Source organism: Pleurodeles waltl, chromosome 6, assembly GCF_031143425.1.
Source record: "Pleurodeles waltl isolate 20211129_DDA chromosome 6, aPleWal1.hap1.20221129, whole genome shotgun sequence".
In the NCBI taxonomy this organism is placed as follows: Eukaryota; Metazoa; Chordata; class Amphibia; order Caudata; family Salamandridae; genus Pleurodeles; species Pleurodeles waltl.
Genome location: NC_090445.1, coordinates 895,549,934 through 895,622,022, shown reverse-complemented (window position 1 = coordinate 895,622,022; position 72,089 = coordinate 895,549,934).

Genomic DNA, 72,089 nt, shown 5'->3' with positions numbered 1-72,089 from the left:
AAGGTGTGCCAGATCATCGTGGCCTGCTGTATGCTTCACAACTTGGCTTTGCGACGACAGGTGCCTTTTCTGCAGGAGGATGGTCCAGATGGCGGTGTTGTTGCAGCTGTGAAGCCTGTGGATAGTGAAGATGAGGAAGCAGAAGAAGAAGACATGGACAACAGGGATTCAGTGATCCAGCAATATTTCCAGTGAAACACAGGTAAGAATTCAAACCTGCCTACTACATGTACTTAAACACCACAACCTCTCTACTGTCTGTCGTTTTCACCCAGTGTATGGTCACTGAGTTGTCACTTTCCCTTACGATTTCACAGATGTGGGTCCCACTGTGTGACATCTGCTTTGGTTCCTCATGGACTACATAGGTATGTTGAAATTACAAATGAACAAGCTTTTTGCCACAGTAATTGCTAATACACTATCCCAAAATCACAGACTGACTCCAGATTGTTTTGTGCTGTAAGGGTGTTTATTTAAGTGCTCAATATTGGAGGGGGTAGCAAAATGGTGAGGGGTGATGGCAGAGGAATGTCCATGGCAGAGTCCAGTCTATTAGTCTCACAGGTGCATTGCCCTAATGGGCATAGGAAGTTGAGCTGGGGCAGTTTAAGGATGGACAGGGTGACAAAGTGGGACAGTAGGATGACATTCAGGGTGGTCTAATTTCTTGGCCGGAGTCTTGGCATCATTCTTTGTCTTTGTTCTGGATCTCCGGGATTGTTTGCGAGGTGGTTATCCCTCTGCAGGGGGTGGGGTGCTGGTGTGGCGGTCCTGTGCAAGTGCTTCCTGTCCACCAACGCCAGCGGAGGTGATGGGCAGTTCGTCGTCCATGCTAGTGTCAGGGGCCCCTTGTAGTGTTACAGTGTCCCTCCTGGTGTTGAGTACTTCCTTCAGCACCCCTACGATGGTGCCCAGGGTGGAATTGATGGCTCTGAGTTCCTCCCTGAAGTCCGAATACTGTTCCTCCTGCAGGCGCTGGGTCTCCTGATACTTGGCCAGTACCGTTGCCAATGTCTCCTGGGAGTGGTGGTAGGCTCCCATGATGTTGGAGAGGGCCTCGTGGAGAGTGGGTTCCCTAGGCCTGTCCGCCCCCTGTCGCACAGCAGCCCTCCCAGTTCCCCTGTGTTCCTGGGCCTCCGTCCCCTGAACCTTGTACCCGTTACCACTGCCCCCAGGTCCCTGTTGTTGTTGGGGTGGTGGGTTAGCCTGGGTTCCCTGTAGTGGTGAACACACTGCTGATTGACGTGTCCTGGGGACAGAGGTATGGGCCCACTGGGTGGGTGCTGTGCTGGTGTTTCCAGAGGGGGGAAGGTCTGTGGTGGCCTATGACTGGGTGAGGGGAACCGACTGTCCAGACTGTCCAGAGGTCCCCGATTGGTCGGGCGGTTCATCTACATCCAGTTGGACAGAGCTGCTGTCATCACTGTGGGCCTCTTCTGTTGGTCGTGTGGACATGTGTGGACCCTCCTGTCCGGTGACGTTGGGTAGGGGTCCTTCAGTGGTATAAAAGGATGTTTATCACATCTGTGTGTGCCATGGTGTGCAATAGGTGGGTGACCGTGTACCCCAGTGCTTGCATTCCTGTGTGGGACCTTGTGTGATGATGGTTTAGGGGGGTGTATGGGTATGTGCAGTGGGCATGCTTTAGTGATGTGTGTCCATGCTTTGTTGTTGCATGCAGAGCTTGGTGTCAGGATGTGTGGTTTGTGATGTTGGGAGATTTGTGAGGAGTTAGAGTGATGGGGGTGAGGGTGAGGCTGGGAGTATGTGCTGGCATGCAGGTAGGGTGGGGGATGTAACAGTTAAGATTTGACTTACCAGAGTCCATTCCTCCACCTATTCCTGTGAGGCCCTCAGGATGCAGAATCGCCAAGACCTGCTCCTCCCATGTTGTTAGTTGTGGGGGAGGAAGTGGGGGGTCCGCTGCCAGTCCGCTGAACCGCCAGGCGGTGTCTTGTGACCACGGAACGCACCTTCCCCCGTAGGTTGTTCCACCTCTTCCTGATGTCATCCCGATTTCTTGGGTGCTGTCCCACTGCGTTGACCCTGTCCACTATTCTTTGACATAGCTCCATCTTCCTTGCTATGGAGGTGTGCTGCACCTGTGCTCCGAATAGCTGTGGCTCTACCCCGACGATTTCCTCCACCATGACCCTGAGCTCCTCCTCTGAGAACCTGGGGTGTCTTTGCCGTGCCATGGGGTGGTGTAGGTGATGTGTGGGGTGGTGTGTGTGTGGTGATAAGTATGCTGATATGTAGTGGTGTGTAGTGTGAGGTGCGTAGACTTTATGTGGGTGATGGTGTTGTGTGCCTATGGATGCTAGTATTGTTGATGGTGGTGTCTCTCTCTGGCCTTCTCTCAGTAATTGTGGTTGTAGAGGTTTGTGGGTGTGTGTTTAATATTGTATTGGGTGTGTGGGAGTGGTGTGTGTATGTGTATCACGTGTGTGTATTTTGAATTGTCCAATGTGGTTGTGTTTTGTAAATGTCCGTGTATTTTGAGCGCGGCGGTGTGTACCGCCAAAGGAATACCGCGGTTGAAAGACCGCCATGTGGATTCGTGTGTTGTGATAGTGTGGGCGTATTTCTGTTGGCGTGACGGTGGAGGATCTTTTTTTGCCAGTTTATCACTGACCTTTGGTGCGGCGGACTTGTGTGGATGTCTGAATTTTGGCGCATTCCGTGCTGTGGGTCATAATAGCTGTGGCGGAATTCCCCTGACGTGGCGGTGTGTTGGCGCTCTTCTGCACAGCGGTAAGCGGCTTTTACCGCCAATGTTGTAATGACTGCCTAAGTGTTAACTTACACGTATAATTTAATATGAGTGTAAGTTAACCTTTTTATATAGCCCCAGTACAGAGGTGGTCCAAATTCAGGCTCTCATTACGACAGTGTTGGCGGTCCGAAGACCGTCATATTACAAGTTATGTTGGAATTCCTCCTATTTACTGCCAGAAATCCAACACCGTTTCCACTGGCAGCACTGCCACGTCATCAGGACACCGCCTGCCGTATTATGATATGTAATATGGCACAGTAGTTTCCTGAATGGCGGTGTGGTGCTGGTGGTGGAATGCGCTGAGACTCATTCCCCCCGATGACCGTCTCGCTGAGACAGGTAGGTGGACCGTCCAAAAGGATGGGGTGGATCGGGGTGTTGTGTGCATGTGTGTGGTGTGTGCTTGTATGTGTAGCGCTATGGGTGTGCATGAGTGCGTGTGTGTATGTATATGTGCGTGGAGGGTGTGTCCCCAAATGGAAGCAGAGGGGAGGCAGTGTGTCGGGTGCGTGTGCGTGTGTGTTTGTATGCAGAGAGGTGGGGGTATCTGTCTGAGTGCGTGTATGTGTCTGAATGGGGGTGTCTGAGTGCATGTATGTGTACGAATGGAGGTGTTTGAGTGCGTGTTTGTGTGTGAATAGGGGTGTCTCGATGTTTGCGTGAGGTTGGGGGGTGTATCTGCATGTGTATGGATGGGGGTTATGTGCATGTATGCAGGGCATGGGTGACAGTTTTCCTGGTTTAGACGGGAATCCACTTGAAGATTTTGCGGAGCATGCAGAGAGTGTTGTAGCAGGAAGAGGAGATGGCGTTGACCTGCTGAGTCATGCTGAGTGTGGAGTCCAAGATGAAGCCTAGGTTGCGTGTGTGGGTGTTGGGTGAGGGCACGGTTCCTAGGGAGGTGGGCCACCAGGAGTCATTCCAAGTTGAGGGGTTGGTGCCAAAGATGAGGATTTCTGACTTGTCTGTGTTTAACTTGAGGTGGCTTGATTCCATCCAGCTGGCGATGGTGTGAAGTCCGTTGTGGGGATTGTTCTTTGCAGTTGTAGGGTCTTTCGTGAGGGAGAGGATGAGCTGAGTGTTGTCTGCATAGGAAACTATGTTGATGTGGTGGGCTTGTGCAATGTTGGCTAGGGGGGCCATCTAAACATTGAAGAGCGTGGGGCTGAGCGAAGATCCTTGGGGAATGCCACAGATGATTCTGGAGGCTTCTGACAGGAACGGTGGGAGGCGGACTCTCTGGGTTCTGCCTGAGAGAAATGACGAGATCCAGTTGAGTGCTTTGTCACAGATTCCAGCGTTGTAGAGGTGTGTGCGGAGAGTGTGATGACATACTGTGTCGAAGGCTGCGGAGAGGTCCAGTAGGATGAGTGCTGCTGTTTCTCCTTCATCGAGCATGGTCCTAATGTCATCTGTGGCAGCAATGAGTGCAGTCTCTGTGCTGTGGTTTCTGTGGAATCCGGATTGGGAGGTGTCGAGTACCTTGCTGTCTTCCAGGAACCGGGATAGTTGGCTGTTTACAATTTTTTCGATGACCTTGGCTGGGAAGGGGAGGAGGGAGATCGGGCTGTAGTTCTTGGGGTCCTTTGGGTCTGCCTTTGGTTTCTTCAGCAGGGCGTTGATTTCTGCGTGCTTCCATCTTTCTGGGAAAGTGGCTGACTCGAAGGAGCTGTTGATGGTTTTGCAGAGGTGTGGGGGTGCTGATGATGTTTGCCTTATTGAAGATATGGTGTAGGCAGGGGTCCGATGGTGATCCGGAGTGAATGGAGGCCATAGTGGTGGTGATGTCCTCTATGTTGACGGGGGTCCAGGTGTGGAGGAGGTGGGTGTCGCTTGGAGCGTTGGGTTCTTGGGTGATTGTAGTCAGCTGGTGGGTCTGGGGTTTGAAGCAATTGTGGATTTCTTCTATCTTTCGACAAAGTGGGTTGCCAGTGAATTGCAGAACTCCTGTGATGGCGGGGGTTCGTTGGAGCAGGTCCTGGGGGTGGAGAGCTCATTGACGATGCCGAAGAGCTCTTTACTGTTGGGAGAGTTGGCGTTGATGCGGTTTTTGAAGTGGGTCCTTTTAGTGGTGCGGATCAGTTGGTGATGTTTGTGTAGGGCATCTGTGGAAGGCTCGGCGGTACAAAGGACTCTGACTCGTCTTATAAGTAAGTCCCCGAAGGGAAATTTTTATTTGAGTTGTGATATATTAAACTAGGGTATTAATATAGTGCTCTTCTATACGTGTCCTTTTTATTGGAATTGCTTCTGTAAAGGTCTTGCTGTTTTAATGGTCCATTATGTTCTGTTTTTCCCAGAAGGTGGTGGTCTTCTGGTTACGTCTCTCTTCTCTCTTTCTTGCAGGGTCTCGGAAAACAAGAAGACATGACCAGGTAAGTGGCGTGGTATGGGGTTGTCCCCTTGGGTTAGTAAGCGAACGGGAGGGTGAAGGAAAAACACTGGGGTTGGTGTGTTAGGTTGTGCAGGTATATGAGGGGGGGGGGCGAGGGTATCTCTGTGAGGCTGGTGGCAGGGAGGTTTTACGTTAAGTGTTTCACCCAGCTTCCTGGTGCTCAGCCCAAACTGCCCTCTTTCCCTGTTCCCTCCCTAGTGTTTCTCTTCTCTTCTGCCCCTCCCTTTATAGCCTCACGTATTTTATTTCCCTTATCCCGCTGTCCCTTCAACAGGGACCGTACCTTGAAGAGCCACGACCCTCCTGGGTCATGGCGGGGCTTGTCTCCTTCTCCGTTTTCCTTTTTGGCTCAGTTTTCCAGGCAGGTTGCCTTCTCCTCGTCTCACTCGGTCTCGGCGTTTCTCCCTCGGCGCGTCCGCTCCTCACTTCTTCCTCTTCCGGGTCTCCCCTCTTCCTCCGCGAAGTCCGTAAGTTTGTTGTTATCGGCGACCCGGAAATCCGGGCCCGATGTATCGTCCCGCCTCCACGCGTCTCCCTGGAGACGCGGAACGGGATCGGACGAGGCACGCAACCTGCGCCATTCTGAAGAATCCGTAGACGAGGTGGACGACACCCGCCTACAGCTTTCTTGAAAGTGATGTGGTTGGAGTTGGAAGAGTCAAGGTGCAAGGTTTTTTCCATTCAGCGACATAGCCGTTTGGATTCCTGTAGTTCTGGGGTGAACCAGCTGGCCTTGATTCTGTGGGAGGTGTTTTTTTTTTTTGAGCGGTGTGAGGTTGTTGGTGCAATCTTCTATCCAGCGATGCAGGTTGATGGTGGCTGTGTTGGGGTCCGGAGTCCCAGGGGGTGGGGCCCGGGCGAGAGTGGAGATCAGTTGATATTTTGATCTAGTTGCGTTGGGGGGTTGTGTGCGGTGGTGGTGAGTGACTGGTTTCTGGTAGGAGAAGTGGATGCAGCGGTGGTCTGTCCAGCTGAGTTCGGTGGTGTGGCTGAAAGAGACGTGGTTGCTGGCTGAGAAGATGGGGTCGAGTGTGTGGCCTGCAGAGTGGGTAAGTGTAGTGACGAGTTGCTTGAGGCCGAAGTTGGCGAGGTTGTCGATGAAGTTGGTGGTGTTGATATCGTTGTTTTTTTCTAGGTGGAAGTTTAGGTCATTGAGGAGGATGTAGTCTGTTGAGGCGAGGGCTTGGGAGCTGATGGCATCAGTGATGTCGTTGCAGAACTGCGGTCTGGGTCCAGGGGGTGTGTAGACCAGTGTCCCTCCTAGTATGTTGTTGGTGTTGATGTGGATTTTGAAGTGGAGGTGCTCGGCGGAGTTGATGGTGTTGTGGGAGTTGGTGGAGACTCTTACGTTGTTTTTGTGGACTATGGCGATTCCTCCTCCTGGTCTGTTGATTCGGTCTCTTCTGGTGATCTTGTAGTTTTCTGGTATGGCTATGGCTACGTCTGGTTCGGAGGCCGAATTCATACAGGTTTTGGTGAGGAATGCGATGTTGGGCGAGTATGTGGTCAGGAGGTCCCAGAGTTCAATTGCATGTTTGTGGACGGAGCGGGTGTTAAGTAGGATGCATCTTAGGCGGTTGTCTGTTTTGATTTGGAGTTTGGAGGTTTGGTTGCAGGTGAAATTGCAGGCTTTGCAGGAGAAGGGTCGTTTGGTGCGCGTCGGTGTGGACTGGAAGTAGTTGTAGGAGCGTCCTGGATTAAGGGCGTGGAGTTCGTTGGCAGTGTAAAGGTGTCCGGTGGCGCTGGAGGTGTGTTGGCCAGGGGGTCTTGCGCTGGGCGCAGTCTTGGCGCAGACGGGCTTGCCTTTGGTGCGCCAGTGGCATGCCAGTGGCGCGCCCACTGCATGCGTCCACTGTGCATCCGCGCTGTGGCTGGCATAAGAGGCGAGGTGGGAGGCATAGGCAGTTGGGAGGAGGGAGGGAAACCTCCAATGAGAGGGCGGGGGGTGGGGACAGCAGGAGTCAGGAGCGGGAAGAGCTCCGAGGAGGAGGGAGGGGGCGGGGCCTTCCGGGAGAAGAGAAGCCAAGAAGCCCAAACAAGCCCAAACAAGCCAATACAAGCCCAGACAAGCCCAAACAAGCCCAAAACAATGGCAGCACTTACTGGAGCAGTGATGAGGAGGAAGCGACCTGCCTCCAAGGATGCAGGGTCAGAGGTCTCATCTAACCTCGCGCTGTGGCTGGCATAAGAGGGGAGGTGGGAGGGAATGGCAGCTGGGAGGTGGGAGGGAAACCTCCAATGGGAGTGCGGGGGCAGGGGCAGCAGGAGTCAGGAGCGGTAAGAGCTCCGAGGAGGAGAGAGGGGGCGGGGCCTTCCGGGAGAGGAGAAGCCAAGATGCCCAAACAAGCCCAAACAAGCCCAGACAAGCCCAGACAAGTCCAAACAAGCTCAAAACAATGGCAGCACTTACCGGAGCAGTGGTGAGGAGGAAGCGACCTGCCTGCAAGGATTCAGGGTCAGAGGTCGCTAACCCTGTTAGTGGCTTTCATCTCTTTTAACAAGCTAACACCTGACACAGCCACTTAGAATGCTGAAATAATAGAAAAGTCAAAACTTGACATTCACTGTTAGTCTTTTTGACTATTTATGATTGGCATGAACTCACAGCTTCTGCAAGATGTATTGTTACCAGTTCTTGAAAATATACATAAAGTTGACTTCAGCCCAATCCAGAAGAGAAATGCTCTCTCAACTAAGGTTATTACATATTTGGTGAATCATTCAACTTTCCAGGGACTGCTTCCATTAAAATGCACAAGGGTCTGTTATACATTTAAAATATACAATCAATAGTTACACTGTTTGTGGTATATAATTTCCTACTTTTTTTACAACATTGGCAAAGCTGATCGGAGAGGCTTTAATGAAATATAAAGTTTAATGTGTGCATGATAATGCCTACTTTCTTATCTGCATGTTTATAGCTGCAAATTTATCCATAGTCCTAGTTCACTAGAAAACACTGATAACAGTGGTGGCAATATTTAAAAACGAGTGTGAAGCGAAAGTTCCAGTGGCATAGTGAAGAAAATATATGAAAGTAAAACACTGGCACATTTATTTACTGGAGGTGTCTGCAGTACATATGTCTCACTCCTCTTATGTAGTGAAGTATACACAAAAGTGATGGGTGGAATGGTTGAATTAATCTCAGCATCTGGTAATTACTGAAGACCTGTTATGTAGCACATCTGTAGGGTTGCTATTGAACTATACAAATGAGCAGCATCAATAGGACTTGTATCAATTGAGCTATTATAACCCTATTGCTCCTGTAACCCAATTATTTACAGCCAACTTGAAGGGCAATACTTTGCTTGAATAAAATGTCCAGCTGCTGATCATAATTTCAAAGGATTCATCCACCCTGGCTGACTTAGTTATTTTAGATTTTGATAAGGAAATATCAAAGTTCTTCCTGTCAATAAAGGAGGAATATTAGTAAATTTTCCCACAATATTTCTATATCTGTAGCTCATAGAAAAGAAAATGTAAATGCAGGGGCAACTCCTCTGCAGTGGCGGTAGTGTGTCACCCCCCTTGCTGAGCCACCAGATGAAAAATAACATGGTTGCTTGCTATAATTTTCTTTTTCAACATTTTTAATTTGCTGGCTCAGCCAGTAGCATGTGCAGGGAGGGGCGGGGCTGGGCCACGGGCCATGGGAGGAGGGGAGTGTGCACTAAGTGCGCTTCTGTATTTGGCCGGCCGTCTGAGACTGGCCAGACAAAAATGCGCACTGAGGTTTCCCCAAACTGGCTGTATACTTAGCCGAGATGGAGGTACAGCACAGACCCCATGCTTGTGTCTGAGCGGCAGTCCGAGCTGCTTAGACTAATCCTGACGGTTCTTTCATGCCATGTTTAGTGAATACTGGGACACCAGATGAAGAGGAGCTATGAGTGAGGCAAGTGTTTTTTTTTCTGTTTCTCCCACCCCAATCATCGCTCCGACCCCTCTCCCGTTGACATATGCCGGGCGCCGCTGCGAGGATGTCTATACTAATATTACGTCAATATGACACACGACTACTATCTTGTAAGAAAGAAGCAAACTTAAATTGTGGTGCATGCAAATATACATATGAATTATTTGAATAATTCACATATTTTCATTGGTATGAGTCAATGATTTCAAACAACATATTTTCTAGAAAATCAGTTGCTTAGTATATTTGTCTTATTCCCAAGTCCTAGAATTAATGATGGTTTCTCATGCACTCAAATGGAGCTGCACATTTTTGCACTGCACCTGTGGATCTTTTTAAATAGTCAGTAAATAAAATTGGCACACTCATTTGTGCTGCTTCGTACAGTGCAAGTGCCCATGCAAAACATTAGTCAACACGTGCTATGATTTACAGGGGGTGTTTACTATGGGTTTCATGATTTACAGGGGGTGTTTACTATGGGTTACATGCCTATCCTTTTATGTCCAGAGTTCTCCTCCCCAACTGAAGAGTTTCCACACTCTGAAAATTACTGTCAAAATACAGTTATGTGAATCATGAAAAAGTGTATGTAGGACCTGGCCATTTTTGCAGGCTTATGTCCAAATATCTTCTTCCTCCTATTTTTCTGATCTGTCTTTGTTGGCTTTAAGACTCCTGGCACGTTACCACTGCTAACCAGTTCTAAAGTGCATACGCTCCCTGTGTAAATTATATTGGTGGTTGGTTTCACCATGATTGCCATATTTGATTTACTAGTAAGTCTCTAGTAAAGTGCACTATGTGTTCCTAGGGCCTGTAAATCAAATGTTACTAGTGGGCCTGCAACACTGATTGTGCCACCCCCATGAGTAGCCCTGAAAACATGTCTCAGACCTGCCACTGCAGTGTGTGTGTACAGTTTTAAACCACCATTTCGACCTGGCAAGTGCACCCATTTACCAGGCCCAAACCTTCCATTTTAGAACATGTAAGTCACCGCTAAAGTAGGCACAAGACAGTCCCATGGGCAGAGTGCAGTGTATTTAAAAGGTAGGACATGTCCTGATGGGGAAATACTGCTAAATGTGTTTTTCTCTATTGCAAGACCTGTCTCTGCCATAAATTAACATGGGGATTGCCTGAAAACATCTTTTAAATATAATTTCCCATCGGGAGCAGATAGAGATGTAGAGTTTGGGGTCTCTGAACTCACAATTTAAAAATACATATTTTGGTGAAGTTGGTTTTTAAATTGTAACTTGGGAAATTCCACTTTTAGAAAGTGGGCATTTTTTTGCTTAACCATTCTGTGCCTCTGCCTGTCTGTGGAATGCACGTCTGGGTCAGGATAACAGTGACGCTATTTGTGAATTCTCTCTAGAGAGTCACACAAAGGAAGTTGAGGTGTGCCCTGCATATCCTGATGGCCCATCACCAGGCTGATGGGTCTTCCTGAGCTAGAGTGGTGGCAGGAGCTTACACTTGCACCTGAATAGAATTATGCCTGCCTTCACACAAAGTAGTCTCCAACCCCTTGAAGTGTGTCTGGGGCAAAGACAGGGAAAGGCAGGGTCTTGTGCTCTACAAAGACTTCTCTTTGAAGTTTGCCTTCTTTAAGGAAAGAAATGGGTATGGTTACTAAACCTCTGACACCACATAGTTAGAATCTTTCTGGACAAAGGACATTCTGCCAGGAAGAAGAGCTGAATGCTGTAGGGGGCACTGCCACGCTGCATGTTGCTTTGCTGTGCAGACCTGTTTCTTGCTGCTTCTGTCCTAGATGTGAAAGGACTCAACTTTGCTTTCTAAGTCCTGCTTCCAAAGGTTCCCCAAGGGCTTGGATTGAGCTTGCCTCCAGTTAAGAATGTCTCAGGGACATCAAAGCCTTCACCTGCCAGTGCCTGGGCTTTCTTGCTGAGAGTCCTGACTTGTCAAGTGGTGCCAAGTCCAGTTCCTGCACCCTTGTAAGTGAGCTCTGGTGCAACCAAGAAGAAACTAAGCACATCGACTCCAGAGCGACTTCAGAACCTGCGTTGCTCACTGATTCCCTGTTGCTGTCTGCAAATTTTGCAACCTATAACACAGGCCAAATGCTGATGCAGGGCTTCCGAAGTCCTGCCACAGCCTGAGTCCAGAGTGGTGTGTCACAGGCGTCCAGGACACCTGACTCTGACTTTGCCGGAGCACCTGTGGCGTCATGGTGAGATTGTGACACCTCAAAGTCAATGCCTCTAGTCTTGACCTGCTGGATTCATCAACTCAAACTTGTGCAAGGAACCAATGCCTTTCCACCAATGATGCATCACCTCCCTTTCAGCCGCAAGTAACCAACACCTCTCCTCCCCTGTCTAGTAGTAAGCACCTGAGACCTCACGGCAGTGGCAGTAAGGAACCAACCATGTACTAGCTCGTGGTGTTGGACTGTTGAGTACGATGCCATCAAGACATTGTGATAGCCCCAGTTAGAGCTATTGTGTTTCTAAGTGGTATACTAAGATCAAGGGCCGTATTGTGAGGCTGGCAGTCCGAAGACTTAGATCGCTATTCTTTGTCTTCAAGGGCTGCAATACCATTTTTTAACATCATGTATTTGTTTAAGGATTTCAGCCACTGGGTAGGAAAAATGGGATGGCTTCCATACACTTTTCAATTCTAAATTCAACAACACCCCCTTTGTAAGTTAATGCCAGTTATTCACCTTTTCCTTAAATACTAGTGCAAAATTCTGCCCAAATAAGTGACTTCAATAATTGCTGTTTAGCCAAGTGTGTGTTCAGTAGAGATAGTCACAGGTGTAGTTGTTCCCCTGCTCAGGCAGAGTGGTGTCTCAGTCTTAAGCTTCTCACTAAATGGGAGTTCTTGTGGTAGGCCTCATCTAGCTCTCAACAAATGTGAGTCCATGTCCTCCCTCTTCTTGGGGAAGATGTTGGTCCTTTTCTCCGATCCATGATGCAGAAGGGAAGGACACACATAAAAGTCAATAGACAGCTGAAAGCGGGACCACAGGCAGTCTTCGGACAATTTTTCCTCTTTTAGGCACACAGTGAGTCAGCAGAAATTCAGAGCCAATGGGTCTTGGCTGGATTATTCTTCCACTCATGAGGTGAGTTGGTGGGTCAGCTAGGCATAACTCTCAGGGGTCAGGCAGTGATGCTGGTCCCTTTGGGATTCAGGTGGCAAAGCTGGGCCACTTCCAGGTGCTTTACTGTGTCTTCTGTAAAAACAGTCTCATTGGGTGCTCTTCTGGTCAGTGTTTTTGGCAGCTGCAGTAAGGATCACAATAACACAGTTTGCCAAATTTGCTGGGACAATCTGCTCAGGGACTATTGAGTAAGTATGCTACTTCAGCAAGGGTGACAGTCTCTGTACCAGGATCACACTGGCCACACTCTTGGGGGTCTCTAGCAATGCTGGTAGTTGGTTCCTTCTGTATGGTTGGTTTGCTACTTCCCTCTTTTTTCAGGCAAGTTATTTCCAGGCATTCTAGGACTGGAGGAAGCTCTCCTTCAGATCAAACTCCAGGTGATGTTCCCGAGTCTATGGAAAGCTAGCTGTCACAAATCTGGATAAACAGAAGTCTTCTGAGTACTCTGTGCTGCACCCCTTCATTGGTTAGTGAGAAATGTCTCTTTTCATGTGTCGTTCTCAGGCTGATTTTCATTCTTTGTGTAGAGTGACGCTCCCCAGAGCAGGGTGGAGCACCCACAATACAACATCCTGCACATAGCTATCAACAACCACATCAACAATTATCAGGAGACAAGGCATAAGGCTGGACTCCTCTACAGGAGCCTTCACATGCTAAACAGGGACTAGAGACCCACCACCCACCACCATCTACAAAATCGTGGTACTCAGGAAGACTAATGAGCAGCTCTTTCCAGCAAAAGGGCCCTATTGAATTAGCAAGGAGAAACCTACTTCCCTAATTCAGTTTTTAGGCTCCCTCCTCTAGTCTCGGGAATGCAAGCAAAACATTTCTACTCTCTAGGAAAGTAGCCTCACCTCCTTCTTGTGCACATGAACAAGTCAGGGGCTTTTAAAATGGGACCCAGAGGCCTTCACTCTAGTGCAGCCAGACACACTGTTAGACCTGACAGCCAGAGGGTGGTCTTTATCCAACTTTTTTTCTATCTCTTCCACTCTTTTGACTTGGTTTTTGCTGGCTTTAGGTACATCTTAAGACTGTTAACCAGTACAAAAGTGCTTGTGCACTCTCTTAAACATGGCAATATTGACGTATTGCCAACTGGCATGTTTAATTTAATTATAAGTCACTAGTAGAGTGTACTACATGTGCCCAGATCCTGTAAATTAAATGCTACTTGAGGACATGCAGCACTGATTCTGTCACCTTCAACTATGTCTCAGGCCTGCCATTGTAGAGTCTGTGTGTGCAGTTTTACACTGCTATGTCAACCTTACAAAGTAACCCTTTTGCCAGGCCCAGAACCTCCCTGTTTATACATATATGTCACCCCAAAGGTAGGCCCTGGGCAACCCAGAGGACAGGGTACAATGTGTTTAAAAGCCAGGATATGTACTTTTATGTTTTACATGTCCTTGTAGTCAAAAATTCCCAAAGTGGTTTTGCACTACAGCAAGGCATATCTCTCCCATCAGATAACATTGAGATTACTTTGTTATACCTTACAAGTGCAATCGACAATCTGGAAGAGATACATACATCTGGAATCACAATTTAAAGTCACAACTTCTGGTGAAGTCAGATTTTAAATTGAAAATCTGAAAATGCCACCTTTAGAAAGTTGACATTTTATTTGTTTAGCCATTCTGTGCCTGCTGCCTGTCTTTGATCACTTGTCTGGGGTGGATGACAGCTGGGATTTGTTTATTCCCACTACATATCCTACACAATGGGACATGGGTGTGACTTGATGGACCATCGACATCCTGTTGGGTCTTTCTGGGCAGGATTGAAGGGAGGAGCTGGACACAGTCTCACACTTACACCTGAATAGGCTGTATCCTGTCCCCACACTAAGAGCTGTATAAACACTTGTAGAGAGTCAGGAGCCAGTGCAGGAAGGACAGCACCTCAATGCACTAGAAAAGCCTCTCTGATGTCTCCCCCACTTCAAAGGCCAAACTGGGTGTAAGTACTGGACCTCTGTCACCACCAAGCCAGTATACTTCTAGATCTGTGGATACAATGCCAGAAAAAAGGACTGCTGTGCTGCTAGAAGGACTGCTACTCTGCTGGACTGAACTCCAGCATCTCTCTATCCAAGAACCCAGAGTGGCTCCAAGGGCAAGCTGACTGGTCTACTTATTAAAGTATCAGGGTCATAAAATTCTTCCAATCCACCTACACCTAGACTCTGCCATCTGTGAGTCTACCCTGCCAGGTGGTGTCACCCCAGTTCTGTACCCTTGGAAGTGGGCTCAAGTGTTTGCTGCAGCTAAAACGATAGATCACTAATGCTGCATGGATCAGAACTGGCTCATCGCCTCTGTTGTGTGGATCGGAACTGCTGCATTAGTCCCTGCTTGGATCAGAGTCAAACATTACCACACCAGAGCAGATCGACCTCAGTGCATCACCTGTAGAACCAAAGCATCTCCGACCCAACAAATCGCTGCAGCAGCATGGAGAAAATCAACACATCTTCGGTGCTGCGTAGGAAGGATCAAAGCATCCTCGCCACGGTGTGGATCGACACCAACAAATCACGTCAGCCTGCTCCCAACATCTTCAACATCTATTCAACCAAGATTAAGGTACTTTAGTTCAATTGGCCCAACAGCATCCCTATAGCTGGTCCACACTTCATCACAATTGGCCTGAACCTTTGACTTTGTCCTTATCCAGCACAACAAGATTTTCCTAGTTGGCAATTCTTGATCGTAAGCACTTTTCTATGTAAATTTATTTTTAGAAAGTTAAAACTCAAAAGCTACTTATTGGATTTCTGTCATTTTGGTCTTATTTTATTTATTTAATTAAGTTCTATTTTTACTAACCAGATGTGGTATCTTTTTGTGTGGTGTTCTCACTGTTTTACTGTTTGGAATGTTGACAAATAATTTACACATTGCATCTCAAGAAAATCCTGAATGCTCTGTGCCAAGCTACGACAGGGTGAGCACAGGTCAATTTAGGGTGTTTTTGTAACTTACCATGACTAGGATTGTGGTCCTTGCTTGATCAGGGTGTATACCTCTGTCAACCAAAAACCCAATTTCGAACACACACTACATGTGTGTATCATGTGGATTACTCATTTACATACTGGCACATTAGCACTGGTATGTCCGTACAAGGATCTGGCTTGGCTTGTAGCAGTGGAACTTTACATGAGTTGGACAGTAAACTAAAAGTCTTGTTGCACAAATACAAAGGTCTGGTCATAGTACAGAATCGCTAAAACACAGGATGCTGCCCCCACTGTTCTAAATGCTAGAATGTATTACAGACCTCATGTTGAGATGCAAGCCTGTGCCCTTAAACACAATAGATTTGGGAGAACCTGTGGCCAAAATTTCCAAGACAGGAGTCCACACGCTCAGAGTTGGGCACTCTGGGAAGGGGATCCCTCTGTTTACCATACAGGGGTTATTACCCTCCAAACAAAGTCCACTTACTTTTTTCAACGCACAATCCTCCAAATGGATCTCTACATAAGTTTTGTAGATGAGTCCTTACTGATAATTTTCCCTCTCTTGCAGCCCTCACCAAATGTAGATACCTTTGAACATAAGCCCATCATTTTTTTTATGGGGGCTCATCTCTCATTATTAGCTAGTGTGAGTTGATCCAGTGAAGGAAGGATATTATTGAAAGAGTCATTCACCCGCAGGGTCAATCTCCTAAAAAGATTTATAAAAAGGGCATTCGTTGTATCACTTCTTTAAAATACTCTCTGGTCTCAAAGTGGGTTCCTAATTACCACCCCATCAGTCCGGGCAAATTGATGACCAAACCTTCTGACTAATTGGATGTGTTTCCCTCAGAATGCCCAGCCAACCATATCTTCACATAAATTAAACATTTTGAGGTTCTATATTTGAAATTGGAGATGATGGTCTCTAAAATGTGGGGCAGTGATTTTAAATTGTTGATTGGTTGAGTACAAGCTGCTATTTAGAGTATGTAAGCCAGTTTTATCAGTCCCAGCACTAGCTAAATGGGCTGAGCTGCTCTTGGGTAATACTATCTGCAGTGCATCTAGATATCTGGCTTCCTGCACATTTTACTAATCATTTAAAGGATTGATCAAGCTGTCCATATCAGAGATGTGATGTTTATTCTAGCCCACAAAATCATGATTATCCAATTTGGGCAAGCAGATTTAATCTTCTGTTGGAAATAAGGAGATGAACCCTACCAACACAGATTTGTTCACTTCATAACTTTCACAGATATTTTGAGTTGTGAGTTCATGTCTTACATGACTACTTACATTTTGTATTTCCTATTACATGAATGATCAGCATGGCCTTTTGCCAGATCGAACTCTTTTGTTATGTTACATTCAAAGTCTATCAGTAGCCCCTGTGTTCAAAGGTTTTTAGGTGTGGATTTATTAAAAACAGTTTCTAAGGTCCATTCTCTGTTAACAGAATAGTTTATTGACATCCCCACACCCAGGGATTAGAAAACATTACCATTTGCCTACATTGGGTCCACTGTACTCTAGAAGGACTTTAAGTATTCAACAATTATCAACTTGGGTTTTATGGTATTGCTTAACCCTTAGTCACTCAATTTGGGCTCACTGGCTACCTTACCAACCACTTACAGTTCTCTGACATGCATGTTAAACATTTTCAGAATGAACAGATACTAATTTTCAAATTTACAGATCACCTGTCCCCATCTCTTCTGTCTGATGGCACATGCTATGTATATGATGCCTTTACAAAACTGTTGCACTGCTCCATTAGGCTTCTATATTTAAGTGTGGAGCTAAGAATCTTCTGTAAGTCGGCAGAGTGTTCTCTTTCACTACCCTTGACCTTGGTCAAGAAACTGGGTCCCAATCCAGCCCTGTTCAGTGCACAGAATACGTACCCCCATTCTTCCCTATTAAAAGCCTTCTCTGCATCTAAGGACAGGAGGACCTTATTGTCCTTATTGTCATGCTTATGCCAGAGGATGTTAGCCAGGAGTCGCATGTGGCTACAAGAAGAATGGCCTGGCATGAAGCCCACTTGGGAGTCATGAGTAAGGAGCGAATAACACTTTTGAGATGAGTTGCAAAGACCTTCGCAGGCACCTTCATATCTGCATTGAGAAGCATTGTGGGACAATAGCTGGCACAACTAGTAGGGCCCTTATTAGGTTTTAAGATAAGGCTAATAAACATTTTGTTGACATATGGGTGCTGGGTGGCAGAGTCCTCTAAATCCTTGAATAGTTTGTAGAGCAGGTCTTTATTAAGTTTAAAAAACTCTACCTGGCAGCCATCATCCCCTGGGGCTTAGTTATTGGGCATGCTAACAATGGCCTCCAATTTCTCATCCTCCATAACCTGACCCCCAATGAGCCGACGACCAGCCTCCGATAAGGTGGACAAAGGGATAGTCCTAAAAAATTCCTGTTGCATGGCTGTCCTGCTTTCCTTCTCTTATCTCATGACCAAGCACTTCTAAGTTTAAAGAAGACATATATTGTTATTATTGCTTCACCACAAGGTTCCTGAGAGACTAAATTAGTAGATTGGAAGCACACGTTCAAAAGTAGTCGCAGCAATGAAAGCAAAATATATCAAAGTACTTCTCACTTGCAATGCACACAGCAAATACATGTGATTATATTATAGCATAACTTCAAAGCAAAGCATAAAAGTCAAAATTGCATCACCGTAGGGCAAGGCTGTAGGGCCTATAACTCAGCTTCATCTTTCTGGGGCTTCAAGTTGATGACTCCGATTCAACTTCGAGAAAGAGATTTCCTACCCAAACGGGGACATGCAACTGATGTCTCCGTTCCTGTCTGAAGTCAAGATAGCTTCAATCTAACTAACTCTGCTGTTGTCCAGAGCCATCCTTCCAAAAACGTGCCCCCTCCTCTCAGACTCGGGAAAGGAAGGCAATCGTTTGGAGACTGGCCAGATCTCCTAGACCCCTCCTCTTCCCAAGGCTGAGCAGAAAGGAAAACACCAATTGTACTCTCTCTCATCAGCTAGGGTCTGGTGTGAAAAACACAGCTTGGTCTATCATGTGGAAAAACACAGCTCATCTGCAATGTCTCAACTGCAATGTCTAACTCCACGTTAAAGCCAATAGGCAGCTAACCTAAATATCAAATGTAATGTCTAATGCCATGTCAAAGCCAATAGGCAGCTAAACTGAATACAGAATATAATGTCTGATGCCATGTCAAAGCCAATAGGCAGCTAAAATGAATACAGAATGTAATGTGCTACTGGTGAACATTGAGCAATTAATATGCGCAGTGGTGAAAGACAAAGTCATTGATCAAACACAATTAATAGCATCACAATGGCGTGATCATCTGGGGCCTACGAGTGATAAACAGCACTAAGGAAATGGGCAAATGCCTCAGTGATCTTCACGGGGTGTGTTAGGAAGGCCCTTGTCTTCCCATGGATAGCCAGAATGGTGTTGTTAGCCTCTCGCTGATGCAGCTGCACGGCCAGAAGATTATCTGCCTTTTCCCCTGCCCATAGGTCCACCACTTCAGGCGAATCAGGGCACCTTCATCATATGAGGTAAAATGGGAGTTCAACACATACTTGGTGCATTCCAAGTGACCTAGGAATGCTGAGGTAGGATGTCTTGTGTAAGCCTCAGAAAGAGTCCGGATGTTGCCCTTCAACCTGGTCTGCAAGTCTCGGGCCATTCACATGCAAAGTGCTGAGTCCCACATGAAATTAGCCCTTAAAGTGGCCTTTCCCTCTGACCATAGGACTTGTGCAGAGGATGCAGAAAAATTATTTTCACTCAAATAGCTGTGAAAGTGCTCCCTTAATATTCACTTGGTCTCTAGTGTTTGATAATGGGGAAAGATTAACCTCTTGCATTTAGAGGGAGGGAAGCTATGTCCAAGGTCGAGTTCCAGGGCACCCATAGCATGGTCAGAGACCCCCGCAATGCTAAAGCACAGTCGCACATGGAGGGCAGGGAAGAATGTGATAGAAGGAAGAAATCTGTCCAAAAACAAGACTCGTGCACCCAGGATAAAAATCTCTGTCTCAATGGTGCATCAGGCGCCAAAGATCATGCAACCCATTGTCTCCCATTATGTCGTGGAGTACTGCCAGATCCTTAGCATTGCCTCTGACCAGAGGGCAAAAGAGGTCAAGGTGAGGTCAAGCTCCACATTCCTGTCTCCCCCAATTACCCCTCTAAGATTACCAAACTCCATCAGGAGTCTTGACAGGGAGAAGGAGAAGGACGGCGTATCTTGTTTTGGGCATACACTAAGCCTATGGTCAAGGTCTGTCCTAGTGTCCTGAACTTCACAAAAACATAGCGACCCAGGGGGTCTGTCCAGGTTTTCAAAACTGTGAAAGGAAAGGATTTGTGCAAAATGATGGCAAAACCAATTTATTTTTTACAAGGACACAGGCTTGTTGGGGTTAACAGCCCCAGCAACATTCATTAGAAGGATACTGCTGATGCCCCTTCCCACCTTGTCCCTCCTAAGTATGTCCAATTCCAAAGATCAAAGATGTGTCTTCTGGCAATGCATGGGACTGTGTGACAATATATGTGAGTGTTTTCTTTCACTTATTGAAGTGGGTCAGGCCATTTACATTGAAGGATATAATGCGAAGGCACTTTAATCTCTGTAGCATGGCTTTGGGGCATACATGTGGCGGCAGACATGTGCAAGCAAACAGGGAAGGGCAGCCAGCACACAGAGAAACAAGGGTGGGAGAATGCCCAGACAATACAGCACCTAAATTGGAACTACTCGCAGCAGGCAGGGGGATAGCAGTCCCGAGCCTGAGGAAAGGGATGAAGCTAGCGGTGCACTAACCACCACCAAGGCAATAATCCAAGGAGTTCTATGAAAGGTTTGTATAGCTCCGTAAAGCAGGAACAAATGTGACAGACAAACTACAAGAGACTTTAAACAGGCAAGCTTACCCTCAGGCCCTCACCTACCTGGCACAGCCAACCAAGAACATGAACAAAAAATAGCCAAGGGCCCTCATGGGCAAATGACTCCCTTGCAAACACTGCAGCACACACAATCATCTGGTACAGCAAATGCATCTCAGCACACCTCAGTGAGGGAGAAAGTAATATGTCAAACAGTTGTGCAGCTATATGAGTACATCTAAGGCAGGGGCCCCCAACAGTACGAAGGACAGATCCCACCCACCACAATGAGGTGCCCGAAGGAAGACTGTCTTAGAGAGCATCCCGTCTCGAAAATCATCAGTTGGATCTTACCAGGGTTGCAGACAGGAAGGGTTCGGCATTCCTCACAAGGGTCTGGAAGGTCACAGTTTTATAGAAGAGTGCAATCTGTCACAGGCCCTGTCAGCTGCTTCCACACCTGCCATAGGTGCCCTGCCCTCTCAGCATTTAAGTACAAAGTTCACTAGCAGACGTTCATGGGTAGTGGAGGTCGATTTTCGCCATGGAGCAACGGACAAAAGAGGGTGGCCCCAGGGTGAGAAGTCCGGTCCCGATGGCGTGGCACCATGTCCATTCCTGACAATGCAGACAGACTTAGTTCCAGTTCATTTGGGTCATCAAACTCCTGGTTTTTCCAATTGACAGTGAGAACCATTGTGAAAAGTTCCAACACTCTGTGGCAGATGTTAGGTTTTTGTAGCAGTGGCCAGAGCACCAGGAATTTCTTCGGTACACAAAGGTGTTATGTGTGAAATCTGCAGCTACATAGATCTTGGCATCATTATGGAGGAAGAGACTATTCTGCTGCTTGGCCAGTGCGATAACCCACCAAGCTTGTTGGTGTCAGCCTGGGGGCATTACGCCGGGTGTCACCCCTGAGCCGGATCCAATGCACCCTTTAGAATTCCAGTGTAGGCCAAGGTGAGCCCAGTGAGTTCTTAGAGGAATGGAGGCAGGACTCCTGGCATGTCCAAACAGCTCCAGGCATCTCCAGCCCCTCCAGCACACCAAGAAAGCAGACAGATTTGCAACAGCTGTGATCCTCCATGTCTGTCAACTTTCTATGGAGATACCACAATTCACTATGGACTTCAGTGTTGGTCTCCAACACTGTGATGTGTTCATCCAAGGCCTCTACCCTATGGGCCAAAGTGTCAAGTGCCCAGGTTTGTCTGGAGGGAGTTAAGATCGGTAGCCATTGACGCAATAGCGGCATGCATTGAGTCCATGGTGGCCTTAATAGCAGCGAGTTCCTTCATGATAGTCTGCAAAAAAATGTCTGGCATGGCCAGTGGAGGGCATTTCAATTTACCCCTTGGGCATAAGGACCTGCCAGCCTGAAAGGTAGACAAGAGCATGCATGGCCTTAGAATGGCAGGCCTTCACCAGTGCAAAGGGACAGGCAGGACTAGGTGTGGGCCGCAGTCCTCCGGTGATCACATCTGCCCACACAAACCCAGAGTATGGCAGTCCCCCAGATGACAATGCAGGGCCAGAAAGCCAGATAAAACAGTCCCTCCAGACATTATTGTTGGCCTCGAGGGGCATAGCGATCACACCTCAGCAAGTGGCCTGCATGGAAAAGAGATGTGAAAGTCAAGTGCCAGGGAGGGGGACAGCAGGGACCGTTTCCTTGGCGGAAAGGTTCACATCTAAATTGTGTGATTGTTGCTCTCTGTATTATTCACTGACCCTGAGAACAAATAGCAAGGATGAAATCAGTGCCCCTAGCTTGTAGTTGAAAATAGCATGAAATTGGGGCGGGAATGATTTCTTCACACTTAGAGGAGGGGTGCCAGCTTTTGCACCATCATAATTTCCTTCTGTAACTGTAGGTGCTCTTGCTCTTTGAGGTTTTTCACAATTTCCTGCTTCTTTAAATACTCTTCTTGCAGAAATAGATGTTTAATTACTATGGTGTCCCATTGGACCTGGTGCATCATTATGGTTACATTTTCCACAGCACATTTCAATGTTATAAATTGAAATGTGGTAATGGTCCCTTAGAAATACAAAAATTCCCAAACCAGGAATATGCTTTTTGTGGCAGCGTCAGAGAGCTTAACTCTCTCCTCAGTGGACCTTTAATCTGTGATCCTGAAGACTGTTTTCGTAGTGTATGTTGTAGTAACTGCATTTCTAGTCAAACTGTGTCTCTTTTTATTTATTTTTTGTGGTTAAAACAGAGCTAACTAGGGCAGCATTCTGCTAAGATTTGTTTGTCTTCAGTAGATTTATTAAGAATCATGTAGAGTGCCAAGGAGGAACATCATCATCAATGTTGTCAGCAGTCCATTCGTAAAACATAATTTCTTTCAATGTATTGGGGCCTAGTCCTCTTTGGAGGTCATTCCGACCCTGGCGGTCCATGACCGCCAGGGCCGGGGACCGCGGAAGCACCGCCAACAGGCTGGCGGTGCTTCCTGGGCCATTCTGACCGCGGCGGTAAAGCTGCGGTCAGAAAAGGGCAACCGGCGGTTTCCCGCCGGTTTACCCCTGGACCAGGGAATCCTCCATGGCAGCGCTGCTTGCAGCGCCGCCATGGGGATTCCGACCCCCTTCCCGCCATCCTGTTTCTGGCGGTTTTTACCGCCAGGAACAGGATGGCGGGAACGGGTGTCGTGGGGCCCCTGGGGGCCCCATAAAGTTTTCAATGTCTGCTTTGCAGACACTGAAAATCGCGACGGTTGCCACTGCACCCGTCGCACCCCTACAACTCCGCCGGATCCATTCGGAGCGGGCTTCATTGTTGAGGGGGGTTTCCCGCTGAGCCGGCGGGCGGCCTTCTGGCGGGCGCCCGCCGGCCCAGCGGGAAAGCCAGAATGGCCGCCGCGGTCTTTTGACCGCGGTGCCGTCATTCGGCGGTTCCCTCCAGGCGGGCGGCTCCCACCGCCCGCCGGGGTCAGAATGACCCCCTTAGTCACTATGACCTCAAAGTGGGTTTGGGACTAGTTCTGACAATGTTGAACATGAATTTGAATCCTTTCCCTGACGACAAATCCCACCTCCATCAGAAGCAGATTACTCTATTGCAACTACTAAGGAATAATTTTCTAATTCCACCAGTACTGTTTCGTGTGACTCTCCTGAGTCGCCCATGATTTTCTCCACCCCAGCACTGATAAAAAAGTGAATTTTCCATGAGCAAATTATAAGGGCGCATCTCATATAGCTTTTTTACTCCCACTTAGGGTGCACCGGACATGCCAGGCCAGGTATATTGCTATTTACATTGCAAGAAGAATGTAAAGTTTGTGGTCCAAAACTATTCCAATTGAGGATCTTCCTGGCCATAGCTCTGGCTACTTTCTAGCAGCTTCAGGTTTTTTTGCTGCCATGATCAGCTGGGCAAATTCTTTTGTTCACATAACGGAATTGTATTTTTCCTCGGCTACATAAAGGCAAGAGGAGAAACAAATACATTAAGTCATACTAAAACAAAATACATAAGCTCTAGCTGCATGCTATTTATGGTACAGCTATCCATTAATACATTTTCTAAAAGAAGCTGCCTAGACCAGCCGTTCTTAACCTGTGCTCCAGGCACTCCTTGGGGCCCGTAATGCCTAATCACAGGGGGTCTGCAACTGCTTCAAAAATTAAATAATATTAATTGATTGCTAAAATGTACATAAATAAAGAAGTAAAATTAAAAAAATTAAAAAGTTCTATAAATTTGAAGGAATTTAACATCAGAAGCTAAAAATCAAGTTGGCAAGCCACAGATTGATTTGTGGGAGTGGTGCAGGTGCATCAAACAGGATATAACATGGGTGATGGATGGCCTCAATTGAATTTTGAAATGTTCCAACCTTGCCATTAATATAACATTTTTGATTTTGTTTTATATTTGTTTGAATTAAATAAAATATTTAATCATTTGTGTATTTGATGAATGTGAAAGCCTTTATTTTTGTGTATTGATTTACGGTTCACATTATCGAAATCGCTTGGCAGGGTCCCACCTTCCAATAATGATACAGTGAGGGCCCTGAATCCCAACAAAAATTCAGCAGCGGTACCTGGATTTCAGTAATGATTAAGTGGGGTCCAAAGAAGTCAAACGATTTTGAGGCACTGTCCTAGACTGTCTCCTATGAATCAATACGACACCTGATCTTTCTAAGCTATACATACATAATATATACACACATATGGATACATTTCCTGCAAAGAAGGTAAAGACACGCACAGTGTTTCCAGTCCTGTTGCCACCTCGCCTCTTTTAAGCCATAGACTTACAGTATAAAATACCACAGCATTCACAAACGCGATCACCAACAGCAATAGTTGCTCAAAGTAGTTAGGATAATTCTGAAAGTATAGCACACTCTTGCTCCGCCCGAGAGACCAATATAAATAGAGAAAAATATCCTCTGTAATTAATTAATTAACCTTGGGGTACCCCACCATAGATTTTCATCTCACAGTTTAATATGGAAATGGAATGATAAGAAACAAAGGGGTGGAGAGATTTCCATTGTTTACTTTCACAGTAAAAATAAGTTTTTGCTTGGACTCTGGAAACACTTTCTGTCAGTACATTACTAAGCAAATGTTCAAAGATTTGAAGAACATCCTGTACAGCTAGTAAGCCAGGCCCTGTGCTTCCCCCAGCGGAAATGCTCTTTCAGCTATACACGCCACTGCTTATACACTGTTGATATCTATCAATTGCTTAAATATGCTTTGTTTTCTAAGTCAGATGCCCCTTTTTGAGGTTGAGCTCTTTTCACAAGCTTTTTCGAAGGAGCTCGATGTCTTGTCTGCCACAGAATCCAATGAGCTACTATTTGAGCCGATCACTTCTTTAATCCTAAGAGCTGCCCATTACATGTTGATGGACAAGTTAGCACCCTCCCTCTTCTTTCCCTTAAGTCGAATACTCCCAGTGTTTATACTGGCAAACCTGGAGGCGCCCCCACACTTTAACTGCCTCAGACCTATTCTGTCAACACCGAGAAAAGGCCAAAGAATTCAATAAACGTTTTTTGGTCGTCACTTACCCTTCCACCGTTCCTAGACAGATGCCATTAATATCTAAAACACAAAATGAGGTAAATCTGGGATCACCCTCCATCTTCTCACTGCCACTCTACAAACCTAATGTCTTCCACCATTCATCCAAGATTGGGAGGAGCGAAACGTACACACTTGAACTCCCTTGATGTCAACTTTTCCATACAAAAAAATCTGTCGTTGTTAAGCATTTTAGTCTTTCCATCAAACGTTTGGGAAGATAAATCTTATTGCTGCCTTCGAAGGTTTGCACCTCCTGTGTAATGCCAGTATGGAATGGAACCTTGAAAGCTCTGGTGTAACACCTGAACATTCATATAATAGTTGCTTTAAATTGTAGTATGTGTACAACAGCAGGAGAAGAAGGTAATACTATCAGACCTCAGAATATTTGGTTTATGTAGACTCTGAAAATCATGAGTTTATCTATTCACCAATTAGAGCACCGCTGGTGAAAATCCTGCTCGAACTACCACCTAAGGCGGCCAACAAACATGAATCTTTTCAGTCCTCAATAGAATCCATTACATTTGCTGCTTCATGCCTCAGGTTCCACGATCTCATTGCTTTTGCTACGATTTGACAAGATTCTTTAACCCCAAAAAATGTAACACCTCTTTGCAGATACAAAAATATCACAACCCTTCTGAAGTGCAACTTTATGTGTCTTTTCCTTGTCTCTGGAGATTTTCAGATATTACTTTACATTCAGCCTGGGTGGAGTTTGCGGAGCTCCGCTATGAGGAACTCTGCGAAATGCCAAAAAACTCTGCCGCACTACTTGGGTTTCCGCGAGCAGTGGAGTTTGGGTAAGTGCCACTGTTCGCACTGATTTTCAGCTCCAGGAGTTTCTCCTACGCTGAAAATCAGCACGAACGACATAGCATAGAGTGCCCGAGGGTGTTAACTTCTTTCTGCTGCTTGTGTAGATTTTCTACTTGGGCAGCAGTTTCCTGAACGCGAGCGGAAGCTTTCTCAATGCGGACGGCTGTGACCTGCCGCTAACACCCCCATTCAGAAATCTCGCTTACGCTGATGTTGGTGAGCTGTGCAAGAGTAAAAACTCTGCTCTGTGGCACTTTGCAGAGCTTTTTGGAACTCCGCGCTCCGGGCGGAGTGGGAATGAGCAAAACTCTGCTAACTCTGCCAGTGGAGCGGAATTCTTCACCTACCCCTACTTTACATCTCACACCTTGGAAGGGGTATGACTTTTTCTGGCAGGGCAGAAACCAGCTCCCCAGATGATCCCTGCCCAGGTGTAATTTTGAGATCTCTGGCCATTGCAGGAGGGGTTGCAAACTTGATGAATGCCTCCTTAATGTCAGGCATGTCACATCTAATTCAAAACCATGAGTGGTATTTCTATTGCTAAAAGTAGCAACTTTAAATGTAAGTCATATCACATCACATCTCTCCCTGTGGTACTAAACAGCTTTCTTAGTTCTTGAGGGGTTGTGATATTTTTGACTTTTGGCAACTTGAATTTTGCATTCACATTTGGATAGTACTTTACATCCACCGTACTTAGGGGCATATTTACAAGCAACATATGCTGCCAAAGTGTCACTTTTTATGACACTCCTGTGACGAGTAGTGAATACCAATATCTATGAGGCCACGCAAAGCCAGTTTGCCTGGCTTTTCATGGCCTCATAGATATGGTGTAAGGCAACGCAGTGCAAGTCACTGCATTGCCTTAGTCTGTGTTAGAGGGGCTTTCCACGGGCAGTTGGGTTGGTGTTCTCACTCACCACCCATGGGTTTTGATGCATTCCCACATTTACAGGGCCCTGTAAACCTGAGAATGCCTCATTCTTTCCTCTTTCCATGTGTGCTGCATTCTGCAGCACACATAGAAAGAGGTAAACTACTCCATGGATTGCTTGTGTGCAGGAAGGTGCCCCTTCCTGCACAACAACAATCCTGCTAACAATGCAGACATGCTTGCACCATGGTGCAAGGGTGTCTACGCTTGTGCTAGCCACCACATTGTGTCCCGGGTATGGCTGAAAGGACAGGTATCTCATAAATGTGGTGCGTTCCTGCCCTTTCAAATTGGCGCAGGGCAGTGCAGCAAGAAAACGTGCAGCGCTGCCCTATGCCCATTTTTATGTAAATATGCCCCCTAGGTTCTTCCGTCTGCTAAAGTTAGATATGTCTGCCTGCCTAGTGGATATCTCTTAAAAGCGGCAGGAACTGCCATCAGAAAATTAAAAGTGTGATGGACGGCTCTATCCAGATGACGACCCTCCTGTCAAACCTTTAGCATGTTTTTGTATTTTCAAAAGCAAAATTCCAAAGCAGTATCTTAATTTTGGATAAACAAAAACTAATGACCCTTACAGCATTGGAGAAGCCTTTTACTGTGTAGGAGCCATTTTTCAGTTTCTACCTCCAGATTATGCCAGACGGCGATGAACAGTGAAAATTGGCCATTTGACCACCCACTCTAAATTGGGTGGGCTTTTGAATGGCCAAACTTCCAAAGGCCCTTACTCTGGAGGTTCTGTTGTGACAAAGTATCCTCTCTGCCAAACTCTAAATCAGGCTCAAAATGTTTCACATTATGTAGCTAGCAGTGCCAATTTTTTAGATGGGTTCATGGCAGTTTCTTTCTTCTAGACAATGTGGAAAATGGTGCATTTACAGCACAAACTTTACATAAATAGACTAACATTCAGAGGTTCTGAAAAGACAGTAACGACCTAATTCACGTCTTTTATGAAGTCCCAGGCAATCCTTGTGTTTGAGTTTACAGAAAAGCACGTGTATAAATTAGCTAATGCAAATTGTGATACGGAGACTTAAAATATCTGACAATAAAATTTCACAATGTTTACCATTTATTAAAATGTTTGCCTACTCTTTCTTCGCTTCACTTTTTCATTCTGTCCCTTGCAAATAGGTTTTGTGACTTTGCTTGGAAGGAACAAGTCAGAAAAATGAAAAGTAAAATAAATCTCACAATAACACATAACATTTGCAGCAGTGCTAGACAAATCCTACAGGCTCAAACAGCAAGGCTACTGATGAATTATATGAAGCCTCTGGGATCAGAGAATGCAAAGATTACATCAGTCTTACATACTGAGTCCCCAGTCAGCAATCATGATATCATAGACATTTTTTCCAATATAGAGGATGACATGTCTTCAAATGGGCTTGAAACAATAGCCATATCAGAAAGTAGTGCCCTGGAACCAAAATCAATAATATATCCCCCACACTCTGAATGGATTACCCCTTAAATACCAGTTTTAAACATAATTCTGATAAATAGTTCTTAATGCAGCATTTTGCATGAAGAATCAGCTTTTCAATTTGGAGAAATGCAAAATCCTAAAGTTCTATTTTCTGATAAATAATTTCAGTACCCCCCAATGACCACCAAAAATCATATTTTTAAGGTAAAAAGTCAGAGTCTCGTTTACTTCTTAGTCAATACATGTTTGGTTCGCCAACAATACCTTCTTCTCTTTATATGCAACACTGTCCCCACAGTGTTCGCCACCACTGTATCAAGTATAGCCAAAATTATTATGTTACAGTAAGTTGAGGATGAGCAACATTGTGATAGAGCCAGTACCACACAATGGATTGTCATCATGTTATCAAGAATTCTTACTATTTGATACAGAACGACCACAATGTTATGATGAATAACAAGAAAGTTAAAAACCGAAAAGCCCACTCTGAAGCATTTTAGAAAATATAGTTTATCCAAGTACTTTAAATGTCCTCTGGAAAAGAGTAGAAAGGTAAACATCTCAATTGCAAATGGCCTTATTTAGAGTTTGGCTCATGGGCTACTCCGTCACAAATGTGAAGGATCCCCTGTCCGCCATATTACAAGTGCCATAGGACATGATGGACTCATATTATGGCGAACAGGATGTCCAATATATTTGTGATGGGGTAACCCATTCACCAAACCATAAATCAATCTCTTTGTCTCCAATACTGCCTCAAATAAATCATCTCGCTGGACCAGGAAGAAAAGACTCAGAAGGAAGTCTAAAAGAGTGGGTTGAGAAGCCTTTATGAGAGCACCACAAATATGTCTTTCTTTAGTGGAATCAAGGGTCTAACACAGAGAGAATGAAACAAAACAGACAGGTACATGCAGGAATGCTACATGAGAATTCTACAACTTTGAGTCCATAGCTGGTTATACTCAGCTCTAAAAACTGTGTCCAGCATTCATTGGCATACCTTTATTCGCAGTGTGCTGGCACCAACATGAAAAACATTGGCCAAGATTTTGATCATAAAATATTGACACGTCTGACCGCTTCATTAGGCTTTTGCAGACTCACCCAGACCTGACTTACAATCTTTGGTATGTCATTGTGTAGTACCCACAAAGTATCAAAAAGCTTGCTGATATATCTGAGTGACCAATACTGTAATGTGATTAGCAGAAGGGTGAGAGGGCAGAATTTCTAGTACAAAAAAATTGTATCATGCTCTGCTGATGTTCAGTAAGGAACTTGTTCCATGTAAACAAGTCTGACTAGAGTGATGTACCAATGGTTATGAGCATGCCTAGCAGCAGTGTAGAGCAGAACTAATTGTGCCAGTCGTATAATCTTGGTTTTTAGTCTGCCACCTTCTCTTTGATCTCTCCTTTTTCTTTTTCCACTCTTTGTCCAGTTATATACCTTAACCTAATGCGTCTCCCTTACTACTTTCCCCTAGTTTCTCACATTCCTCTCTGTGATCTCTCATCTCTCTGGTCAATATTTCATTGTTCAGTGCATGCACTGAATTTATTCAATTCCTCAGCTACTTCTCATGTCCTCTATACATTCTCTCATTTAAACACTTATAAATGAATCTTTTCCTTTTGCCATTCCTCTCTTCTTTCACTTTCTTTTGTCATCTTCCGCTCTCTCAGCCGTCACTCTACCCCTAACATCTTCAGTTTCCCATTTCAGTCTCTCATTTCCTCTCTCTGCTATACCTCACATCTTCAATCTGAAATGCAAATCAGTCTCTCTAACTACTTAATTAATTTACCTCCCCTCTCTCTAAATGCAGTCTCTCACTTATTCATTTTTATTTTCAGTTCATCTTATCGCAGCAGTTTTTCACCTCTACAGTCTCTTCCTTCTCTCATGTAGCCCCACAGATCACTAATTTCTATTTCTTTCAACCTGCAGACCTTTAGCTCGTTAAACTCATATCTGTCTTTCTCACTTCTGGATGATCTCATTTCTTCAGATGCATACCTATCTCAGTGACACTCATTCCTGCTATAATCTCTCACCTCTTCTTCAATGTCTATGTCTCCCACCCACTGGATGTTTCACATGTTTAGGGTTTTGACATGGAGCATCCATAGTCTTCCACAATCTCTCCCTCTTCTTCTGTGGATTTATGTTTCTCATTTCAGTGCTCTTTCTCGCTCCCATCTGCCTTACTTCCACTCCAACCTTTCATTGTACAACTTATCTTGGGGCTTCATCTCCCAGTCTGAACGTTTCCAGACATTTCTTCTTCAACACTCGCCTTCTTCCTTCTCTCTGCAACCTCATCTTCCTCATGTGTCCCTCAATCATATGTTCCCTGCAGCTTCTCTCCCTCTAACCCATTATAAGCCTCTCATGGTCACTCTTCGCATCCCTTCATGTCCTCCTATGCCTACTATTTTTTCAGATTTCCCTAGTTTCTCCCTTTTGTCTCTCCTTCCACTACTCTCTGCTGACTTCAAAAGGTGCATTTTGGTTATTTGAGGGGAAGGGAGCTGAGGTGAAGGTCTGGTGCCTCTGTTGCAATGTACGATTTTGAAATGGTGTCAGGGCTGAAAGCCTACACTAAAAAGGGTAAAGGGGACAAGCTTCTGCACAATGGTACATCAGATCGAGACCTTCCTGGAGTGTGCAGCTCAGCCATTAGCTCTTTGAGGCAATCAGAAAAGGCAAAGGGTGCGATGGGGAATGTGCAATGCCCAGTAGGGCACAAGGTGCATCACAAGGTCTGGAGAGACACAACTAGAAGGCCGCCCATATTCCCTCAGCATGTTGAAGTGCTGCCGACCCAGATGCAGTGACCACCCCACTTTCTGCCTGGTGCTACGTGTTATTGTAAGAACTAGTATCAGAAAAGCAAGTGGGGATGCAGCTAAATATCAGCCGATTGTCAGAGGCCCTCACTCCTACCCAGACATGAAAATGCCAGCTAAACTGTACCACTGCTTCTCGGATGATCTCCTATTTAGAAAACTGTCTCAAGTTAGCAGTGGAGGTGACTGGTTATTGTTCAGGCACAAGTGAATGAATAGAAGTGAGACTTTAACCCCTTAGCTTCTGGGCCGTTCCCTCCACCCCTCCCCCCCAGTGCTGAGCCCCTTTTTGGCTATTTGGGGTAGTTCGCGCTTAGGCCTTCATAACTTTTTGTCCACATACGCTATCCACGCCAAATTTGCGTCCTTTTTTTCCAACATCCTAGGGATTCTAATGGTACCCAGAGTTTGTGGTTTCCCCTAGAGGAGACCAAGAAATTAGCCAAAATACAGTGAAAATTTAGTTTTTTCTAAAAAAATGGGAAAAAGGGCTGCCGAAGAAGGCTTGTGATTTTTTTCCCTGAAAATGGCATCAACAAAGGGTTTCTGGTGCTAAAATCACCATCTTCCCACCTTTCAGGAACGGGCAGACTTGAATCAGAAAACCAAAATTTTCAACACAAATTTGGCATTTTACTGGGACATACCCCATTTTTACTATTTTTGGTGCTTTCAGCCTCCTTCCAGTTGGTGACAGGAATGGGTGTGAAACCAATTCTGGATCCCGGAAAGCTAAACATTTCTGAAAACTAGACAACATTCTGAATTCAGCAAGGGGTCATTTGTGTAGATCCTACAAGGTTTTCCTACAGAAAATAACAGCTGAAATAAAAAAATATTGAAATTGAGCTGAAAACAACAGCCATTTTTCTTTATGTTTTAATCTGTAACTTTTTCCTGCGATGTCAGATTTTTTAAAGCAATTTACCGTTATGTCTGCAGGACTCTTCTGGTTGCTGGGATATAAAGGGCTTGTACGTTCATCAAGAACCCTAGGTACCCAGAGCCAATAAATGAGCTGCACCCTGCAGTTGGTTTTCATTCTATACTGGGTATACAGCAATTCATTTGCTAAAATATGAAGAGTGAAAAATAGGTATCAAGAAAACCTTTGCATTTCCAAAATGAGCTCAAGATAAGGTTTTGAGGAGCAGTGGTTATTTGCACATCTCTGAATTCCGGGGTGCCCATACTAGCATGTGAATTTCCCTGCATTTCTCAAATAAACGTCTTTTTTACACACTCTCTTATATTTGGAAGGAAAAAATGTAGAGAAAGCTAAGGGGCAATAACACTTGTTTTGCTATTCTATGTTCCCCCAAGTCTCCCGATAAAAATGATACCTCACTTGTGTGGGTAGGCCTAGCGCCCGCAACAGGAAATGCCCCAAAACACAACGTGGACACATCCCATTTTTTGACAGAAAGCAGAGCTGTTTTTTGCAAAATGCCTACCTGTAGATTTTGGCCTCTAGCTCAGCCGGCACATAGAGAAACCTACCAAACCTGTGCATTTCTGAAAACTAGAGACCTGGGGGAATCCAAGATGGGGTGACTTGTGGGGCTCTGACCAGGTTCTGTTACCCAGAATCCTTTGCAAACCTCAAAATGTGGCTAAAAAAACAAGTTTTCCTCACATTTCGGTGACAGAAAGTTCTGGAATCTGAGAGCAGCCACAAATTTCCTTCCACCCAGCGTTCCCTCAAGTCTCCTGATAAAATTGATACCTCACTTGTGTGGGTAGGCCTAGCGCCCGCGACAGGAAATGCCCCAAAACACAACGTGGACACATCCCATTTTTTGACAGAAAACAGAGCTGTTTTTTGCAAAGTGCCTACCTGTAGATTTTGGCCTCTAGCTCAGCCAGCACCTAGGGAAACCTACCAAACCTGTGCATTTTTTTAAACTAGAGACATAGGGGAATCCAAGATGGGGTGACTTGTGGGGCTCTGACCAGGTTCTGTTACCCAGAATCCTTTGCAAACCTCAAAATGTGGCTAAAATAACACGTTTTCCTCACATTTCGGTGACAGAAAGTTCTAGAATCTGAGAGGAGCCACAAATTTCCTTCCACCCAGTGTTCCCCCAAGTCTCCCGATAAAAATGATACCTCACTTGTGTGGGTAGGCCTAGCGCCGGCGACAGGAAATGCCCCAAAACACAACATGGACACATCCCATTTTTTGACAGAAAACAGAGCTGTTTTTTGCAAAGTGCCTACCTGTAGATTTTGGCCTCTAGCTCAGCCGGCACCTAGGGAAACCTACCAAACCTATGCATTTTTGAAAACTAGAGACCTAGGGGAATCCAAGATAGGGTGACTTGTGGGGCTCTGACCAGGTTCTGTTACCTAGAATCCTTTGCAAACCTCAAAATTTGGCCAAAAAAACACTTTTTCCACTCATTTCGGTGACAGAAAGTTCTGGAATCTGAGAGGAGCCACAAATTTCCTTCCACCCAGCCTTCCCCCAAGTCTCCCAATAAAAATGGTACCTCACTTGTGTGGGTAGGCCTGGTGCCCGCGACAGGAATAGATCACACAACGGTCAATGTTGGTCCTTACATGAGGCAGCTGTTGACCCTGGGGTGATCCATTCCTGACGCAGGCACTAGATGTAGGCACTCAAGTGTGGTAATGTTTTTATCTGGACAGGTGAGGAATCACTGGGTGGTAGGAATTTTGTGGATCCCAGCATATTCCTGTAGTTTGTGTGACAGAAATGCGAGAAAAATAGAGTTTTTATTCAACATTTCAGCTTTGCAGGGTATTCTGGGTAAGAAAACTTTGGGAAATCCACACAAGTCACACCTCTGTGGACTCCCCTGAATGTCTAGTTTCCAGAAATGTTTGGGTTTAGTGTGTTTCTCTATATGGCAGCCAAACCCAGGACCAAAAACACAGGTGCCTGCCTTACAAAACCAGTTTGTTTTGCAATAGATAATTTTGATGTCTCCACAATACGATTTGGGCGGTGGAATTTGGGGCTGAACTAAATTGGGGAGCTCCCAAGAGAGCACTCTCTCTCTCTCTCTGCTTGCCGCCGCATTCACCTGCTCTCTGGGTTGGGCTAACCCACTATTACCCAGTTGCACAGACTGCTTGCGAAGGGACAGCAGGACTGTCCTCATCACCTCCCTCATAATGTACTGGAAGAGGAGTTATCGAATGGGACTCCTCCGACTGAAAAATCACTCCCAGAGTCTGCGCCATTGTCCTATCCCTCAGATGCTGTCTCAGTATCTGATGTCTCAGTCTCTGATCCTATGTCAGAGCTGTCCTCTATAACCCGAGTGACGGCAGCAGTCATCCATCAAGATGCCATCTCTGCTATTAGCTAAACTGTTGCTCTAAAACACTAGCCTACGTAGACAGTCACAAAATCAATGGTGTATGTGAGATACGTGCAACAGTAGAGGCCACCTTACCTGCGCTTCTTCCTTCAATCAGCAAGTTCTTTCAAGACACTCAAAAAACACCTTGTCACATACCATTCGTCACAGTCTTTTAGCACCTCCTGCGCCCAGTGCAACAATCATTATTGGTGCTCCCACTCCCTCCTCCTCGGATTCCCTCATTACCGCCCAGCAAAAGTGCCCTTCATCTCTCCATAGCCACCCTCTGTAGTGTGGTCAGTTTTACGTATTCGTTGCGCTTTAGCTTCAGGCTTTAGGCCTTTGTGCACTTTGCCCTGAATATATTTTATTCATTTGCTGACAGCTTAGAGCCTCTGTGCACTTTGCTCTACATGCTTTTTATTAGGCTTCGTACTGTTATTTTTCGAATAGCCAGTTCTACGGTGTTGTTTTGTTATTCATATCACACTGTTTTGCCTACTTCAGCACTGGAGTTCGCCATAAGATTTTCTCTGTGCTTCAGTCAAGGATACAGTCTGGTACATTGCCGATAGACGTGGTAGGAGTTTAGACTTGGCATTCCTGCGTAGGGACATTTTGTGATCACGATGACATGTTAGTTATAAAATCACTTCCTTGTCCCAATACACGCAGGAGGGAGATTCCGACCAGGGAACCACAACTAGACGCTGACTGCCTCGTTGCAGATGCTGAACCAAGATCACAGGTCTTTGCTCAGGTATGAGGTCTGATGTCTCCACAGTGATTCTGACAGGCAAGCTAGAAGCTTAACATGCTGTGCTCTAAATAGAACAAGCAGAGGGAGAGTAGAAACTGTTAGACAATATGATAGCTTTGTTCTTATGTTTTACTCTCCTGGTGACTATTTCAATCCTACTGTGTTGTATCATTCTGGTTATTGCGGCTCACGCCTTAATATCTAAAATACAGTCGTTTTATTAAAAATATTATATAAAACTTATACTGTCTTTGTCATTTGTATATGAGATCATATTGGAAATAAGAGAGTTGGTTTGGATCTGAGTGACCACGACTTCCCTGAGAAGTTCCAAAGATGTCATGCGCTCGGCTGCCAAATCATTCCTTCCTCATGGGAAAAATGAGGCACTGCTAGTTAGCCGGAGCAAAAACTGGATTTAGGGTGACAGAATTCTTTACATGTGGGTCAGACTCAGTCCCCCACACCGTTATCGATCCTGCTGCCTAGAAATCCAGTAGTCTCATTTAGAATAATGAGAGCCCACGCGACATGGCGCCGCCAACGTTTGGTCTGGCTCTAATGTTTAGGTCCGACTGACTCTCTTGGTCTCATATATATTTTGACTCCTCGGTTCCGTATACGGAGACGTCCGTGGGGCTGAGGCTTTCCGCCGCCACGGGATAGGTGCTTCCTATTGCTTAGTGGTTGGTTGTTCAAGCTTGAACTTTGAAAGGAAAACCCCGATATTGGTGTGCCTTCTCTGACCTGGAGCTATTTTTTATAAATGGCGAATCCTAATGTAGTGAATATTGCAATCAATATGCGTCAACCGCTCACAGGACATCTGTTGGCACATGGACTGACGGTCCAGGGGGGTCCAGTCACTTTTGTGGTGGACGCCATTGCAGCCTATAGAACGGAACTTTTTTATTCTTGGGTCGGATTTCCAGCAGTGGATGGGGGTACAAATACTTTTCACGAATACACGGTTGCGAATGTCCCTGGACAATACAGGGCTTACCCTTATTTAGAAATACCTCTATCTTATCAAGAACACCATAATTGGCTTGATGGCGCCCTCCCACACACAGTTGCACAAGTTAGGTTAGGTCCACTGAGTAATGATGGTCCTACCTGGCCTTTATTGGCTACATATACACCTCATCCTGCGGTTGCTCAATTGGCAGTGGTTGAAGTTTGTCGTTTATATACAGACTTAACGGCTACATATAGACGATTAGTTCTGTTTGTAATGCAGACACTAAATACAAACGCAGCGCGTGCTGCTCCAGCGCACCCACAGGCAGTGGTTCCGGGTATTAATCCGGACACTGTACACTCTGTTATGGGTAAGGTACCGGCTAAACGAGAGGAGACTCCATTTTGGCTGGCGCAAAAAATTAATACGCTGGAAGCAGTATTTCCCCATACGGGACCTCAGGATAAACACGGTGTTTGCCGCACTCTACACTACCGCACACGGTACACCGACATTAGCTAATTTACCGGACGTGCTTAAACAAATTCAAGATGAATATGGGGCTGCCCCTGCCTTAGATTTGGGCATGCAGTTGCTGGGCAATTTTGCCACAGTTTCTTCTATTATTTTGAGTAATCTCAAAGGAGAGGCAGTAGCGCTAGCGGTGCAAATGCGTCTTCGGGATGTTCCGCTGCTTAATCAGGAGCGGGAACTTCCGAGAATAATAGCGGAAAGATATTCTAATATTGGTCGAGATAGCCTAGGTGCTAGACCACAGAAACCCCAGTTACAGGGTAAAAATAATAAAGATAATGCTAAACAGCAACAACCTGAGGGTTCAAAAAAGCGCTGCGGACAAGAAACAGCAAACACCTAAAAAAGATGGTGGGCAGTCTCCGCAACCGGAGACCCCACAGAATAAGTATAATCTCCGGAATAGGGATACTTTTTGAAGACGCCTGATAGATATCAATATACTGATACACGCCAATCTCGTTCCTTTCAGGACTCCTCGGAAAAGAGAAGTGAGAGAGGTGGGCGGTCAGAGCTGAGGACGGAGTACGTGAAACCGAGACAGGATTCACAACGCTCAGCGGAGGTTTCTATTAAACAAGAAGAGAAACCGCTGCAACAAAAACAGCAATTTAAAAAGAAGAAAGTGGCAGCAGTCTCAGTTAGACATGCCGCTCAAGAAGAGAGTTCTCTTGACGAACAAGACATGGGCGTTAGCACTGTTAGACAGCGCGGCAGAGGTCACAATAGTTCGCCGGAGTCTTCTAGAGCATCTGGAGGTGAAAGCAACTGATGACTTCATACAAGTCGAGACAGCAGATATGCGAGTCTCTGATCCTGATAGAGTATATGAAGTGACTCTGCGATTGGAAGGGGACATTGACCGTATTATAAACGCCATTTTTTGGGACCATATGGTAAAATCATATGATGTTCTGCTGGCTGAACAGGATTGGCCACATGACTTTGTTTGCAACTGTCCGGTTGGGGAGGAGGTTATTACACCTTCCTTCTCACCACTTGTTCCGAGAGAACTAGCGGAGTCCTATAGTAAATCATGGGCTCTAGCACAGGCTCCTGCCTTGTATAGAAATAACGTGGGGTGGGACAGACAACCACCTTATCACGTAATTCCGATAAAGGGCGAACCTCAGCCACAACCGCAGTATCCTATTAAATTTGAAGCAAGGTCATCGGTTAGGAAAATTCTTTCACAATTGGAGTACCAGGGTGTAATTGAGCCCTGTGTCTCGCCGATGAATAATCCCTTATTTCCGGTTGCTAAACCGGACCATTCATATAGGATAGTGGTGAATTATAGACATTTGAATAGTCATACACGCACATATGCAATACAGAATTCACACAGCGCAGCGCTTATGAATAATATAGTGCGTAAAAAATACAAAACTACCATTAGATATCTCGAATGGATTTTTCTGCCAGAATATAGCGCCCGAAAGTCAGGACTATACCAGTTTCAGTGCGTTTGGCTCTCAGAAATTTTTTTGTCGTTTGCCTCAGGGGTATAAGAATAGCCCAGCACTGTTTTCGGCTCGTGTAACTGAAATGCTGCACGAGTTCGACCCTGAAGCGTTATCATATGTTGATGACATATATCTGACAGACGATGAGATTCTGCAACATCTAAGGCGTGTATCGCGCATTGTTGTGGGGTTTGCTGATATTGGCTATAAGTTTAATTTTAAGAAATCAAAGATTGCCTTCCTCAGCGTCATTTTCCTGGGATATGAGTTGTCGAGTGAGGGCAAGAGCTTAGCGCCACATTTTGTGGAGAAATGTGCTTTATTGCAGCCTCCTAATACGGTTCGGAAGCTCCAGTCATTGTTGGGGTTTCTGAATTTTGGCAGAACTTACATTCCTGATTATGCTACGCGTATAAAACCCTCATACGAATTGATTCGCCTGAATTTTTCGAGTACATTTTGGACGATTGAGCATACACACATACTACGAGAGTTACAGACTGATCTCTTAGCAGTTAAACACTTACGCACACGGGACAATAAGACACATTTAGTCATCAGGGTGATACCTGGGGCTGTTGGGTTAACGTATGTCACCTTTAATGAGGGTGAGACAGTCCCGATTGCATACAAGTCCCACTTGTATTCTGCTGCAGAACAACGATTTGCACAGACTGAGAAAATACTCACTGCAGTACAGATGGCTGTGATTAAAGAAAGACCGCTTGCCCAGGGCCAACGCATTATTGTTGTTTCCCCGATTCCGGCCTCAGAGGCTGTTACAAAAGCGAGTGTTCCTAATTCGAAAGCTTTACACCCGCGATGGATACAATGGGCTACGTCTTTGACAGCCACTGATGTAGATTATGTATTTGACCCTAAACTGCAGACTCAAGAATTTCTTCAATATGAGATGGAATACCCTGTTCCTGCTGGTACGTTGCCTATTGACCAATATCAAGTGGTCATGTATACCGATGGCTCTGCGCAACCAGCGGTTGCGACTAAACAACAGTATTCTGCTGCATGTGCGGTGGTGAGCGGCACTATGGAGGGGGAAGTGTTCTGCCCCCGACATACTTATACTAAAACCTTCGGAGATTGCACGGCACAGCTGGCTGAGCTCAAAGCTCTATTGTTAGCGTTGGAGCACGCGGATCCGGCGATTTTAACCTTGCTGGTCTGTGACTCCTACTACTGTGTACAGTCTTTCAATGAATATTTGCACTATTGGAAGGTGAATGGGTTCAGAGATTCTAAAGGCAACACCATTAAACATAAAATGTTGTGGGGTAAGGTTGCGGATCTGAAGGAAACGCTTCCTAACGTCCATGTTGTGCATACACTTGGACACCAGCGCGTTGGAATACACGTTGCTGGGAATACTTTGGCTGATGAAGCCGCGAAATCGGCAGTGGCTGTCGCCACTGTGGCCGCAGTGACTCGTTCGAGTTCCAAACCAGACACAGAAATTTCGGCTGCCATAAAGGCTACGGCTGATGGCACGCCCTTTCCTAAAGGATTTCCTTCTAAATATAGTTACTGCTTGAATGGTGCGCTGAATGCCACTGTTACAATTCCAGGCATTGGTGTACGTGAAATTCCCAATAAAACTGAGAGACCTCGATTAATTTCTACAGCACATGAGGGGGAGGCTTCTGCACATGCTGGGGTGGCTGCCACGATTTCACTTTTACAGGCTCGTTACTGGTGGCCTGGTCTCTATAAAGAGACGAAGCAATATGTCCTTTGTTGTGACGTTTGTCAACAAATTAAAGCGTCGTCGGCTAGACGCCCGCAGCAGACGCCCCTTCTGATTTCAAATAAACCTTTACGGTGTGTGTACTTGAATCATTGTGGTCCGCTGACACCAGATAGTGCATACAAATATATATTGGTTGCTGTAGATTCGTGCTCCAGATTTGTGTGGGTATGGCCACAACGCTCGGCTGACGCTCGAACTGTTATTAAAGATTTGCGCATCTTTGTCTATACATTTGCAGTTGCGGCTTTTCATTCGGACCAGGGCCCTGATTTTGCCTCTAAGGCATTCAGGGACACCATGGCTTTGTTGGGGGTCCAACTCCAATTCTCGTCTCCATTTCATCCCGAGGGAAATTCTGTTGTGGAGCGTTTAAATCGTGATTTAAAGCAATCCTTAGCGGCCAGGGTTATAGGTACGGGTCGTGGTTGGCTAGCCCACCTATATGGAGTACAGAGAGCACTTAATAACTTGCCTAGAAGGTCACTGGGGGGTCGTACTTCATATGAGTGCCTGTTTGGAACACGAATGTATGTTCCTGATCTAGATGGTCCTGGTGTGGAGGCGGCAGATACGCCCTTTGACATAAATGATCGTGTCACTGTTTTGCAGGATTTACAACAATTCCGTGAAGATAACTCTTCTGCCAGTGCTGCCTCCTCAGGAATTAAGGATGAGCCAGTAACACCTACTGGTTGGATACCCAGGATTGGGGATCTAGTGCGTGAAAAGGTCGCAGTTAAAAAAGAATTTGGTCCTTCTTATCGAGCACCTGTCCCTGTGTTGGGGGTAAGCGGCACGAGAACTGTGATTTTACCGCCGCTGCGAGGGGCCAAAGGAAATCGCTTTGTTTCCATTGATAATGTCAAGTTACAACATGTGGCCGATTCTGCACAGCAGACCAAGAGGGACACCCAGTAGTTCCGGAATCCCTCTCACTACTGGGGAAGAAGTCCCGCTGCAGGTGATTTTCACCGACACTGTTTCCTCTCCGAGCTTGGGGAGGGTGGATGATGATCTTGCGATTGTTCCACCGACGACGATTAATATGGAATCTTTTGATCAACTTGCTGTACGTTCTACTGATGTTTCTGAACATGTGGTTTATAGCGTGCCAAGGCGAGAGCCTCCATCTACTTCTTTGTTCACAGTTGCACCTTTTGCTAGAACTGCCTCTGGCTGCTTCAACAACGCTGATACTGATGTGTCCGGCTCCTCGTTCTCGATGTCTTCTGTCCACGGTCCACGTCGGATGCTGGATTGGCTTACACGCACATATTTAGTTTTTCCTTGGAACTATTTGTGGCTGTTTTTGGCCGTGATGACTCTTTTATTATGGTTGGGATTTGTGGTTACTTTTTTTCTGATAATACATGGTCATTTTCTTCCTGATCGATCTGACATTGAGCACGTGGAGACTGTGTTAAAACCGCATTTTTCATCTTATATGGTTCAAAGAGACTTGTCCACAGTAAACATTTCTGCTATACCAATTCCGGATGGGATTGTGTGGGATAAAGTAATGTTTGATATATTTGGTCCCACTGAATTCATTCAAATACCGTATGTCCTCAAATTATCAATGAATGATATTGTTATACCTGGCATTGTTTCTGATGATTGGGATGTGAAGACAGTAGATTCTATGCTAACGGATTTGCAATATTATACTGTCTATGACGATGAAGATGCTTACCAATTTAGAGATAATCATGGTGACATGTTTTGCTACAACTATTATGGACACCACTTTATTCATAAAGCTAGTAGCCCTAAGTCCATATTTAATTATGTACAATGGGAACATTGCTCGACTCCTCCACAAGGGAGTTCGAAAACGTATTATGATAAATTTGCATATTTTTCTGGGCATGATCAACAAAATGCTAAGTCTTACTATTTTAAAGTTGCACCGTATTCCAATAAGCAAATGTTATTGACCGATACTAAATTACTGTATTCAAATTTGTTTGTATCTAAACTTTCGGTCGAGGGGTATGAATACTGGTTTAAAACTGTTGATTTGAAAAGTGTTTGGGGTTCGAAAAATTGGCAAATTCGAGGCAGGGACACGTTATTTAGAGCATGTATTATCCCTTTGCAGATGATTTTCCTCAATGACATAGTACAACAGACTAGCTGTTCGGGCTTAGCGACAATTAGAGAGTTGACTTTGCCTAGTATACCTGTCCCTTCTAAATTGAGAGATTGGCAGCATTATGTGAATGCTACCTTTAGTGAATTTACACATTGGGTCCAGAATGGTACGCTTAACATTTCATCGTTACATCCAGGCGGGTGGTTATTATGGCCTGTAGACACTAATGTGTGTCATCAACGTTTTGTCACCTCTTCAGGGGGGTTCAGGACTAGTAGGGCAGACCCTCGTTGCATTTCACCAGAACATGCTGATATTATAACTACATACAGTGTGGGGAAGCTTTGTCAGCAATGGTTGAAGTCATCCACGCTGGATGCAGTTAAGTCACATCTCACGTTACTGTCTAATGATACTGATTTACAAGATTTTTTGTCGGGTCCCAAAGTCCCACGGAAGAAAAGGTTCTTATACGAAGTTTATAATGAGATTTGGAAGCTTTCACAACAAGAGGCTGCAGCCCGGTTGAGGCAGATTGATCAGGAAAACCTGATGCAGACTTTGGCGGTCATTCTGACCGCGGCGGTCGGCGGTCGCCGCCCGCCAAGCGGTTCCCGCCGAAAGACCGCACTGCGGTCAAAAGACCGCAGCGGTCATTCCGGCTTTCCCGCTGGGCCGGCGGGCGACCGCCAGAAGACCGCCGGCCGGCCCAGCGGGACAGCCCCTTCAACAATGAAGCCGGCTCGGAATGGAGCCGGCGGAGTTGAAGGGGTGCGACGGGTGCAGTGGCACCCGTCGCGATTTTCACTGTCTGCTAAGCAGACAGTGAAAATCTTTGTGGGGCCCTGTTAGGGGGCCCCTGCACTGCCCATGCTAGTGGCATGGGCAGTGCAGGGGCCCCCAGGGGCCCCACGGCACCCGTTCCCGCCATCCTGGTTCCGGCGGTGGACACCGCCAGAAACAGGCTGGCGGTAAGGGGGTTGGAATCCCCATGGCGGTGCTGCAAGCAGCGCCGCCATGGCGGGTTCCCTGGGCCAGCGGTAAACCGGCGGGAAACCGCCGGCTCCCCTTTTCCGACCGTGGCTTTACCGCCGCGGTCAGAATCGCCCAGGAAGCACCGCCAGCCTGTTGGCGGTGCTTCCGCCGCACTCCGCCATGGCGGTCATGGACCGCCAAGGTCAGAATGACCCCCTTTGTCTGTTGTTGATAATGGCATGCATACCCTTTCTGACCGTGTTTACACGATTGACAGCATTGTTTCCTCTGCCATTGACATTATTAAATCGGACATGTCTTCTTTATATCATGGGCAGAGTCAGACGCGGTCCATCATGCAGCTGGGTTGGACTCTTCAGACCTTGAAGGCGGGTCGCGTTCCATGGCAGCACGTTCGTGCCAGAGAGATCTTTATCTCTTTTAATTTGACTCGTCAGCAACAACTGATGGCTAAAAAGGAAGCGACATATGTTATGTTGAATATTGAGAAATTAGAGAAACTGCCTTTCACGGTAGCTGAGATTCCGTCAGCTGAGTGGTTGATTCATGGGGTTATTAATTTGCTTATCTCCACTTTGCAATTTACTTCGTGTTTGAAGCACATTCCAGTGGGTAGATATGAACTATTGGGAGACAGTTACATACACGAGGTGTGGGAGCTTCCCTTTCAGTACAGATGTGTTAATGTTTTGAGGGAGGTTTTTCTTAGCGGCAGCGAATGCGAAGCTTCTGTCAGCCATTCAATGGTTTGTAAACAGCTGTCCTTGCACGTGGTGTGTAACGCTTCGATTGCTAACTTAGCTTGTTATCTGAAGGGAGTTCCAGTCCCAGTTATTAAAAACACTTTCCAGGTGCTTTCTAACGGCAGTTACGTTGTTCTTAACAGCAAACGTTGCTGTGGCATGCGTGCCGGAATAGTTTACATCGTCGTTGTCAACAAGGCCGTTACGTGCTGCGGGAATGTGTTGTTTCCCCCCACTCAAATTAGGGAGGTAGCAGACATCTGGCCTCATATTGCTACTTCCAAGGTTGATTTCGACAAGTTGAGTCGGCTAAAAGCTTTATTGTTTCAAAAGCATGTGGCCCTTACATCTGCTAGCGAGACCTACGCACTTCAAGTGGCAAGGTCATCGGCGGAGATACAGTCCCTTTTGAATACTAACTTTCCAAGTCACTTCGGTGAACTTGTGGGACGTATATTTAATGCATCCAGCACTGCTGGTATTGCACATTTTTTCAAAGCCGTTGGTGTTGGTTTTACTCACACCTTCTCTTCCATATTTGGTTTGATACCTTCGGCTATTCATTCTATTTTCTGAAGCATTTTTGGGGGTTTCCCGATTACTTTGGTTTTATTGGCTGGAGTTTTGCTGTTGTTGCTATTTTTTCGCAATGGCTGTCCCGTCACAACAAGATCCTGTATTACTGCTCCCGTCAGCGCAGCTGTGTCGTGAACGCATGATGCAGCATTTTGGAGCAACACTCCTGGGACATTTGGAGTGTGACTGGTCTCAGTCATTTAGACCGGTTTTGGATTGTGTGCAACCCGTGTTTCGATGCCTTTGGTGCTCGTTTGAACATGCACTGTCTCTCTGTCTCTCACTACAGCGCTCTCCAATGGTTGATACTGATCTGTTGATGTTCCCGATTAGGGCTCATTCCCAGACTTGAGCACTACGGATGCGCTTGCTTCGTGAGGCGGTTTATGAGATTCCCTTCCTGGAGGAAGATGGTATTGTCTCTTTCATAGGCCCTGCACGGGGTGCCACCCTGAATGGTTTTGGGGCTTTGGACCACACCTGCTCCATGGTACTTTGTGGCGTGGATCTTCCGGAATTAACATATATCGAAGTGGAGGAACTCCTGCGTTCTGTTGCTTCTGTTTGACGATTGGATTTTTTTTTCCTTTTACAAAATTGACACAATATTGAATTTGGTTTTATGGTCACATGTTTCCTAAATTTATGACTTTGTTGTCTTCTCACCTTGTCGAAATATATGATTTTATATATTGTTTATTTCTGGGGCATCCTTTTATATTATTGGAACCACTTGCTACCGACAAGGGGAGGGTGTAGTGTGGTCAGTTTTACGTATTCGTTGCGCTTTAGCTTCAGGCTTTAGGCCTTTGTGCACTTTGCCCTGAATATATTTTATTCATTTGCTGACAGCTTAGAGCCTCTGTGCACTTTGCTCTACATGCTTTTTATTAGGCTTCGTACTGTTATTTTTCGAATAGCCAGTTCTACGGTGTTGTTTTGTTATTCATATCACACTGTTTTGCCTACTTCAGCACTGGAGTTCTCCATAACATTTACTCTGTGCTTCAGTCAAGGATACAGTCTGGTACATTGCCGATAGACGTGGTAGGAGTTTAGACTTGGCATTCCTGCGTAGGGACATTTTGTGATCACGATGACATGTTAGTTATAAAATCACTTCCTTGTCCCAATACACGCAGGAGGGAGATTCCGACCAGGGAACCACAACTAGACGCTGACTGCCTCGTTGCAGATGCTGAACCAAGATCACAGGTCTTTGCTCAGGTATGAGGTCTGATGTCTCCACAGTGATTCTGACAGGCAAGCTAGAAGCTTAACATGCTGTGCTCTAAATAGAACAAGCAGAGGGAGAGTAGAAACTGTTAGACAATATGATAGCTTTGTTCTTATGTTTTACTCTCCTGGTGACTATTTCAATCCTACTGTGTTGTATCATTCTGGTTATTGCGGCTCACGCCTTAATATCTAAAATACAGTCGTTTTATTAAAAATATTATATAAAACTTATACTGTCTTTGTCATTTGTATATGAGATCATATTGGAAATAAGAGAGTTGGTTTGGATCTGAGTGACCACGACTTCCCTGAGAAGTTCCAAAGATGTCATGCGCTCGGCTGCCAAATCATTCCTTCCTCATGGGAAAAATGAGGCACTGCTAGTTGGCCGGAGCAAAAACCGGATTTAGGGTGACAGAATTCTTTACACGTGGGTCAGACTCAGTCCCCCACACCGTTATCGATCCTGCCGCCTAGAAATCCAGTAGTCTCATTTAGAATAATGAGAGCCCACGCGACACCTCCACCCCCCACATACATTTCATTTGTGTTATAGCGCAGGTAATGTCTGACTTTACTATTGTACTCAGCTATTTACATAAAAATCAGATTTGCTCTTTGCAGTAGGCAAATAAACCTTCTGCGCTTCTTTATGGCACTAAAACTGCCACAAGACAAGTCTGACCCTTTTGTAGCAGAAACATAATCACAATATTTACTTGACTTTTTTATTGCTGCCTAAAAGCTACAGTTGAAAAGCATCAGTTGAAGTATGTGCATTGCTTTGAAGACGCAAGCTGCAACTGCAAGACAACTGGTGGCAAATCTATATATAGATATAGATATATATATATATATATATATATATATATATATATATATATATATATATATATATCACTTTTATATGTGGGTCTCGTTTTCCTGGGGGCCGATCGCAGCCCCCATGGAAACCACACACGTATTGACAAAAGTGATATATGTATATATATATATATATATAGATATATATATATATATATATAGATCTATATAGATATATCCATGTAGATAGATATATCTATATAGATCTATATATATATATATATATATATATATATATATATATATATTTTTTTTTGTATAGTTTCCTTGGGGGCCAAAATGGCCCCCAGGGAAACCCTACAACAACTAAAAAAAAATATTGCCCCCACAGGGGGTCGCCCTGCCCACGGGCTACACCCTGTCCATTTATTTTCTTTTTGTTTTAAAAAAAAAAAAAGAAAAAAAAAATTGCCCCTGGGGCTGCACCTACCTTTTTTGAAAAAAAAAATATGCCCCCGGTGGGGGGCGGCCTGTTTTCCGAGGGGGCCGACCCCCCCAAGTGAATGCCCTGGTGTCTAGTGGTGTAGCTGCGATCGGGGGCCAGGAAACACTTTCAGAAGGCTTCGTAAGAAAGGGGAGACTCTCCCCTTTCTTACGAGGCCTTCTTGAAACTGTTTCCTGGCCCCGAGCGCAACACAGCTGTGCTGCGATCGGGGGCCAGGAAACACTTTCAGGAAGGCCTTTCTTACGAGGCCTTCCTGAAAGTGTTTCCTGTCCCCTGATCACAGCACAGCTGTGCTGCGATCGGGGGCCAGGAAACACTTTCAGGAAGGCCCCGTAAGAAAGGGGAGACTCTCCACTTTCTTATGAGGCCTTCCCGAATGTCGAGAAGGCCGCTTGTGGCCGTTTTCCCCAATGGAGCAGGAAGCGGCCGCAAGGCTGCTTCCTGCTCTGATGGGGAAATCAACATTGTAACGTCAGCGCGCCTAGCGGTGCGCTGACGTCACAAAGGGGCAGGTGGAGGGCGGGGGGAGACACGGAAGAGCTTCTGGGTCTCCCAGGGACAAAAAAAACACACAAAAAAATCCTCGGGTGCGATTTATTAACCCCCTCCCTGGTGTCGCCCACTGGTCGTGACCCGACGCCCGCACTAAAGCGGTTAAATACCCCTGACTCTTGTTTTTCAAACAAACACACTGGGGGGATCCCCATGTAAAATGCACTCTCACTATTTTTATATTCTAAATTATGTCACTGCTTGTATTTCCTTTTATATCTGCATTATACCATAAACGTTAAAGAAACACAAACTAACATGTCCGTATAATTTAATCTAAATTTCTACCAAGAAGTTCACTATAAAGTTCTTAACATTGGATATATGCATTCTCCGTTCGCTCTCTGAAGTCGTTTATTAGTAAAATAGTGTCCCTATAAATTTTACTTCACTATGCGAAATTAAAATGTCCCGTTCTAGGCCAGGACTATTTCATTTTATGTTAGTAAGAAGGGCTTAGAACAGTCAATTTTGCCACAGGTACATAAAATCTCTCGGTAAAGAGAGCGAGTTAGAAAGGAGCAAGAGATGAGATGTGAGAGGATTTTTCATAAGCTCAATTTGCCATGTTTTTTCATTTCATAATAAGAAAAGCTATACAGAAAAACAAGTTACCATGGTTTTGAAACATGTACATTATCGGGTTATCCTTTACTACTGAAAAGTACGTTTTTGTGGCAGGTTATAAAATTCCTTATTTTGTGTCAATGCATGTCCAATGATGTACCCTATTCTTTTGCTATACAAACCTCGGCAATAAAACATTTATGTTCCGATTTAACTGAAGAATATTACGAAATGAAAGGTAGTAGCTTTGGAAATAAATGCAGCAGTTTTTATAAGATGTATAATAATTTTTATTTTTATAGCGCACACGTCTTCCGAAGTAGGATAGAGGATGCCTTATAAAATACTTGAAAAAATATATGTGCATGCAGTCACCTAGAAAGATAAAACATTCGGCAATAGCAACATGATCTATCGCACTGCATAGCAGCAGGTACTGGAGATAGTTTTGAAGGTAATGTCCATCTATATCCAGGATTTCAAATTAGACCGATGTGAAGTAAAAAGAAGCGTCAGACTGTTTGAATTTTAATAGCAGATGTTCGTCCAATCTACTGAAATCCTTAATCCCCAACCGGAAACACAGTTCTGTGGCTTTCGTTTAAATCTCCAACTTTCGATAACAACTCCAAAAAGAGCGTATTCTTTTGATTATTTGAATTTTACAGCTGTGAAATTTTGCATTTACATGCAAACATGTTCATAATCCTGTTACTGGTTACGTGTATTGTTACTTGTTATATGTATTGTGAGTTACTAGGGGCCCGATTGCGAGTCTAGCTGTCCGAAGACCACCAGATTTGCAGTTAAGGTCGGACCACTGTGGCTGTGGTAGTCCGACCATCATTTACAAGATTAGCAGTCAGTGCCGCCAAAAGACCACCGTCTCCGCCAGGATCACAAATCCTAATGGGATCATGGTTTAGTGAATCCTAGTTTTTTTCAATGGGATACAGGAGTTAGCTTAGCCTGTGGCTTGCAGACTCGTGTCCCTGTCACCCAATGACTTTTACCCTACTTAGCCCGCTCTTTTTTAGCACATTTATTTAATTAATTCTTTTAAGATGGCTGCCTTGTTTTGACTTAGGCCCATGTTTTGATTTGCATTATCACTGTCACTGCGCTAAGGTGTCAAGATCAGGCAATAAATGCAAGCAAACTGTGGGTGTGCACTTTAGGTACTTTCCCTCTTCATGCTTTCAATGGAATTGTTTATATTAATTACAGGTTCAAGCATGCCTTGTTATCTATTGTTTGGGAACAAACTTACGTCAGGGGTCCAAGTAGATCTGTATAAATACTCCTCACTTTATCAGATGGTCAGAGGGATTCCGTCTAGATACCATCGCTGCTATCAATGCTGCACGTCGCTTTGACACTGACCCAGTCTTTGTGTCCTTGTTGAGTCTGAGCTAGAGACCTCATTCCAAGGTAACAAGGGTTGGGGGCTCTTCTCGTGGACATGGCACAGGCAGATTGAGGTTTAACATACCTAGCTCTCTTCTAGGTTAGAGGTTAGGTCTACATGCTAGGGTATTAGGACATATCACACACTTCATGTTATTTCATGATATTGCAAGATGGTGGGGTTCTTTGTATTAATGACGCTTGTCTTTACCATTCTGTTTCTTGCACTGTTCATTATCTCAATCATTGCAGCCCATGCAACTTATTGCAGATTGCAGTTTTACTAAAATAAAACCTATTGAAACTTTACTACATCTTCTTCATTGCCAGTGTGTGATTGAGACATGTTGTTAATGTAAGAAATGGGTAATCTCCGTTTAACCACGACGCTCCCTGAGATGTCACACTCTTGAGTCCATGCTTAAAGGCTGTCACAAATCACTTTTGACTGTTTTGGGTTTGTGGTGAGCTATTGTTTATGAGTACTGTCATCCTTAAACCAGCAGTCTTGCCTAGAGCAAGAGTCAAACTACGACAATGGCAGTCATGGTTGTAATCAGCCACGGCAGCACTGAAGTCAGCATCACAGTGCTGATTGGTCAGCGCAGTGTTGGTTCTCTGCCAACCTTTTCATGGTGGTTTAACAGCCATGAAAATACTGGCAGAGAACAAAGGGGGACCCCTGCACTGCCCATGACAATGTTGTGGGCAATGCAGGGACCCCCTTCCCCAGCACCATGAGAATGTGCACTGTCTCCTGTGCACATTCCAAGGGCCCTAGGGGGGCCCCCTGTGCAATGACATTGGACTCAGCTCGATGTGGAGCTGAGACTAATGCTGCTGCATGTTTTCCACTGAGCTGAATGGCCGAAACCTTGGTTTCCACCTGTCAGTCCAGTGGAAAACTCATAATGGGGCCAGTGGGAGACCACCAGCTCAGCGGCGGTCTTGTCACCACTGTTTTCTGACCACCAAACTTGTAATCAGGCCCTTTGTATTGTTCCTTAGCTTGGTATGTGCTCATTGCAATACCAGTCAAACTGCTCAAACACCAAGATGCTGATTTAAAGATGTGTGCGGTAACTAATCAACACAGAATTTAAGGAGCCACCTATGACAGTCCTTCCAAATATATATTTTAAATCCTTCATTTTTTACTTCCAAGACACGAATATGGGTGGACACCAAAATTAATAACTGATCAGTTAGGTGGCCTAACATTTCACAACTGATCACCTCTCTTTTCCTACATGCAAACCTTCTGATTGTCACATATCAGACCTGCAGAAAATCAGTTTGTTATTCACGGTAGCTGATACACCTCAAATATTTTATGATTAAAGGGCTCACATTCATATTATTTAAAGTGTGGCCCAGGTAATGACTTCTCTCATTAGACACAGTAAAGAATTCTGGGAATCAGTGCGACCTCGCGAAACACTACTCATATAATTTACGCTGCACTGTTACTGGGCCCACTAAATTGGTCTTTGGATCTTTAGAGTTGTTGTTAAGTATAAAATAAACTGCAACATCAACCTTGTTAATCACAGATAATTTTATGGGAGACAATAAATAGAGTTTGAGATAGTTTAAAATCTTTATTGAAAAATAAAGTATTATGTTTTATTAATGAATTGAGCATACAGAACGGGTGCATGTAGCATGTCTTGAATCTGTCCCTATTCTATGCATCTCAATCTGTTTGGCAAAAATCTCCCTCTGCTCAAAAGGAATACAATTGCAGTTTGGTCTAGTCACATTGAGAAAGCCTGGGAAAAATAAATTAAGAATTCTAGTAAGTTATTCTTTATTCTTTCTCTAACACAGTTATCAGCTCAAAAAGCTTCTATCATGACATTCTGTAACAGTCTACCCAGCTCTTACAGTCTCTCTCATAGAATTCAAAAATCAGTACTATGGAGAACTGAAATGGCTAAATACAATGAGAAGTAGAAAAAATGTCATGCAGCAGGGACCCAACCAGCACCCTCTAGTATCTGTCTCGCTGTGCATTGGGTTCCCGGTACTACTGCTTCCCTTGGACACGTTTTATAAAAAAATATAATCTACAATCATTAGCAATTTAACATAAATGCAACATTTCTTTGCATGTTGAAACTTTCAAAACAAAGGCATTGTTCATTTTCAGAGGTGGATGGTAAAATTCACTCAGGTTCACATTCACCATTTACTTCTGACAGAACAAGGGACATGCATGAATACAATTATCATCTCCTTCCCCCTGGCGTCCACACTCTGGATCCATTCTTAAAAGAGACAATTAAGTATATATTATGTGCAAGTCAGCGCAATCCAAATCAAGTAAGCAAGCAGAATTATTATACATAATACTTTTCCCATTTTTTAAGAAGGAAGGAGTTTGCAACAAGCAAAGGTCAGAAGTAAAACATTTGTTGTGCAAAGAAATGTGTTTTGTTCTTCAGCAAGTCAAACAGCATAGGTCACACAGATGCTAGAAAGAGTTGATGACTACGAAAAGCAACTGCAGTTAGGCCTAACTTCATTCTCTTGTTTTAGTAATTTCATATTGATTTATTTCTCCATTGGAAGCCTTAGGAGTTTACCCCCACTGATGGTTTGGAACCATCATATCCTCCCTTCAGCAAAATGTATGTGCTACAGTGCACATATATTTTCATTAGTGACAGATTACTGTTGTTTTCTCTTTAGGGTTTCTCTTTCTTTTATTCTCTTCCAGTTTTTTATTCACTCTGTCACTCAATTTCTAATATTTATTTATTCGTTTGTTAATTTTGTCTTGCTCCTTTCTTTATCAGAATCTTCTTAATTCCTAATGCTTGGTTTAGTTTGAAGGCAGACTATTAATATTAACACAGGTACTAATATAGTCAGAAGTATTCCTCCTCCCACTCCTTTCAACTAAGTTGCTACTGTCAAAAGTCCTTTGGAAATGCTTTGACTTATACTAGAGGTTTCTAAAGGTTTAAAATCGAGCTTTAAATTAGTTATGTTCTTTGCATGATCTAATATTTTCTTGCTTTCATCAGATATGGAGCTACAGCAATTCTCATTTCTTAGCATCTTACAGACGCCGCCCTTCTCAGTTAAAAGATTGTCTAATGCATAGCGGTTTTGAAGAACCATAGATGTAATAGCTACAAGCTCTGTATTTTCTAATAATATAGCTCTAGAGGTACTTGTTGTCAACTTGTCAACCACAGTTGACGGCCTTCTAATTTTCTCACCATTTAATATCGCACCCACTGCACAGCTCCAAATATATCTCCCACAATTTGGGTTCCTTCACTCATGCTTTTCGTGTATCTCCTAAGTGCTGGTGTCATTGTTAAGGCCTCTAAGGTTTGTACATGAAACATTTTCGGAAACAACAACTCTAAGTAGCATATTCCCTCCCAGAATGTAGGCAAATTAAATAATGCAAATCTCCTACATACAAAATACACTCCTAGTATCATTGGATCATACTCTTGCAAAATCTGCCGTTCTTGTCTGGATAATTTGAATGTATGTTCACAATTACTATTCTCTATCGATACTTTCTTCCACTTATTCTCCTTTTAAACACACACATTTGTAAAAATAGAAAGAATCCAGATTTGGAAAGCAGGTTCTTTATTTTAGAGCATCCTAGCCAACAGCGATTCCTAGACATCCATCTCTCTCATGAGTCTCCAGCAAATGATGCAACACTCTACATTCCAATATGATGTCATAAGTGACATCTGCCTCTGGAATAGAATTCCTCACATTCTACAATATGATAAGATGCCATGAGAGCATCTACCACACACCTTCCCTCTTAAAGATAGGATATCACAATTTATGTTCAAAGAAACTGAGACAAAGGAAATAAAAACACAGAAAAAATCAAACAAAATAAACAACAAGAAGAAAGTTATTAACAAACTTAATATCCCAAAACTGTTTTAGAAACCAATAACCGACTCAATATCATGAAAAACATTTTTTTCCTCTTTTAAGAACTCAATAACAGATCAAATCATGAAAACCTTTAGAGGTTAAAATCATGAAAACTTTTTAGAGATTACCACTCGATTCATATTCCACACTCTTCCATACTTGATTTTTACAGCATTCCTGAAAAGCTTGATCACTTCAAATGGTCCCATGAACTTACTTCCACTTTTACATAGTGATGTTTTTTTTTACTAAAATCCGATCACCAACTTTCACTCCAATGTCTAGCATGCTCTTCTTTTGATCAAAGTATTCCTTCCTTCTTTGTATACGCTTCTTTTCATACTCGTTGTTCCCACCACTCACATTGTTCCATGCAACACTATCATTCTTTCCCCAACACACCCATCCTGGTCCCAAAAGAGTGTTAGCCTTACGACCTCTAAAAAGCTCAAAAGGAACTTTTTCTGTGGTAGAGTGAGGTGTGAATCTGTAGGCTTGAAGAAAATTCTTGAGACCCACCTTCCAGTTCCTATAGGCTGTACTCTCTAATTTTATACACTCTTTCACACATTTATTGAACCTTTCCACTATACCATTCCCCTCAGGATGATACAAAGAACATCTCCTATGTTTAATCCCTCTGTTCTGAAGATATTCCTCCATTTCAGAAGAAACAAATTGTGGACCATTGTCTGACACAATTGTATTTGGAAAACCTTCACGGCTGAAAATGTCATTGAATACTTCCAGGATTCTCTTAGTCTCAATGCTACTACAAATTCCTATTTCTGCCCATCTAGAAAACTGATAAATTAAAACCAAAATGTAGTTGGACACACCTTTCCCGTGAATAGGTCCAACCACATCCACAGCTACAACATCCCAAGGTTTGTTAGACATGTCTCTTATACACATTGGCGGTATTCTAGTCTTATACACCTTGTCACTATTACAGCAATCAGGACAATTCCTGACCATTCTCTCTATCATTGAATCCATACCTGGCCACCAATAGTTAAGGCGAATCCTGGCCTTCGTCCTACTCATTCCTTGATGTCCTTCATGTCCCAAATCAATAATCTTGTTCCTCAAAGTAATAAGAACAACCAACCTCAGACCACGAAAAATAATGTCATTCTCCATAGACAATTCATCCCTCACTGTCCAAAAACCTCCCAACTCCTTATCTCATCTCACATTATTATTCCATCCAGGCCTAAGTCCTTCACTCACCTGCTGCAGCACAGAATCTTCAGCTACTGCTTTCAACCATTCATCATGTTCCACAATACCTCCAGTAACACTACACACACTGAAATCTGTTTCCTCACTCTTTTCTGAACATTCATCCGTTTCAGAACTCAGTCTACTAAACAATCAGCAATCTTATTCTTGGAACCTGGAACATAGAACATACTGAAACAAAAATCCTGTAAATTGATTACCCATCTGCTTATTCTACTAGAAATCATATCCAGACCTTTCTTCATGAATACTTCCACCAGAGGTTTGTGGTCTGTGAAAATCTGGAATTGTCTACCCCATACAAAGTTCTTGAATTTGTTGACTGCCCAGAAAACACTTACAGCTTCTTTTTCAATTGTGGAGTAATTAACTTCCGCTCCACCTAAAGTTCTAGAACTATAGACTACGGGCTTGAGGTCACCATCACCCATGTCCTGTAATAACACCGCCCCTAAACCTCTCACACTGGCATCGGTCATCACCACACATGTTTTATCTGGATCAAATGAATTCAAACTACCAATCGTCAACAGTTCTTTTTTTATCCCTTCAAATTCTCTTTTGCACTCATCATCCCACATAAACTCTATTCCTTTCTTTAGTAATCTCCTCATGTGAATTGTCTTTGAAGCTAAATTGGGTAGAAACTTAGCGTGAAACTCAACCATTCCAAGAAAAGATAACAACTCTTCTTTCTTCTCAAGATCATGCAGATTCAATAAGTTTCTGATCAAATCATCCTTTGTACACAAACCCTTGGCTGTAATTTTATGTCCTAGATACTCAACCTTAGTCTTGCAAAAGGAACACTTTTTCAACTTGAGAGTCAAACCATGGTCTCTTAATATAGCCAGAACCCTCCTAACTCTCATATCATGCTCCTTTTCAGTTTGTCCATATATAAAAATGTCGTCCTGAAAACACTTCACACCAACTACTGACCCAAATAGATTGTACATCAAACGTTGAAATACTGCAGCAGCAGATACCAATCCAAAAGGCATCCTTATAAACCTATAAGTTCCAAAAGGAGTAATGAATGTGGTGTAGTCCCTTGAATCTGCATGCAACATAATTTGATGATACGCCGAAGTCAAATCAAGCTTGCTGAAAAGTTTTGACCCATGCAACATCGTGACCATTTCTGTTATGTTGGGCAACGGGAACTGATCACTGACTATACATTTATTAAGATTCCTCAAGTTAACACATAGTCTAATCTCTCCAGACTGCTTGCGTGCAACGACAATAGTTGAAATCCATTCCGAAGATTCCACTGGCTCAATTATTCCCTCTTCACACAATCGGTGTATTTCTTTCTCAACGTCATTCCTCATGGATATAGGAATGAAGTGTACTTTTGCAGTCACTGGAATGGAACCCTTTTTTATCCTTATACGATGGGAATATTTCTTCAAACAACCTAATTTGTCATTGAACACTTCTTTGTATTCTTTAATAAAATCAGGCAAAGTTTCTCCTGTTCCATCTTCCACAGAAAGTTCACACACGTTATGCAAGCTGCCTATAAAATCATCCTTGAGCATGACAGGTGTTGCCGAATTGGGACTAAAATGATATTCAGCTCCTTTTGGTGTGGCCAGCTCAGAACACTATCTCCTTTCACAAGAACATAAACTTTCCCAAAGATAGTCTTAGACTTGAAGGAGATTTCCGCCTCAAAATAACCTGTTAACTCAATAGTTTGCCCCCCATAAGCTCCTGGAACAACATCCGGGGACTTCAACTTAATTTTCGTGACTTGGCTGTTCGTCAAACAAAACATTGGATATCAGAGTTAAACATGCTCTTGAGTCGAAAAGCATCTCACTTGCAATACCCGAAATAGTAACAATATCCTTTGGGTACTTTTTTCTGTCAGTGTATGTAGTTACTGATAATATGCAGTCTTCCACGACTTTCACAGAGGAAGAACTTTTGTTGGTTTTACAACACTTAGCAAAATGTCCCTTTTTATTACATAGTTTGCAAGTCATATTGATCGCAGGACACCTCTTGTATGATGCATAATGACCACTGTTCCCACAACGGAAGCATCTTGCATCCTTGAATTTGATCCACTAGCTTTGATCAGTCTTTTCATCCTCTCTGTCATTGTCAGTTTCTTTCCTTAAGTTGTGTTATTTCCTAGCTATAACCTTATTTATGCTGACGTTCTTTCCTTTCTCTAATTCTTCAACACAAGCCATGGTGTGTTCTATGCTCTTGGCTAATGTGATAACTTCATGAAGAGATGGATCATCCTTGCTCCACAATTCTTGTCTTATTTTGTCGCTTGAGCCTCTCAACATAAATTGGTCTATGATTCGCTCGTCAATACTACTCCCAAATTTGCAATTGGATGCTAGATTTCTTAGAGCGGTAATGTATTCTTCAATACTTTCGCCGGATTTTTGCTCTCTCATACCGAAGTAGTAGCGTTCCAAACTTGTACTTATCTTAGGTAAAAAATGTCTAGTTTCTTCAAACACATCTCAAATTCATTAAGGTCGGTCTCTTCATCACCTGGGTCTGGTAGGTTTTCAAAAATGTCTTGTCCTTCACAACCCAAACAGTGCATGAGTAAAGCTGTTTTCCTTTCGTTAGATAGATTAGTGCCACATACTCTGGAATAATGGAGAACAGTTTTTTTCCATTTTGACCATTTTATGGGTGGTTCTCCAGGCATAGTTAAAAAAAAGGAGGAGGAGAAATATTCTGCATAGTACTTTCAAAATATTTTGGTGTTTGACAATGAACTCAAAAACATAGAATCCTTTTTATAGTCAAAAAGTTTTGTACAGCACAGAATGTTACTAAAAACAAACCATCCAAAACTTGCCAACTTAAAAAACTTTGTATGTTGTTGCAGAAGGTTTTACATGTAGTCCTTAACTTCCAATTTTAGAATTTATCGAAATTGTTGTGCTATTGAACACAAAAGAATCCTTTTTTATAGGATATACCACTTGTATTTCCAGCTGGTAACTCTCCGGTACAACCATTAATAGGAGAGAAAAACGCTGTTGTACTAAACAAACAGTTTTGTTCTGAAAAACACAGAGAAAACGCACGCGTATAACTTCACAGAAGTTAAAACACTTTAGTGTTTGCGCGCGAGCTCTGTAAGCTCAACAATCCAGAGCTGTGCGTTCACCGAAGCAGAGCAGCGCGTTCACCGAAACATGCACGCAATGAAGCGTGAAAGGAATCTTTTGCTTTGAAGAGCGCGCGGCACGCGCAAGCAGTGGCAGGTAGGATTCAAATGATGACAATCTCGCCACAAACGACAGGATGAAGTAATAAAGCACAAATGTTGAATAGAAACTAGCAATGCGCTCACCAGACCAGCAGCAGAAGAAAATTCACTGTTGAAATTTACAGCTTAGGAAATCCGACTCCAAAAATATTACTCAAAGAAAAACACTCATCAAAAATATTTCTTGAGGTGACCATAGATAAAAGGAAATTGTTAGGATGTTCCAAAGCTCACTCTTCGCCAAATGTAAAAATAGAAAGAATCCAGATTTGGAAAGCAGGTTCTTTATTTTAGAGCATCCTAGCGAACAGCGATTCCTAGACATCCATCTCTCTCATGAGTCTCCAGCAAATGATCCAACACTCTACATTCCAGTATGATGTCATGAGTGACATCTGCCTCTGGAATAGAATTCCTCACATTCTACAATATGCTAAGATGCCATAAGAGCATCTACCACAACATTTCCCCTTTCATTCTCTCTTCCAATTTTAGTTTAAGTGCAGCTATCCTCTTCCTAAATTCATCTTCCTCTCTTTTCCACACATTCTTTGGCCATCTTTCTTATACTCACTCTTTGTAACTTTCTTTTTTCTCGCTTCTTAACATCTATATGAAAATCTTCTCTTGTGAACTCATTAAACACATTAAGTTTTTCTCATGTGCGTTAACAGTATTTAAAGGAAGAAATGGCCTAAAGTAATGCCAAGCTAACTCCACCTCTTTAGTTTTATTTAAATTCATGCTTTTCATTATTGGCACTTTAAAAAGCACCATGTTGAAATCTGAATAATAATATTCAAAGTGCTGCTGCTCATACACTAAGTTAGGAAGATGTGGCATAAGAAAGAGGAATGTGATGATAGGGAATATGTTCATCATCTGAGCTTGGCATGTGTGCACAAACATGACAATCTTTAATCTCTAAAGCGTTTGTGTATTCTTGTACTAATGTAGAATAAGCATTCATAGAAAAATCATAATTCATGTAATCTACAAACAAATTCTTCAATTTGTCTTCATCAAGCATTGGTTTCTCTGTTACATTAAAAAAATCTAAAGTAGTTTTCTCAGTGGCTGGTGCAAAGTGCATTATTAAAGTATTGCTATCCCTATTAATACTATTAGTGTTAGTAAATTTCCTAAAAATATCGCAACTCTAGTTCTGCTTACAGAACACATGATGGCTCTACAATCAAATCTACTACTCATGATTCATTAGTGACAGCAATGTAGCTTATTCAGTTGAACAGTTCATTATTTTCTTCAAGATCTTAATCCGTTTTCAATATTAGTAATCACAATCTTCATTAGACTATCCTTAACCCTACCCCGTGTTCTTCTAGTAAATTAGCCATTATTTTTATTCTTCTTAATCTCAGGCCTAGATAATCTTCAAACAAGTCTTTTAATTGTATAGTTGATTCAATGTCTCTTTTTAAAGTGTCTTATCAATTTTTCTTATCTAATTCTTTTTGACATCTTAGTCATAGTGGCTGGTTCTGACAACTTCTTCCCCCAGGCAAGTATATCAGAGAGAGGAATATTCAGGATGTGGCTTAGATATTAAGTCCATTCAGGTGAGGAATATCTTCGACAAGGTACTGAGGCTCTTTTTGATTTTTTGAGTGTGTTAAATTCTCCTTCTGCATCACTGGCACCACTTGGTTCTTCTTCTTCTTTGATTGCTTTTAGTGGTACTGATTCAGTAGTCCCACTCAATTTCTGTTTCTTTCTGACACTTCTAGGCCAATTCTCACCATGCAGATTTCTCCTTGTACTGTTCCAAAACTTGTGCCTTCTGCTGGGTTTTCCAGTTGCTCTGTGACTGTTTCAGGACATTCATTACCAATAATTACAGTCAGTATGTTTCCATTATCACTTTGTGAGATATCTGGTAACTGAACAACTTCACAAGTTAGAGTTTTCTTCACTCCTAACTTTCTTGTGCTCTCTCTGGTCACAAAATGGTCTTCCTGGGATTTCCTCTCATACAACGCATGGTGGTACGTAGACCAGTGTTCTTGGTTGTCCTGTATTATACGGCACTATTTCTTCTCAAGAGTTTCTCCTTCTTTGGGTGTGCAATGCAGGCACCCAATTTTTATTTCCAGCACACTTGAATGCAGTGAGAAACATCCTTTACCACACAGTAAGAACCACAACCTGCCTTTACAATGCCGTCACTACCATGACTGCGATGTTAGCACACATTACTTTACCATGCATGTCCTTGTGACTTGCTTTGGGGGGGATGCATTGTTTTACTGAAGTTGGATTTTTAGAGCCAAAACATTCACTACTGCTACATAGACTGGAGTTGGAATAGTAATTTAAGTAAAGTCCTTGTAACGAGTTATGTGGTAAAGTAATGCGTGGTAATGTCGCAGTTGTAGTAGAGGCTGTGTTGTAAAGGCATGCAGGGCTTCCGTTATACAACAGGCTGCAGTATTTGTAATCAGTATCACCTGGTAGGGGCCTTTCCAACGGGGCTCTAAGCAGGACTTTCTTAGGACCCAGTTAACAGAGCTTAGGTCTTGACTGAGCTCCTGATTCGGAATTTAAGGCACAGCATCAACCTGTCGAGGCCAATCCTTTGCAATAGTTGAGTACTATTTCATCTGAAATATTCACAAGTGCATTAACTGGAACTGCAGGCATTCTCATTGCCCTCCCCATCAGGATCTCATAAAGAAACAGACCGGTTCTTTTATCAGTTGTGCTTCACAGACTCATCAATACCATGGGTAAAGCATCAGGCTATTTCAGTGATGTGGAAGCACAAACGTTTGCCAGTCTTGATTTAATGGTACCATTCAACTGTTCCACAATGCCTGAGGCTTCTGGACGATAACTGCATAACTGCAATGTAGTTTCTGTTCATTTCATAGTACTGTACAAAACAATTTGATAATCTCACTGTTGAAGAGAGTACATCAAACTCATAATTGTTGAGTTGCATGGACTTCCAATTAGTCCCCTCAAAATGCCTTTCTGTAGCATTTCCCTAATCAGAGGTGTAGTTCCGTTATCTCATCTTGAGTCATTGAATAAGGTGGTGTTCTTGAAAAAACTGCATTTGGTTTTATGATTATTCAAACCGGCTCAACTCCTTTGATCAATCCAATGTCCATTCTTGTCACATCCCACACTTCATGTTTAACCTTTTCAATTAACTTATTGGGCAAGTCATTTATTACTAACATGGGACTGAACTCTGCTGTTTCCCCTGGGTCAGATTTCAATTCAATGTCATTGTCATGTGTTTGAAACTCAATTCCCTTTGGAGTACAACTCATGGTGCAATTAAACTTGCAAAACAAATCCCTTTTCAACAAGTTAACAAGATTCAAATCACATACTACAATCTGATGTTTTTCTTCAAAGGAATATATCCTTAAAGGCACTCCCTCTGAAATTGGCCTGGTTGTTTATTTATTAGCAACTCCCACAGCATGTATTTATTTTCCCATGAGGGGTAGGACTGAAACTTACGCTGTTCCCACAGTGGAACGGGTAGCTCCAGTGTCAATCAGAAATGAGAATTCATGGCCACTCATGTTTACATCTAGATATGGTCCACTCTGGTCGACCTCTAAGATTGCACCAAGTATGCAATCTGTCCCCTGCCCCCTCCCGGGTACCGTCATTGTGACATGCTGGAGTTCACCATTTCACTGTTATCAATCATTGGGTATTGTTGAATTACATTTGGGTTTTGAGTCTGCAACACATTTTGAGTCATCCTAGGCAACTAATTCTGATTAAAATGCACTCCATTAACAACAGGCTAGATTACAGGGGCTTGTGGCATTGGTATCATTTGATTCAGATTTTATACTGGGGCTTGCAATTGTATTACTGGAACCTTCAACGTTTTAACTTGGTTCACATCCTTCATGTGATAAATTTGATTCTTATCTAGATTAAATCTACATTCACACTTCCAATGCCCCGCCTTATTGCACATGTGGCAAGTGGTCCTTTTCTTCAACATTGCGACATCTACACCTGTCCCTGGATTGATATAAACACCCCTTCATCTTCCTGTCAACACCGGTACTCCTGCTTGCATTCCGCTCGGTGATACTCCCCTCTATTCTGAATGGCAGCAACATTCTGAGAATTTTGGAAACCCTGTTGTGCAAACTTGGTCTGAGCCAAAATTAAGTTCTCCTTTTTTTGCTGCTTCATCACCTGCTCATCACTACAATACTGTGCATACTTTAGAATTTCATCCACAGTCTTTATCTGCCAACTAATCAGATTCTGCTGTATATTATGACAAATCTCAGGTCTCAGGCCAAGCACAAATGTGGTAACAAAAACCCCTATGTCTCCTGGATCTAAATGTGTCTGCCCCGTATGCTGCTGTAAAGCCTTCATCAATTGCTCATAGAACTTGTGCACTGTCTCCTTAACTTCCTGCTGCATTCTATTTAACTTCAGAAAAATCATATCTTTATTAATGGAATCTCTTGGAGGCTCTGAATTTGGCCATTGGACAGCAATCTTTTATTCTGCCCACAAGTCACTTGGAACTACAATGTCAAAGAAAGTATCCAAATCAACCCACAGTACTTTAGACAGCATTGGACTGTCCATTAATTTTGGAAAATTGTTCATAACTGATAAAAGTTCTTCCCTACTCTAAGGAACATGTACATATGCTCTACCTGGTGTTTCTCTCTCTCAATGGGCATGCAGTAAATGTATCCCTTTTCTCTAGCTGCTTTCTTTTCTCCTTGGCCCCTTCAGCTTGTATCTTTTTCTTGTCCTATTTTTGTCCCCACCTAGATTTATATTTCCCAATCTCACTCTATTTGAAAACACATTTAAATAATTTGGAAAGATTAATTTGCATCCTGGAGAATGCATGTTTTCAATTAACTTGTCATCTAATTGTACTCTGAAGCTTCTCTGTAATGACACACTTTTGGAACAGTCTACATCATACTTGCGAATTCTGTCAATTGATCATGTACCATGGCAGCCTTTATCGTAAGCTCTTTACACAAATTAACCAACTCCATTTCTTGGTAATGTTCTATGTGCTCAAGTCTTAAACAGCCCCTCAGAATTTCTTCTAATTGAACTTTCAGTTGTGGTACATTCACTAGCCTTTCCTCTTGAATAAGTGGGCTGGTCTCTACACTTGTACTAACGCTTTGTCTTTCTGTATGCACTTTCACAAAGTTCCGAAGAACTTCTTCAGTCCATTGGGGAACCCAACTCCTCTTGCATCACCTTCAGCTGGTGTAGTCTGTGGCATAAATACAAATTGACTACAGTCCCCTAACGCTGGGATAATTTGTGATGGAGTCCACACAACCATTTGTAAATTCTGTGAAGTTGAATAAACCTAGTTACTGATGTGTCTCTGGTTGTTTGCTAAATCAGTGCTGTTGTTGCAACTTTCTGTTGAGTAGCTAATCCAGTCGGCCGAGTCACTCTGACCAGGTTAACTATTACATTAGCTGGAGGTGTTGTCTGAGACGATCTAATTTTTACTGGAGCACTAGTAACTGTTTGTTGGATTACAGGCTGTGCAATAACAGACTTTGCAGCAGTCATCTGAGCTATTACTGGCGGTGGTAAAATCACCTGGGTCATTAAGCATTGTACATTTAAAGGCGTTATTGATTGCATCTGGCTAGTAATTTGTGAAATTTCAGGATCTGCAGGAGCTGTGGCAAACTACATTAACCCCAGTACCAACCACTGTAGGTTCTATATAAGGTGGTGGATGTGTGGACAACTTTTCAATTAGTATATCTTCTCCAGAATCTGAGCCAGTATCTATCTTTGGTTTGTCTTTCATTACACTCACTCTCTTAAACTTAATTCTAGCTGGCCTTTCACAATCTTTTGTCTTGCCTATTTCTCCTTTCGTACGTAAGGCATATAAAATCCAGTGCCTTCAGCTATACCTTTCATCCATACCTGTACTCTATTAACCAAAATCACATCCTCATGGTTTCTTACAGCCCTTTTCATCCTTCTTTCATACCTCTCCTTGTCATGTTTTAATGTCATACTTTCCCATTCATACAATGCCTCAAATTGCGTAGGTCTGGGAGTCAGTTTCGTCTCACATAAGACTTTTCTCAATTTATAACAATTCCCAGATTAAATGATCCCCATCTCAGGAATCTAAATGTCTTCTCCTTTTCAGTGACCCTATCCCATTCACGAACCCAAACACATGTATGCAATCCTCGCTCAACCATCATGAGATATTCTGGTGTATCCTCTGGAGTATTCCCCTCACCTTCTCTAACTGGAATCACTACATCACCCCTCACCAAACTCCTGATAGCCTTTAAGAATTTCCCCTTGGGGGCAGATCGGCCAATTTTTTGGAAGGCCCATCTGCCCCCAAAGGGGGCAGAAAGCCCACCAGAGACAAGGAAAGTTTTTTCCAAATTAAAAGGGTGGGGGTATGGTTATACCCCCACCCCAAATAAATGGGGCCAAAGGTGTTCTGCTCACTAGTGGGCAGATGGGACAATTACCCCCGATCCGCACCCGGGGGGGGGGGCAGAAAGTCTACTAGATGGTGGGGAATTTTAAAAAACCCCAAAAATAGTGGGGTGATGGCTACCAACCAGTATAGGCCTGGTTATGCCCCCACCCCAACTGAAGGGGGTAACAGTCATTCAGCTCTTCCCCCGCACACTAAAACATCTTATCCCACAGCAAGCAAGAGGACATTTGATTATTTGTGTTTTGGTTTTACATTTGGGCCAAGAGACCTTGGCTAACTCTCAAAATCATCCCACTTGGAATGGTGAGGGCTGCACTTTTTGGACTTTGGGACGCTGCAATGTGGAAAAATCCACAAGACCTAGACACATCTGAAAACTAAACATCTGGGTGATTCCAGGGTGGTGTGCTTCACATGCACCCACACCATTTTCTTACCCACAATGCCCTGCAAACCTCCAACTTTGCTGGAAATCACACATTCTTTCCACATTTTTCTGATGGAACCTTCCGGAATCTGCAGGAATCCACAAAATTCCTATCACCCAGCATTGTCTCATCATCGCACTTTTCAGCCTAAAAATGTTTTATTTTCAAACTGCCCTTTTGGTCCCACTTTGGTTTCCTCTCAATTTCAACATGTTTTTGGCTCTTCCCTGTCACAGGTACTTGGCCCGCCTACACAAGTGTGGTATCATTTTTACCGGGAGACTGAGGGGAACGTTTGGGTGGTAAGAAATGTGTCCTGGTGCGGTGATCTGACACAGAAATGTGGTAAAAATTGATTTTTTAGTTAAATTTGAGGTTTGCTGAGGATTCTGGGTAAGAAAACATTGGGGATCCACACAAGTCACACCTCCCTGGACTCCCTTGGGTGTCTGGGCTTGGTAGGTTTCCCAAGATGGCTGCTGAGCCCATGACCAAAAACGCAGATACCCACCCCCGCAAAAACAGGTAGTTTTGCATTTGATAATTTTGATGTGTCCAGATAGTGTTTTGCGGCATTTCCTTTCGAGGGCACTGGGCCTACCCACACAAGTAAGGTACCATTTTTATCTGGAGACTTGGGGGAATGCTGGGTGGAAGGAAATTTGTGCGAGATTCCAGAACTTTCTGTCACCGAAATGTGAGGAAAAAGTGATTTTTTGGCCAAATTCTGAGGTTTGCAAAGGATTCTGGGTAACAGAACCTGGTAAGAGCCCCACAAGCCAACCTATCTTTGATTCCCCTAGGTGTCTAGTTTTCAGAAATGCACAAGTTTGGTAGGTTTCCCTGGGTGCTGGCTTAGCCAGAGGCCACAATCCACAGCTAGGCACTTTCCAAAAAACAGCTCTGTTTTCTTTGGGAAAATGTGATGTGTCCACATAGTTTTTTGGGGCAATTCCATTCATGGGCACTAGGCCTACACACATAAGTGAGGTACCATTTTTATTGGGAGACTTGGGGAAATGCTGGGTGGAAGGAAATTTGTGGCTCCTCTCAGAGTCCAGAACTTTCTGTCACCGAAATGTGAGGAAAAGCTGTTTTTTGGCCACATTTTTAGGACTGCAAAGAATTCTGGGTAACAGAACCTGGTGGAGACCCATAAGTCACCCCACATTGGATTCCCCTAGGTGTCTAGTTTTCAAAAATGCGCAGGTTTGGTAGGTTTCCCTGGGTGCCAGCTGAGCTAGAGGCCAAAACCTACAGCTAGGCACTTTGCAAAAAAGACGTCAGATTTCAATGTAAATGTCGAGACGGGCTACTCACCTGAAAAGCAGTATGTCTGCAGGGGTGATGATATGCCCCCGACCTCCTGGAACACCTCTCAGCACTTCCTGGTAGATACAGAAACCCCAGCAGGTGTCCCAAAAGGAAAGGGGGAGTGGGAGAGAAAGAGACAAAACACTGCCACGTTTTGCTGGTCCAGCCAGGCACCCTGTATCTTTGGGGGCACAGGTCGTTGTTGACAGATTGATAGTAGAGTTAGTGCACTCAACTTCCTTGAAACTGAATCTCTCTTTCTGATATGGGCACAGGAGCGGTAGAAGAACACCACGATGCTCCAGCACTTTTCTTAGATAATAATAAATGTTGGCACAATCACTAACACTGCATTACCAAAAACTCAAACTGAGTACCATAACAATAAGTACTGCGACATTAGGGCTGGCTTCACAGAGATTCACTGTTGCAGACTACAATTAGAACTGTGGTTGCACTTATTATGCACAAGAAAGACAAACAAGGGCATTAATTATATCACAAATAACTTTCCTGCATGCATAGGATTAAACTAAAAGGAACAAAAACAATCCAAGAAATACAAATGTCCACTCTGGGTTTAAACAGTTAGGGTGGCATAGTTTTGTTTTGTTTCACTGTGTGTGAAAAACCCTTCAAAAGCAAATTCCACAAACCTGAAACACTGGCATGAATGACACAATTTAAATTCAAGAGTTATGCTATTAGAGAAAGAAAAGTCACGTAAATGCTCTTTTAAAATTGCACTGTCACTTTTTGTAGTACTTGAGCTCAAGCAGATTTCCTGAAGCACATTTAGGCAAGTAACTACAATAATAATGTAGAATGTTCAGAAATGCATTTGTCTCTTCAAGATAAGCACTCTGCCAAAATATGAGGTCTGAAGTACACCAGCTGTTCTAGGAAAGCGCGGCGCTCAAATAACAAACTCCCTGGAGAATACTAGTTGCTTAGCTGCAATCTTTTCCGGAGTGCATGGTGGCAGCTGGTACAGGAACGAAGAAAAGAATTGCCTCAAAAGTCCTCTAAAGTCCTGAATACTAGGATGACTGCAGGGGTTGGACTGCCAAATCAGATGCTGAGATCAGGAAGGGAAACAAAGCCAAGCAGGGAGGCATGCTTCACTCTGCTATTGATAGACAATCAGGAAAGCAGTTGAGTTTCCACATGTGGATGAGTCACCACACCCAATTAGAAGCACATGTCTACACCACACCCAAGTAGAAGCACATGTCTACACCTGCTCACATTAGCAAACAAGCATTAATAAAAACAAGCATTGATAAAAGCAATTGTGTAACACAGCACATTATGTTTACTTAGAAACATGAAGGTTTAACCAAGAACAGAGAAATGATTTAACCCTAATCCCTGGGATGCTGACAGATAACGCAGGAGGCACCTTGGGGATTCCTGACAGTAAAGATGTGATGTGCCCATGTTGCTTTTTCTGTCGTGAGCACTAGGCATACCCACTCAAGTTAGGTACCATTTTGGTCAAGAGACTTGGGGAAACACAGAATACCAAATCAAGTGTTATTGCCCTTTGTCTTTCTCTACATTGTTTCCTTCCAAATGTAAGACAGTGTGTAAAAAAGACGTCTATTTGAGAAATGCCCTGGAATTCACATGCTAGTATGGGCACCCCAGAATTCAGAGATGTGCAAATAACCACTGCTTCTCAACACCTTATCTTGTGCCCATTTTGTAAATAAAAAGGTTTTCTTGATACCTGTAGGAAAGTCTTCCTTTTTGCCCTGGTCACCCCCAAACAATTTGGACAGGTCCTTGTGGTTACTGACTCTTGGCTTTGCTCTGTGTAAAGAGGATATGCAAAATTAACCTACCTTTAGGTCCCTAATATATGGTAGGGCATGTAGGTTTAGGGACCCCAGAATAGGTAGTGCTGAGGTGCCCAGTGTCATTTTAAAGTTACATGCAAATTCGACTTTGGAATTAAAAGTAATTCCAAAGTCTTAAACTACCTTACAGTATTTGTACATATAAGTCACCCCTGAGGCGTGCCCTATGTGCCCCTAGGGCTGGGTGCCATGTAACTATAAGCGGGGATCTCATGAAAATAGTTGTATAAGCCCTGGTTTGGTAAAACAGCCAAATTCGTTTTTCCCTCATTATAGTGAATGACCTCCACAGGCTAGAATGGGGAGACTTTATTTTAATTTCCCCTTAAGTAATAGATTCCATAAGTTTGGTATCAAATTAATTATTATAATAAATCCCACAACTTCCAGTTGTTGGATTTAATATAACTTGTTCAGGTAAAGAGTTTTAAACTTTACCTGAAAAGTTGCCAACTTCAGCCCTGCAGTGTTTTTGCTGCTTTGCTCTGATTGGCCAGCCTCTGGCAGCCTGGCCAGGCTGCCTTTATGAGTTGTGAAGTGGCCTGGCTCAACACAAAGAGATGTGCCTGAGGGAGGAGATCTCCCCTCAGCAGATAGGGAAGCAGGAAGGGGGGAGGGTTGTCAAACTGGTTTTCGAAGGCAGGGAAGGACATTTGGGGCAACCCAGGAACACCCTCACATCCTCCAAAACCCAGACAATTAGGTGCCCCCTTGATTAGATTAGGAGAGGGAAGGAGAGGGGTGGGTTTAGGAATTTTAGACACACCAGTGGGTGGGCTCAGCCAGATGTAATCTCCAAAAATCACTTTCAGTCATGATGGATTTTTGAGGAATGTTGCTCCCTGGGATTTATTTTTGCCACACTTCCCAGGAAGTGGTCATCACAGGTGGAAGGACCATGCCCCTGATTGGAGAACCAGCCCCCCCCCCTGTTTTTCACCCATTAGCAAGGATAAAATTACCGACCTGCACCCACTCCTCAGATCCCTAACAGATTCCAACAAGTAAGAACTACAAAAGACGAAGGACTGCCCTGCTGGACCCCTGGCCTGCACCTGGACACTGCACTCTGGAGGACTGCACCAGCTGCACACTTGGGCTTCACCACAAGAAGGACTTTGCCTGGCTTCAACTAGTTCAAGGAGGGACTCCCTGTTTGCTACAGGTGCAAACTTGCTAACTGTCAGGAATAAGGCCGGGCGCGGTCCAGGTCTTGCCCAAAATTCCACTGCGCAACTCTGCGGCACTTTAAGCGCACCACTGGTCATCCCCGCTTGTTCCAAGAATGGCCATCATCGTCTGCCCTGTGGTAAAGCTCACGTAGCTGCAGGTTCAGGGCATTGGTGGACAAGATGCACTTATGAGTGTTATCCTATGAAGTGGCTACATTTCCCATGGTTTTAGAGGCAGCGGCCATCTTGGTGTGTGGCAGGCCTATAAAGCCCAGCCACACCCAAGCATGTTGCTCACTATTTTGAAGACTTCGATGCAGCCAGACCTCTTGGAGGTTTCTCTGGAAAAGTCCAGAGTTTCTGAATGGCAGAGTATCGTCTAACCAAAGTCTATGGTGCATCCAAAAACGAGTAGGTCGTACTCGTAGTGGGTAAGGCCTTGCTGAATTCAAGTTTGGAGGAAGTTAATAGTTCCAAGAGGTAACCCGCTTTGTGCGCATGTGATTCATGGTGTTTCCGTTCATAGATGTAAAGCGCTCTTTTGGCTCAGTGATTCAAAGCGTTTCCGTTCACAGAGATAACTCGCTTAGTGCACATAGTGTTTCAGTTCACAGATGTAAAGCACTCTTTTGGCTCAAGTGATTCAAAGCGTTTCAGTTCACAGAGATAGCGCGCTTAGTGCACATGTAATTCATGGTGTTTCCAATCACAGATGTAAAGCGCTCTTTTGGCTCAGTGATTCAAAGCGTTTCAGTTCACAGAGATAACTCGCTTAGTGCACATATAATTCATAGTGTTTCAGTTCACAGATGTAAAGCACTCTTTTGGCTCAAGTGATTCAAAGCGTTTCAGTTCACAGAGATAGCGCACTTAGTGCACATGTAATTCATGGTGTTTCCATTCACAGATGTAAAATGCTCTTTTGGCTCAGTGATTCAAAGCGTTTCAGTTCACAGAGATAAGGCGCTTTGTGCACATGTAATTCATGGTGTTTTCCGTTCACAGATGTAAAACGCTCTTTTGACTCAGTGATTCAAAGCGTTTCAGTTCACAGAGAGAACACGCTTAGTGCACATGTAATTCATAGTGTTTCAGTTAACAGATGTAAAGCGCTCTTTTGGCTCAAGTGATTCAAAGCGTTTCAGTTCACAGAGATAACACGCTTAGTGCACATGTAATTCATGGTGTTTCCATTCACAGATGTAAAACTCTCTTTTGGCTCAGTGATTCAAAGCATTTCAGTTCACAGAGATAACTCGCTTAGTGCACATGTAATTCATAGTGTTTTAGTTCACAGATGTAAAGCGCTCTTTTGGCTCAAGTGATTCAAAGTGTTTCAGTTCACAGAGATAACGCGCTTAGTGCACATGTAATTCATGGTGTTTCCGTTCACAGATGTAAAACGCTCTTTTGGCTTAGTAATTCAAAGCGTTTTAGTTCACAGAGATAAGGCATTATGGGGGTCATTCTGACTTTGGCGGGCGGCGGAGGCCGCCCGCCAAAGTCCCGCCAGCAGAATACCGCTGCGCGGTCAAAAGACCGCTGCGGTTATTCTGGGTTTCCCGCTGGGCTGGCAGGCGACCGCCAGAAGGCCGCCCGCCAGCCCAGCGGGAAACACCCTTCCATGAGGATGCCAGCTCCGAATGGAGCCGGCGGAGTGGAAGGGGTGCGACAATTTTCAGTGTCTGCATGGCAGACACTGAAAATCTTGGTGGGGCCCCCAGGGGCCCCACGACACCCCATACCGCCATCCTCTGCCAGGCGGCCAAAACCGCCAGGAACAGGATGGCGGTATGGGGGTCGGAATTCCCATGGCGGCGCAGCAAGCTGCGCCGCCATGGAGGATTCCCCAGGGCAGTGGAGAACCGGCGGTACACTGCCGGTTTTCCGTTTCTGACCGCGGCTGTACCGCCGCGGTCAGAATGCCCAAGGGAGCACCGCCAGCCTGTTGGCGGTGCTCCCGCGGTCGTTGGCCCTGGCGGATTTTACCGCCAGGGTCAGAATGACCCCCTATGTGTACAAGTAATTCAAGGTGTTTCAGTTCCTAGATATAATGCGCTTCAATTCACAGAAGGAAAAGGTTCTTGGCACAATGATCTAAGTGATTTAGATTACTTAAGTAAAAGCGCTTCCTGGTGTTATTAAGTAAGGCGCTTTAGGTTTTAATTAGTAAAACCTTTTTGATATTTATTATTATGAATGTGAAAGTATTTTGGAGATAAAACTAATCAAAGTTTTCATTGTTCTTTGAATAACTTACGATATGAAAAAACATTTAAGTCTTTGAGATTTTCTAAGTCAGGATCAAAGGTTTATGATGTGAATACATAAATGTTACAGGATTGATATTCTGTGTAAAATCATAGTTCAACATTCTTGCCATCTCTTGAATCTGAGGTTGTGTTTTTACAAGGGGCTTTGCCCGCATTTCAGAAGAGGCCTCCACCAGATATCTCGTAGACACATTTAGTCAAGAGTCTATAAAACGATTAACGTTTTCTATGAATGAGTAAATGCATATTGTTAACCTTTCCTTTTCAGATCTCTCTCCCTGCTGTTCCCTTCCCTAAATTCCCTTCCCCCGACTGGATTCACCATAACTCTGTGCTATAATAGCTTTCTGAGTTGGTGACGCCGGGAGGTGAACCTTTTGTTCAGCAACGTGCAGATCCCGAGGAAAGGACCTCGTGACACTAACCAGAGTCCCCTGCACCATCTCCTGAAGAAACCAACCAGCTGACCACTGTCCAGTGGCCAAAAAGGAGGTTGCACCAGATGCATTCTGGGAGTTGTAGTCTTCACTCTCATGGAGCGTCTCAGAGC